The following is a 72,089-nucleotide window of genomic DNA, read 5'->3' as shown; positions in this document are numbered from 1 at the left end:
ATTGAGAAGACTTATCCCATGTATATGGAGTTACCTTAAGCAGCATTCAGAAGGCAGGCATCCAAGGCCCTTTTCTTGTGGAAGGAACGAAGGCTCCATGTGATAAGGACTGGTGATGACTGAAGAGAATGTCACAGTTTTTTAAGAGATGTAGTCTGGACATAGAGACAATGGTAACTCCCTTTCTTCTCCCACCCATAATAGCTCACCCTCCCCTCAAAGGTGTGCACTTACGTTGGGTTTCCCTGGCCCAAGAGAAGGGAAGGCTGAGCACCATCAGTAGCACTGCCAAAGCTGCCATCCAGTGAACCACAGACACATCATACAGGAGAACACAGAGCGTGAGGGAGCAGCTGAGAGTCACTCAGTGAGGACTAGGACCCTCTTCAACCCACGTGGCCAAACAATACTAACCAATGAACTCTTTCTTCCTGGATTGGGTGATCTCAGTGTTAGAAAAACCAATCAGCATCAGAGGTGGATAGCATCATCATTTGCTGGTCAGAGATTCAGTAGGAAGGTCCTCTTCTGAAACTTAGAATTCTCTCCATTAAAAAGATTATTTTAACTTAGTACTTTAAAGGTTTGGTCCAGTTGTATCTGAGATATTTTAATTGGGCCCCTCTTGGGCACCAGTCTGTGCTGGTCACTGATGTGTCACTAGTTTGAGCCTTTTAGGAAATCTTTCCTCTTACTTGAGATATTTTCACAAATGTAGGTGTGAGTGTATGAGGAATTGAGGAAGTGGAGAGAAAATTGTTGCATTTTAAGAGTCCTATGATCTCATCCTTTGTGCATCATAACTTAGTGTTGTAGATTTGGGGAAATTACTGAACTTGTTGAAAACAAAGCACTTTGATTTTTCAAGTATTTCAATTCTGAAAAATGCTGTAATTCTGTGGACAACTGAAAGAACAGTGTCCCTAGTAACAGAATTATAACTGTTGTATGGAGAGTATAGACTGTACCTCCTTACAGATAAGATTGTCTCCGATAAACTACAGGAAATTAAATATTAGTCAATAATTTAATGTAAATGAAAATGTCTTCAGGTTTGTCCCTGATAATATGATTGACTTTAGTGGCACCTCCAGAAAACACAGAGAGAAAGGGGGACTTATATGATGTGACCTATGTGGAATGGAGGGTCTTAAAGGTATTTTTTATAGCATGTTATCTAACAAGGTAATAAAACCAACTGCCCACATCATAGTATGCAAGAGACTGAGAGATGGATAAAGGACTTCAAGTCAGCCATTGGCACAATAACTCAGCTTTAAAATGTAATATCTTACCTAAAAAAGTGTTGAGTTCCTTATTCCTGTTTCCCATTAGGATTTGCTCATTTTACTGGGGATATGTCCCTTATTTATCAACTTCCCTTGCTTTATCCTAAGAAAAGAAGACTTTGCTAATGAAAACATTACAGAGTGTTTAGGAAAGAGAACACTATGGGAAAACTATGAATTATATCTTCTGATATAATCACATAATTTTAAACATATAAATCTAGTACAGCCACTATGGAGAACAGTGTGGAGATTCCTTAAAAAACTGGAAATAGAACTGCCTTATGATCCAGCAATCCCACTGCTGGGCATACATACTGAGGAAACCAGAAGGGAAAGAGACACGTGTACCCCAATGTTCATCACAGCACTGTTTATAATAGCCAGGACATGGAAGCAACCTAGATGTCCATCAGCAGATGAATGGATAAGAAAGCTGTGGTACATATACACAATGGAGTATTACTCAGCCATTAAAAAGAATTCATTTGAATGAGTTCTAATGAGGTGGATGAAACTGGAGCCTATTATACAGAGTGAAGTAAGCCAGAAGGAAAAACACCAATACAGTATACTAACGCATATATATGGAATTTAGAAAGATAATAACAATAACCCTGTGTACAAGACAGCAAAAGAGACACTGATGTATGGAACAGTCTTATGGACTCTGTGGGAGAGGGAGAGGGTGGGAATATTTGGGAGAATGGCATTGAAACATGTAAAATATCATGTATGAAACGAGATGCCAGTCCAGGTTCAATGCACGATACTGGATGCTTGGGGCTAGTGCACTGGGACGACCCAGAGGGATGGTATGGGGAGGGAGGAGGGAAGAAGGTTCAGGAAGGGGAGCACATGTATACCTGTGATGGATTCATTTTGATATTTGGCAAAACTAATACAATTATGTAAAGTTTAAAAGTAAAATAAAATTTAAAAAAAAATAATAAATCTATATTAGATAATTCTTGCACATTATTTTAGAATAAATGTAATATCTCAGATTTAGAATGGACTTTAGAGGCCAACTATCTGTCTAAAGTTCAGCATTAATTTACACTCCAACCCAGTTCTGATAAGCATTTATCCTTTATGTGCATTAATAGTTCTAGTGATAGTACTCACCATTTGGCAATAAAAATGACTATAATTAATTGAGCAATTTTTGCTCTCTTTACCTTGTACCCAGAATTATACAAGGACCTTTTTATACATCTTTCTGAAATATAATTCTCACATCATTTCAGTTATTTTAGTACTCTTTCTAATCCTACAAAAGAGTAAAATTATGGTTGGAGGTTAAATAACCTTTGCAAGGATACAGGAGTAGAAAATGGCACATTTCAGACTGAACCAAGATATATGTGACTCCAAATAACACAAGCTCAAATATTGGATCGTGAGTGAAGTGAAGTGAAAGTCGCTCAGTTGTGTCTGACTCTTTGTGACCTCATGGACTATAACCTTCTAGGCTCCTCTGTCCACAGAATTCTCTAGGCCAGAATGCTGGAGTGGGTAACCATTCCCTTCTCCAAGGGATCTTCCCAACCCAGGGATCGAACCCAGGTCTCCCACATTGCAAGTGGATTCTTTACTGTCTGAGCCACCAGGGAAGCTGTAGAACCAAAACATTTTCTATTAAGTAGTCACAGAGAGATCAGCTAGAATTCTCATAGACTTGTCCATTAATGTCATATGTAGAAAGACGGGTTTTTTTTTTTTTTCTCTCTTTGGTCTAGATCTTGTGTTCATTGTGCTAGAGCAAAATATACACCTCTTTATCCATTATAATTACTGGCCACATAATTTTTCAAAACTCCACCTTGGTTTTCCACTAGCAACTGCCCAGTGATCCCAGGTGTACATCTGAAATGTTGTCTATTTCAAAATAAATAATGAATTATTTTAGCAGTTCTTTTGCCATTAGTTCGTTACCATAGACAAACAAGTTTATACCTTCAAATCACAAATTTACTAGTCATTCTCACCAGGTAGGAAAAGGAGCTACTCCCCTTGTCTTGACATCTCTTTCTAATGTTGTCAAACAAACCTATAGGAATTGCATTAAACCTAAAGATCATTGGGGAAGGGGGAGAATTAGTGTGTTTACTATGTTGAATCTACCAATACAAGAACATAGTATGTCTCTCCAAATACTTACAACTTTTGATTATTTAAGCAAGTGTTTAAAACACTTTAAGCATACAAGTTCTGTACATGTTTGTTAGGTTTTTATGTATTTATCCCATTTTTGAATGATTGGTCATAATATTTTACTGTTAAATTTGACTCCATGTATTCACTGCAAGTATATAGAAATAGAATTGATGTGTGTAGGTTTATTTTGCATCCCAAGACCCTGCTAAACTCAGTTGTTATTTTAGAAATATTTTTAAGTCTTTAAACATTTTATAGAACTATCCATTTTATGAAACCACCTGGCTCTGGAGATTTCTTTTTCTTGAGTTTAAATATAAAGAATTAAAATTTTTAAATAGTTGTAGAGGTGTTCAGATTATCCAGTCCATCTTGTGAGAATTTTTATATTTATACTTCTTGAGGAGTTGGCTCATTTTGCAGAAGTTATAAAATTTGTGTGTATAAAGTTGTTTATAGTATCACTTTATTATTTTTTGGTATCTGTAGGGTCTGTGGGTATCTCTTGTTTTCTTCCTGATACTTGCAAATACTATTTTCTTTATCAGTCTTGCTAAAAGCTTGTCATTTTTACTGATCTTTTCAAAAGGTCAATTTTCATTTTATTGATATTTTATATTGTTCTGTTTTCAATATCACTAATTTCTGCGCATGTCTGAATCTCAATCCTTCCTTCTGCCTGCCTTGAATTTTTTGCTTTTCTTATTTTAGTTCCTTTAGGTGGGAACTTACTTTATTAATACGAGATTTCTCAGCTTCTCTACAGTCAACATTTAGTGCTGTAAATTTCTTGCTAAGCACTGTTTTAGCTGTATCTCACAAATTTTGGTATGTTGTTTTTACATTTTTATTGGAAATATAAAACCTCCACTTAGATCTTTGGATTATTTATAAACATCGGTCTGTAAATATTGTTCTCTAAATACTGATTAGATCCTATTTGTTTATAGTGTTCAGTTCTTTTCCATCCTTCTTGAGTTTCTGTTTAGTTGTTTTGAGAGGAATAGTGAAATCTCCAGCTATAATTGTGAATATGTTTTTTTCTCATTTTAGTTTGATCAGTTTTTTCTTCAGCTATTTTTCAGCTCAGTTTTTGGGTGCAACACATTCAGGATTGCATTGTTTACGTGGTGGAGAATATTTTTATCTTTATGTAATGTTCCTCCTCTGTTCCTGGTAATTTTATTTGTTCTAAAATCTACTTTATCTTATATTAATACAGACTCTTTTGCTCCATTTTGATAATATTTGCACATTGTACCCTTGTCTTTTTTTTCTTTTTTTTTTTTTTTGCATTGCTACTGCTAAGTCACTTCAGTCGTGTCCGACTCTGTGTGACCCCATAGACGGCAGCCTACCAGGCTCCCCGGTCCCTGGGATTCTCCAAGCCAAGAAACTGGAGTGGGTTGCCATTTCCATCTCCAATGCATGAAAGTGAAAAGTGAAAGTGAAGTTGCTCAGTCGTGTCCGACCCTTAGCGACCCCATGGACTGCAGCCCACCAGACTCCTCCATCCATGGGATTTTCCAGGCAAGAACACTGGAGCGGGGTGCCATTGCCCTCTCATTCAACATACTTGTATTGCTGTAATTGAAGTGAACTTCTCATAGACATTAATTAGTGGGTCATTATCTTATCCACCTAGCAGTTTGATTACAGATTTTCCTCTATTTATGATAGTGTTATTTACTGATTAGTTGAAAATATCAAAACACCAAAAACAAAAACAATTTTAAAAAAGTTGAAAATGTCAAAAATGTGTTTAATACACCTAACCGACTAAACATCATAGCTTACCCTAAACTAACTTAAATGTTAAATGTTAAGCTGAAGCTGAAACTCTAATACTTTGGCCACCTGATGAGAAGAACTGACTCATTGGAAAAGACCCTGATGCTGGGAAAGATTGAAGGCAGGAGAAGGGGACGACAGATGATATGGTTGGATGGCATCACCAGCTCAATGGACATGAGTTTGAGGAAGCTCTGGGAGTTGGTGATGGACAGAGAGGCCTGGCGTGCTACAGTCCATGGGGTAGCAAAGAGTTGGACACGACCTAACAACTGAACTGAACTTAAATGTGACAGTTATATTGGCCCCCAGTTGTGTATAATCATCTAACATACAACCTGTTTTATAACAGTTGTTTAATACCTCTTGTAATATATTGAGCCCTGTACTGAATGTGGAAACCGAATGGTTTTATGGGTGTAGAATGGTTGTAAATGTGTTGATTGTTTATCCTCAAGATAGTGTGGCTGACTGGGAGCTGGAGCTCACTGCCACTGCCCAGCATTTTGAGAGAGTATCATACTGCATATTGATAACCCAGAAAAAGATCAAAATTCAATCCACAATTTCTATGAATGTATATCACTTTTGCACCATTGTAAAAGTCAGAAAATCATAAGCTGAACCATCATTAAGTGGTAGGGAACTATCTCTACTGTGGTAAACATTTACATTTATTGTAGTTGTTAGTTGAGGTTGAAATCTGCCATTTTATCATTGTTTTCTATTTGTTCCTTCTATATTTTGTATGTATTTTTTCTTTTCTCTGCCTCCTATGAGTTACTAGAATGTTTTTTAGAATACATTGATTTATTTATAGTGCTCTTGGGTGTCTCTCTTTGTATAATTTTTTAAATGGCCTGTTCTTCAGTAAATTTTTTTAAATATTTAAGAAAGAAACCATGCTAATTTAATGCAAACATCTAAAGAAAAGACACTTCAAATACTTTTATGAAACCTGTATAGTCTTTATGTCAAAAACTGGCAAGGACCTAAACAAAAAGAAATTTACAGATTCATCATTCTTATAACCATAGATGTCAAACTTTAAGAGGATATTAGCAAATTAAATCAGGTGCTTTATTAAAAGCAAAATGCATCAATGTCATATGGAGCCTATTCCAGGAATGAAGTTTCCTTTAACAATTGAAAATTAATGTAATTCACTATATTAACTGAAAGAAGGATAAAAGACATATGACCATTTTGATTAAATTATAAAATATCAATTGGCAGAATTCAACACTTGCATTTAATTTTTTACTCCATTAAAAACTAGAACAAAGAGTGATTTTTTTCAGTCTAAGAAAGGATAGCTACCCCATTGCACATATCAGACTCAATGGGGAAATATTTTAAAATTTCCCCATGATATCCAGAGTACTTGAGACGTTAGAAAGTGAAGTCGGTCAGTCGTGTCTGACTCTTTGTTACCCCATGGACTGTAGCCCACTAAGCTCCTCCATCCACGGAATTTTCTAGGCAAGAGTACTGGAGTGGGTTGCCATTTCCTTCTCCAGGGGATCTTCCCTACCCAGGGATCGAATCCAGGTATCCTGCATTGCAGGTAGATGCTTTACCGTGTGAGCCACCAGGGAATCATTTGACAATAAAAAATGTCAAAAAAAAAAAAAAAAAGATACAAGCATGTGGCAAAGGAATTAAAGTTACCATTATCTTGATTATAAAAATAATAGGTAATTTTATAGATTAATAACTACCAGTATATCTGGATACATAAAACCAATTATATTCTGCTTTACCAGAAACAAATCAAAATCAAAGTCAAGATAATGGTACCATTCACAATAATAACCAAGAATAACAGGTATCTAGTAATGAATACACCAAAAAGATAAATAAGGCTTCTATACTGAAAAGTGGAACACATTATTGGGAAAAATCAAGGGTCTTATATAAATGATGAGACTACACATTTGGAGATTGTAAGAGTAAATATTTAAAGCCTTATTTAAAACCTCCCTCATCTGACTTCTCTGCCTATAAATTTAACTTTTTCTAGATGCTTCATGTAAATGGAATTATGTGACATATAGATTTTTGTGCCTGGCTTATTTCACTTAGTACAGTATTCTCTAAGCTCATTCATTTTGTAACATGTATCATCATTTCTTCTAAATATTGTCGTTTCACATAATTTATTCTCCTTCATGGCTGAATTATTCCATCGAATGAATGTGGCACATTTTGTTTATCCACTCACTAACTGATGGATATTTGGATTGTTTCCAGTTTTGATGATTATGAGTAATATGGCTATGAATTTTTGCACACATCTATCTGTGAGGACATATATTTTCATATCTCTTGAGGATATTCCAAGGAGAAGAACTGCTCAATCATATGGTAAATATAACTTTTAACTTTTCAAGAAACTGTCAAAGTGTCTTTCAAAGTAGTTGCAATATTATACATTCTCAGCAGCTACCCATCAGGAATTATAAAGACTTAGATGCTTCAAACAGAATTATGACAATGAAAGTAATGGAAATAATAGTAACCATTATTTTATTAATTTTTTCTTTCTCATTTTTCTTTTTTTTCTTTGCTTTCTCAATTTTTATTTATCAGGGAACAATTTTGTTGAAAGGAATGAGCTTGGGATATATATTACCAACAACTTGAAGCTCTCCGTACTAAACTAAACCTCAGTTGGTCAGCAGTATAATCTGGACTCTGTATTACTGGTGTATATAATGAAATAATGAATCAATGCAAAAGAAAATACATCTTACTATAGATATATAGTAAGTTTTAGCATCTCATAAAGCTAATCATGCTTCCCAGGTGGCTCTGTGGTAAAGAATCCACCTGCCAATGCAGAAGATATGGACTTGATCACTGGGTAGGGAAGAACTCTGGAGGAGGAAATGGCAACCCACTCCAGTATTCTTACCTGGGAGATCTCATGGACAGAGGAGCCTGGCAGGCTACCATCCATGAGGTCACAGAAGAGTCAGACACGACTTAGCAGCTAAACAACAACAACAAAAAAGCTAGTCACTTCTCATTATGTATCTTTTTTCAAAAATTTCTCTGGGAAATACATCTTTCCTCATAAAGATTCAGTTCAGTTCAGTTAAGTCGCTCCGTCGTGTCTGACACTTTGTGATCCCATGGACTGCAGCATGCCAGGCCTCCCTGTCCATCACCAACTCGCAGAATTTACCCAAACTCATGTCCATTAAATCAGTGATAATATCCAACCATCTCATCCTCTGTTGTCCCCTTCTCCTCCTGCCTTCAATCTTTCTCAGCATCAGCACCTTTTTAAATGAGTCAGTTCTTCGCATCAGGTAGCCAGAGTATTGGAGTTTCAGCTTCAACATCAGTCCTTCCAATGAACACTCAGGACTGATCTCCTTTAGGATGGACTGGTTGGATCTCCTCACAGTCCAGGGGACTCTCAAGAGTCTTCTCCAACAACACAGTTCAAAAGCATCAATTCTTCGGCGCTCAGCTTTCTTTACAGTCCCACTCTCACATCCATACATGACAACTGGAAAAACCATAGCCTGGACTAGACGGATCTTTGTTGGCAAAGTACTGTCTCTGCTTTTTAATATGCTGTCTAGGTTGATCATAACTTTCCTTCCAAGGAGCAAGGGTCTTTTAATTTCATGGCTGCAGTGATTTTCAGTTCAGTTCAGTTCAGTCGCTCAGTCGTGTCCGACTCTTTGCGACCCCATGAATCCGCAGCACGCCAGGCCTCCCTGTCCATCACCAACTCCTGGAATTCACTCAGACTCACGTCCATCGAGTCAGTGATGCCATCAAGCCATCTCATCCTCTGTCGTCCCCTTCTCCTCCTGCCCCCAATCCCTCCCAGCATTCCAATGAGTCAACTCTTCGCATGAGGTGGCCTACTGGAGTTTCAGCTTTAGCATCATTCCTTCAAAGAACACCCAGGACCGATCTTCTTTAGAATGGACTGGTTGGATCTCCTTGCAGTCCAAGGGACTCTCAAGAGTCTTCTCCAACACCACAGCTCAAAAGCACACACAGCTTAAGCTCAAAAGCTCAAAAGCACCACAGCTTAAGCGTCGTTTAATTTCATGGCTGCAATCACCATCTGCACTGATTTTGGAGCCACAAAAAATAAAGTCAGCCACTGTTTCCACTGTTTCGCCATCTATTTCCCATGAAGTGATGGGACTGGATGTCATGATCTTTATTTTCTGAATGTTGAGCTTTAAGCCAACTTTTTCACTCTCCTCTCACTTTCATCAAGAGGCTCTTTAGTTCTTCTTCATTTTCTGCCATAAGGGTGGTGTCATCTGCATATTTGAGGTAATTGATGTTTCTCCCGGCAATCTTGATTCCAGCTTGTGCTTCATCCAGCTCAGTATTTCTCATGATGTACTCTGCATATGAGTTAAATAAGCAGGGTTAGGGTTAGGGTTAGGGTTATGGTCAGTATATTAAGTTCTAAAACAAACAAATAATAACCCTTTTGCTTTTGGAGTTGGGGGTTTGAGTATGGCTGGAATTTAATACTGAGTGTTTTAAAAAAAAAAACTTTGAATTGATGTGGTCTATCAAGAATCTATCATCTTAAATAAATTAAAATGAAAATTAGAAAAAAGAATCTATCATCTTTCATGAGGAAATAATTAAAAATACACTCTAAAAGGACCAGATACTATAGTTTTCTTACCCTAAAATCATTTTTCCCTACCCCATCTACCATTCTTTTCTTTCTAACACAAATGGCTTTGCTCTTGCTCTTCCCATGTGTATCAGGGGAGACAGGGTCACATGACAAATGGTAAATCACAGCTTGTCTGAGCTGCCATTGTGATCCAGGGTCCTCCCAGTATATGGGGAAGTGGGTCTACTGGGAACACTCTAGTAAAAGCCCAGTTTCTCCCTTTAAAAGCACAGGAGAAGATGCAATTCTCTTTCCCAGCTTTATTTAACATTGTTGGTGATAACCATCTCTGGAGATTCCTTACCTCAAATCTGTTATGTGAGACAATAAAGAAAAGTAAAGTAGATTGGATTTTCTTTTACTAGTGGCAAAAATCATCTTCAGTGATATGTTCATACCATATACTTTAATTCTATCTTATAATTTCATAGCAAAGGTATTAAATAAAATAACACCTCATTTCTTCTCAGAGAACAATGTGAAAATAAAGTTGTAACCTCAGGGTTGAATAGAGTTTATCTTCAGTTCAGTTCAGTTACTCAGTTGTGTCCGACTCTTTGCAACCCCATGAATCGCAGCACGCCAGGCCTCCCTGTCCATCACCGTCTCCCTGAGTTCACTCAGACTCACATCGAGTCAGTGATGCCATCCAGCCATCTCATCCTCTGTCATCCCCTTCTTCTCCTGCCCCCAATCCCTCCCAGCATCAGAGTCTTTTCCAATGAGTCAACTCTTCACATGAGGTGGCCAAAGTACTGGAGTTTCAGCTTTAGCATCATTCCTTCCAAAGAAATCCCAGGGCTGATCTCCTTCAGAATGGACTGGTTGGATCTCCTTGCAGTCCAAGGGACTCTCAAGAGTCTTCTCCAACACCACAGTTCAAAAGCATCAACTCTTTGGTGTTCAGCTTTCTTCACAGTCCAACTCTCACATCCATACATGACCACTGGAAAAACCATAGCCTTGACTAGACGGACTTTTGTTGGCAAAGTAATGTCTCTGCTTTTGAATATGCTGTCTAGGTTGGTCATAACTTTCCTTCCAAGGAGTAAGCATCTTTTAATTTCATGGCTGCAGTCACCATCTGCAGTGATTTTAACTGAATGTATATTGGAGATGTTATTATCAGCTTATCAAACTCCTACAGAATGATATAGTTTCCTGTAAAAACTGTATAATTAATATGTGCATAAAATAACCTTTGAATTTTATTGAAAATAGAATAATAGTTATCCCTGACTGTGGAGAAATTGCTTTAAATGTCTACAACTTTGTAATGAACTACTCGATCTATTATCTAGTATATAGATTTCATTTACATTTGGAAATGACTCCTTAGGTGGAATACAATAGCAGAATTTATCCATCTTCTCTATTCATTTCCAAGGCAAACCATTCAACATCACAGTAATCCAAGTTTATGCCTCGACCAGTAATGCTGAAGAAGCTGAAGCTGAATGATCCTATGAAGACGTACAAGACCTTCTAGAATTAACACCCTAAAAAGATGTCCTTTTCATTATAGGGGACTGGAATGCAAAAGTAAGAAGTCAAGAAATATCTGGAGTAATAGGCAAATTTGACCTTTGAGTACAGAATGAAGCAGAGCAAAGGGTAATAGGGTTTTGCCGAGAGAACACACTGGTCATAGCAAACACTCTTTTCCAACAACAAAAAAGAAGACTCTACATATGGACATCACTAGATAGTCAATGCCAAAATCAGATTGATTATATTCTTTGCAGCCAAAGATGGAGAAGTTCCATACAGTCAGCAAAAACAAGATCAGGAGCTGACTATGGCTCAGACCATGAACTCCTTATTGACAAATTCAGACTTAAATTGAAGACAGTAGGGAAAACCACTAGACTATTCAGGTATGACTTAAATCAAACCCCATATGATTATACAGTGGAAATGAGAAATAGATTCAAGGGACTAGATCTGATAGAGTGCCTGAAGAACTATGGACAGAAGTTCATGACATTGTACAAGAGGCAGTGATCAAGACCATCCCCAAGAAAAAGAAATGCAGAAAGGCAAAATGGTTGTCTGAGGAGGCCTTACAAATAGCTGTGAATAGGAGAGAAGTGAAAGGCAAAGGAGAAAAGGAAAGATATACCCATTTGAATGCAGAGTTCCAAAGAATAGCAAGGAGAGATAAGAAAGCCTTCCTCAGCAGTCAGTGCAAAGAAATAGGGGAAAACAATAGACTGGGAAAGACTAGAGATCTCTTCAAGAAAATTAGAGATACAAAGGGAACATTTCATGCAAAGATGGGCTCAAAAAAGGACAGAAATGGTATGGACCTAACAGAAGCAGGAGATATTAAGAAGAGGTGGCAAGAATACACGGATGAACTATACAAAAAAGATTTTTATAACCCAGATAATCACGATGGTGTAATCACTCAGCTAGAGCCAGACATTCTTGAATGCGAATTCAAGTAGGCTTTAGGAAGCATCACTAAGAACAAAGCCAGTGGAGGTGATGGAATTCCAGTTGAGCCATTTCAAATCCTAAAAGATGATGCTGTGAAAGTGTTGCATTCAATATGCCAGCAAATATGGAAAACTCAGCAGTGGCCATAGGACTGGAAAAAGGTCAGTTTTCATTCCAATCCCAAAGAAAGGCAATGCCATAAATGTTCAAACTACTGCACAATTGCACTCATCTCACACACTTGTAAAGTAATGTTCAAAATTCTCCATTTTAGGCTTCAACAGTACTTCAACCAACATCCACTGGATCGTTGAAAAAACAAGAGAATTCCAGAAAAACATCTATTTCTGCTCTATTGACTATGCCAAAGCCTTTGACTCTGTGGATCACAATAAACTGTGGAAAATTCTTGAAGAAATGGGAATACCAGACCATCTGAACTGCCTTCTCAGAAATCTGTATGTAGGTCAAGAAGCAACAATTAGAACTGGACATGGAACAACAGACTGGTTCCAAATCGGGAAAGGAGTATGTCAAGGCTGTATATTGTCACCCTGCTTATTTAACTTATATGCAGAGTACATCATGAGAAACACTGGGCTGGATGAAGCACAAACTGGAATCAAGATTACCAGGAGAAATATCAATAACCACAGATATGCAGATGACACCACCCTTATGGCAGAAAGCAAAGAAGAACCAAAGAGCCTCTTGGTAAAAGTTAATTTAAAGCTCAACATTCAGAAAACTAAGATCATGGCATCTGGTCCCATTACTTCATGGCATATAGATGGGGAAACAGTGAGAGACTTTATTTTCTTGGGCTCCAAAATCACTGCAGATGGTGACTGCAACCATGAAATTAAAAGATGCTTGCTCCTTGGAAGAAAAGCTATGACCAACCTACACAGCATATTAAAAAGCAGAGACATTGCTTTGCCAACAAAGGTCTGTCTAGTCAAAGCTATGGTTTTTCCAGTTGTCATGTATGGATGTGAGAGTTGGACTATAACGAAAGCTGAGCGCTGAAGTTTGATGCTTTTGAACTGTGTTGTTGGAGATGACTCTTGAGAGTTCCTTGGACTGTGAGGAGATCCAACCAATCTATGCTAATGGAAATCAGTCCTGAATATTCACTGGAAGGACTGATGTTGAAGCTGAAATTCCAATACTTTGGCCACCTGATGGGAAGAACTGACTCATCGGAAAAGACCCTGATGCTGGGAAATATTGAAGGACAGAGGAGAAGGGGACAACAGAGGATGAGACGGCTGGATGGCATCACCGACTCAATGAACAAGAGTTTGAGTAAACTCTGCAAGTTGGTGATGGACAGAGAAGCCTGGCATGCTGCAGTCCATGGGGTCCCAAAGTGTCAGACATGACTGAGCTACTTAAGATTCAGTTCATAACTGAACTGAATCATCTTCTCAAACAATTCCTTGGTAGCTCAGACAATAAAGAATCTGCCTACAATACAGGAGACCCGGGTGTGATCCCTAGGTCAGGAAGATCCACTGGAAAAGGGAAAGGCAACCCACTCCAGTATTCTTGCCTGGATATGTCCGGGGACAGACCATGGGGTCACAAAGAGTTGGATACAACCGAGTGACTAACACTTTCACTTTAACCAATTAAGTTATCTTTCTCTGAAATCTATCCAACTCCTTAATATTATTAAAATATATGGAATTTAGAACTATATACTGACTTACAATTATATTTTCACAATGATTTATGTGGTAAAGAATCAGCCTGCAAGACAGGAGGTGTGGGTTCTATCCCTAGGTCGGGAAGATCCCCTAGAGAAGGAAATGGCAACCCACTCCAGTATTCTTGCCTGGAGAATTCCATGGACAGAGAAGCCTGGCAGGCTACAGTCCATGGGATTGCAAAGAGTCAGACACGACACTTTCTGTTTTCCACGGTGTAAAGGAATGTCTGTGTTTGTCTTTGAGAACCCAAAGATGTAGGAGACCACAATGAAATGGGTTCATTAAGGACTTTCTCTTAGCTCAGGAAAACATACCTAAGGACAAAATGTAGAAAACTCAAGTTAAAATGGGATCTAAAGCAAAGAACCTTTCAAATGTGACCAAACTACAGGAAAATAAATAAAAACATCATTAGATTGCAATGGACTCTTTCTTTACATTTTTCCTTTTACATTTTACTCGCTGACACTATGTGAAGCAGAAGATTTTCACTCCGTATTTATTTGATAAAGACATTATAAAGCAATGTTGGCAGAAGAAGAGTTCAGATACCCAGAAGGCAGTAAAAGCTGAAAACAGAAAGGAGCTAGGAAAAATGAAGATATGGTGTTGCCTTCAATTTAAGAACTTCCAGGTTAAGACTGGGGACTGAAGAAGCCATCAAGGTGAACGTTTTCAACAGGGTCACTGGACTAAGAGCAAACCAGATCCTATGAAAGCACTCTCTGAAGAAGCGTAAGAGCTAATCAAGAAACCTTTTTATGATGCAAAGAAGCTGGTAGAGGGTTTTTGCTTGAGCATTACCATCTTCACTTCAGCTTAGGAGTTCTGCAAAAGACACTGGAGAGGGTTGTTTTCAGATCTAACTCAGCAAGCAGGCTTTGTCTGTGTGTGTGTGTGCACACATGCTCTTTCAGGGCATCATGTTAAAGCATTATATTATGAAGAAAAGCAAATTCTTATGTCTTCCTGAGCCAAAGCTACCTTAGAGTACAGTCCTTCCTGTTTAGTGGAGAGAAGAAGCTTTAGTATCAACTGCCTGATCAAAGTCTGATTCAAAATCTTTTCTATTATTTCTCTTTCCAGTCTTGTTACCCCTACCATCTGTTATGGAGAGAGTAAATATTAGTTTAAAAGAGAATTAAAGAGCATTACCTGTTGGCTGAAGTCCAGAGTGTTTGGGGAAAGAGAAAGGAAGAAATATAATAAATGGAGGAAAGTCAGTCTCTAAAACACAATGTTCCCAGGCCCAGATGAGTCTTCTAAGATTTCTCTAATACCACAGCCCACATCACATGAGGCCAGCCTGCAAGGCTGTGTATTCTATCACATGAGGCCAACCTGCAAGGCCAGACAGGAGAGCAGACATCAAGAGCATGAAGCTTTCCTCTCACAAATGGAATGTAATTTCATCAGCCTTAGTGTCCGTCTGTCCCAGGGTCTCCACCCTAAATCACCATGCATGCTAACCTTTTTCCTAGCTCTAAATGCCATAATCTCTTATGTTTCAAACATAAGTTTCTAAGTTTCCAAGGCCTATTGAATCCTAGACTTTCAGGAAATTGAGGTCAATAGGGGCTTCCCAGGTAGATCTAGTGGTAAAGAACCTGCCTGCCAATGCAGGAGACATAAGAGAAGTGGGTTCGATCCTTGGGTGGGGAAAATCCCCTAGAGGAGGGCATGGCAACCCACTCCAGTATTTTTGCCTGGAGAATCCTATGAACAGAGGAGCCTGGCAGGCTACCGTCCATGGGATCACAGGGTCAAATACGACTGAAGTGATTTAGCAGGCATCCACGCAAGGGACGGAAAGGCTTTAGATGAGTTCTTTGATATACAGAGAACTAACTGAGCAAAGCCATATTTCTTCACTCAAAAGTGGGTGTCAGCTGCCAACAGGTTCCTTACCTTTCTGATTCCTAAACTAGATGAACAACCTGATCCCAAGGAAGAGCAGACCCAGAACAAAGCCCCTGACTCCACTCATCATCCTGCTCTGAGCAGAGTCAGATCATGCCCCTAGAAAAGAAGTCAGTTTCAGTGATCTTTATCCCAATCCAACTTACCTAAGCTTTGAGGATGGGAGAAGAAGGTTGCCTGGAAGAATTAGAATACTTGGTCATTACAAAAAAGAGATTAAAAATCACACAGAGTAGCTATGAGGTTAAGGCATCGAACTCATTTAAACATCACAACCCTGACATAAAGCCATGACTTCTCCATCTCATGGTTGTGGAGCCTGGGACTCAAAGATGTTAAGTAGCTTGTCTAGGATGACAGAGCTAATAAAAGGCAGCACTGAGACTGGACTCCTCTCATATCAAGAAGGTCCCTACATTGTAGAGGATGTGCTGCTTCTCAAATAACAGTGAACCCAGAGCAACAGCATTAGATGTACAAGTCCAGCCCAACAAAGGGGACTGATGAACTGTGATATCACGGAGACTCAGAGCAGGGACACCTCTTCTCTGCCTGCCAGGAAGAACTGTCTCACCAGCAGGTATAGGTATTGATAGAAACTATCAAAGCATATCTGTAAACTATAGAGGATTTCTAACACAGGCTATCACAGAGCTACTCCCCAACAATTTGTGCTAAGAAAGAAAGAGCATGAAGCAAATAAAAAATATGGTGTGGAGAGAGGAGAAACCTGACACTCAGAGGTGAGCAAGCCCCGTCCTTGGTGGGTGAGGAACTTATGAGATCAGAAAGCTTGTCACTCCATTCCACTGTGATAGGGCTCATCTGGCTGGGGTGATCCACTTGGCAGATGTAGACCTCTCCACTCTGAGGAACTGTTTCAAGCATCACCATGGTCTGGAAGGTCCAGTCTCCATTCTGGATCAGGCCTGTGGAGATCACTCCAGCCTCTTCATGGCCGTTCTGGAACCACCTGACTTCAACGTGTCCTGGATAGAAACCATTCACAGAGCAGACCAGGAGGTTGTGGTGCTGCAGAGGCTGGGTCTTTGCAGGATACACAGTCACTGTAGGCTCCACTGGGAGGAAAACAGCAGAGGGACTAAGTGAAGGAGACAGTAAGTCTCCCTGACTGGCTGCCTTTCTGCATTTAGTCTGCTGTTCCAGACTGCAGGCTTGGACAAGCCCCGCTAGAGCTGGCCATGTGGCTAAATAGCAGTGCCATGAGCCTTGTCTTTAATCTGTAACATGAACACATTAGATTTGAGAGATGTGGAGGAAATTTGTGGGTTTCTTTATCCAATGAACCATTTATTCATTATTCAATTGAAGTGTTTACAATTTTTTGCAAAGCAATTGTGTATCATTAATAGTACAACTTCTGTAACCATGCTGCCTGGGTTCAGTTCCAAGCTCTCTCTTTTACTGATGGATCCCAGTGTAATATTTGCATTCTCTGTGCCTCAGCTTTATGACCTACCAAGGAGGATAATAATATAAAGTGATCTCTGAAGGTTATCTGAGGATGACTGCACCTAAAGTATGTTAAGCCACAACTGGAATTTAGCCTTCAATATGTGTTAACTACATATTATTTTTGTTTCATTAGAGAGAAAATATGGTTCAAAGTAGTGTGGATAACTTAGGAAAGAGTAGTAGGGTAAGTGTAGAGATAGAATATGAAATCCTGGGAAAGCTGTGTCCAGGCACTCACACTTTAGAGCACCTCAGTTTGGGACAGGGTTTGGAATTCACTGATACATGGTCTTAGTGCCTCATTCTTAACTCCACCAGCCACAATAAACACAGTTAAAACAAACAAACAAACAAACAAAAACAAGAAGGAGAAACCTGGGGGAAACATTTTTACAATTTCACCAAATAAGATTTAAGATGGATGGTAAACCATTACTAACATTTTCTCAGTCTATTACATTAAATCAAAATATTTAAATTTCTAAAATGGAAAATAATGAACTGAATCAAAATATAAACCCCAAACTGGAGAAAATCATCAATGTGTTCATCTTAACACATAAAGAACCCATAAAATCACAGAGGAAAATACTAGGACCAGAGAGATAAGAGACAATATGTAATTCTTAAGGCAGTAATAACAATTAGCCAATAAATATGTGAGAAATGTTCAAGAATTTTGGAAATAAAAAATTTTTAATTAAAAATTTTAAAAAGTAAAGTTTAAATTAAGTATTTGACTATCAGATCACATCAGATCAGTCGCTCAGTCGTGTCCGATTCATTGCAACCCCATGAATTGCAGCACGCCAGGCCTCCCTGTCCATCACCAACTCTTGGAGTTCACTCAGACTCATGTCCATCGAGTCAGTGATGCCATCCAGCCATCTCATCCTCTGTCGTCCCCTTCTCCTCTTGCCCCCAATCCCTCCCAGCATCAGAGTCTTTTCCAATGAGTCAACTCTTTGCATCAGGTGGCCAAAGTACTGGAGTTTCAGCTTTAGCATCATTCCTTCCAAAGAAATCCCAGGGCTGATCTCCTTCAGAATGGACTGGTTGGATCTCCTTGCAGCCCAAGGGACTCTCAAGAGTCTCCTCCAACACCACAGTTCAAAAGCGTCAATTCTTCAGTGCTCAGCCTTCTTCACAGTCCAACTCTCACATCCATACATGACCACAGGAAAAACCATAGCCTTGACTAGACGACCTTTGTTGGTAATGTCTCTGCTTTTGAATATGTTATCTAGGTTGGTCATAACTTTCCTTCCAAGGAGTAAGCGTCTTTTAATTTCAGGGCTGCAGTCACTATCTGCAGTGATTTTGGAGCCCAGAAAAATAAAGTCTGACAATGTTTCCACTCTTTCCCCATCTATTTCCCACGAAGTGATGGGACCAGATGCCATGATCTTCGTTTTCTGAATGTTGAGCTTTAAGCCAACTTTTTCACTCTCCACTTTCTCCTTCATCAAGAGGTTTTTAGTTCCTCTTCACTTTCTGCCATAAGGGTGGTGTCATCTGCATATCTGAGGTTATTGACATTTCTCCCAGCAATCTTGATTCCAGCTTGTGTTTCTTCCAGTCCAGCGTTTCTCATGATGTACTCTGCATAGAAGTTAAATAAACAGGGTGACAATATACAGCCTTGACGTACTCCTTTTCCTATTTGGAACCAGTCTGTTGTTCCACATCCAGTTCTAACTGTTGCTTCCTGACCTCCATACAAATTTCTCAAAAGAGGCAGGTCAGGTGGTCTGGTATTCCCATCTCTTTCAGAATTTTCCACAGTTTATTGTGATCCACACAGTCAAAGGCTTTGGCATAGTCAATAAAGCAGAAATAGATGCTTTTCTGGAACTCTCTTGCTTTTTCCATGATCCAGCGGATGTTGGCAATTTGATCTCTGGTTCCTCTACCTTTTCTAAAACCAGCTTGAACATCAGGAAGTTCATGGTTCACATATTGCTGAAGCCTGGCTTGGAGAATTTTGAGCATTACTTTACTAGCGTGTGAGATGAGTGCAATTGTGTGGTAGTTTGAGCATTCTTTGGCATTACCTTTCTTTGGGATTGGAATGAAAACTGACCTTTTCCAGTCCTGTGGCCACTGCTGAGTTTTCCAAATTTGCTAGCATATTGAGTGCAGCACTTTCACAGCATCATCTTTCAGGATTTGGAATAGCTCAACTGGAATTCCATCACCTGCAGTAGTTTTGTTCGTACTGATGCTTTCTAAGGCCCACTTGACTTCACATTCCAGGATGTCTGGCTCTAGGTGAGTGATCACACCATCATGATTATCTGGGTTGTGAAGATCTTTTTTGTACAGTTCTTCTGTGTATTCTTGCCATCTCTTCTTAATATCTTCTGCTTCTGTTAGGTCCATACCATTTCTGTGCTTTATCGAGCCCATCTTTGCATGAAATATTCCTTTGGTATCTCTGATTTTCTTGAAGAGATCCCTAGTCTTTCCCATTCTGTTGTTTTCCTCTATTTCTTTGCATCGATCGCTAAAGAAGGCTTTCTTATCTCTTCTTGCTATTCTTTGGAACTCTGCATTCAGATGTTTATATCTTTCCTTTTCTCCTTTACTTTTCGCTTCTCTTCTTTTCACAGCTATTTGTAAGGCCTCCCCAGACAGCCATTTTGCTTTTTTGCATTTCTTTTCCATGGGGATGGTCTTGATCCCTGTCTCCTGTACAATGTCACGAACCTCATTCCATAGTTCATCAGGCACTCTATCTATCAGATCTAGTCCCTTAAATCTATTTCTCACTTCCACTGTATAATCATAAGGGATTTGATTTAGGTCATACCTGAATGGTCTAGTGGTTTTCCCTACTTTCTTCAATTTAAGTCTGAATTTGGAAATAAGGAGTTCATGGTCTGAGCCACAGTCAGCTCCTAGTCTTGTTTTTGCTGACTGTATAGAGCTTCTCCATCTTTGGCTGCAAAGAATATAATCAATCTGATTTTGGTGTTGACCATCTGGTGATGTCCATGTATAGAGTCTTCTCTTGTGTTGTTGGAAGAGGGTGTTTGTTATGACCAGTGCATTTTCTTGGCAAAACTCTATTAGTCTTTGCCCTGCTTCATTCTGTATTCCAAGGCCAAATTTGCCTGTTACTCCAGGTGTGTCTTGACTTCCTACTTTTGCATTCCAGTCCCCTATAATGAAAAGGACATCTTTTTTGGGTGTTAGTTCTAAAAGGTCTTGTAGGTCTTCATAGAACCGTTCAACTTCAGCTTCTTCAGCATTACTGGTTGGGGCATAGACTTGGATTACTGTGATATTGAATGGTTTGCTTTGGAAACAAACAAAGATAATTCTGTCATTTTTTGAGATTGCATCCAAGTACTGCATTTCGGACTCTTCTGTTGACCATGATGGCTACTCCATTTCTTCTGAGGGATTCTTGCCCACAGTAGTAGATATAATGGCCGCCATGGCTACGCGGGCACAGGAGGGTCTATCCCACGTTGAAGGTCAGGAAGGGCGGTGGTGAGGAGATACCCTTTGTCCAAGGTAAGGAGCATTGGCTGCCCTTTGCTGGAGCAGCCGTGAAGAGATACCCCACATCCAAGGTAAGAGAAACCCAAGTAAGATGGTAGGTGTTGCAAGAAGGCATCAGAGGGCAGACACACTGAAACCATACTCACAGAAAACTAGTCAATCTAATACACTAAGACCACAGCCTTGTCTAACGCAATGAAACTAAGCCATGCCCTTGGGGCAACCCAAGATGGGCGGGTCATGGTGGAAAGATCTGACAGAATGTGGTCCACTGGAGAAGGGAATGGCAAACCACTTCAGTATTCTTGCCTTGAGAACCCCATGAACAGTATGAAAAGGCAAAATGATAGGATACTGAAAGAGAAATTCCCCAGGTCAGTAGGTGCCCAATATGCTACTGGAGATCAGTGGAGGAATAACTCCAGAAAGAATGATGGGATGGAGCCAAAGCAAAAAGAATACCCAGCTGTGGATGTGACTGGTGATAGAAGCAAGGTCCAATGCTGTAAAGAGCAATATTGCATAGGAACCTGGAATGTCAGGTCCATGAATCAAGGCAAAGTGGAAGTGGTCAAACGAGATGGCAAGAGTGAAGGTCGACATTCTAGGAATCAGCAAACTGAAATGGACTGGAATGGGTGAATTTAACTCAGATTTGGCTATAATGAAAGAAATATCTAACAAAAGGGAATGTAATATATATTTTATAATTATAAAAATAAATATTAACCACACAAATACTATTAGCATTCATTATAAAGAAGTAACAGTGTGTTAAGTGGCAAAGCTATCAATATAATTCAGAAAGCTGGTTTCACAAGCATTTCAACTATGTAAAAGTACATATTAAGAAAACCAAAAAAGCAAGAAATTTAGACATAAACAAAGCTTTAGAGTAATCAGAAGTGCCTCAGAAGTTCCCCATCTCTCAAGAATTAGTCTGCTCTTTGTCAATGAAATGCTTTTGCATGCAGACACCTGCACACTTATTTCTGGGGGGTCAGTATCAAGAGGGTGTGTACCTGGAGCAGGTGTGACTCTCCTCACATGCTGCCAATCCTTGAACATTCTTCACCTCTCCTTCCCAAACCCTCCCCCCAACCTCAGACACCTTGAAGTCCCCTCCCTCCTCTCTAACCACCCGCCCACCAGTGGTGACTCCCCTGCCCCACCTCTTTTCTCCCACAAGGACCATCAAGGATGCCTGGAGTCTTCCTTCTGCACCCCTCCCCCCTCCCCCCAACACACCCTCCCTCCTGGTCCTCCCAGATTCCAGGGTACTCCCCCCACCACACACACTGTCTCTTTCCTTTCACAATAACTGACAAAGTCATACAGGCAGATGAAAGAAGAACCCGTGGTAGTTGAGGGGTGCCTGTGGAGCCAATGAGGGAGCACTAGTGGCCCTCCTGTGCTTGGGCAGCCCTCATTGGTGGCCGTCACATCAGTTCCTTCCTGGGAGCCCACCAGGGTGACCGAATCCTGCTGTTCCCACAGCACATTTCATGGTGCAGGGCAAGTCCAAGTGTCATTTCTCCAGGCAACATGCTCTCACAGGAACTCTCCTTAAGCATACTTGCTCATAATACAACACATTCACCGGGACTCAGTCTCTCTATCTCTTTCTCTCTCTCTCACACACACACACACACACACACACTGTCCCCAGTCCCCTGGCCGCCCACCCCTGTGCTCACCTTGCTGCTGCACCATGAAGCTCTCACCAATCCAGTAGTTGTATCTGCAGAACGTGTCCACCACAGCCTGCGTTCACTCCACAAAGTCCTTCTGATGATTCCAACTCTCAGCAAAGAGCCTGCCCCGCTCGGTCACTGCCCTGAACTCACCCACATCGTCGCTGACAAAATGCACCAACTCCTTCTGGTTATAGAAGTATCTGGCCAAGAACCGTACCTGCTCAGTCCGGATGGAGAAATGACACTCGGACTTGCCCTGCACCATCAAATGTGCTGTGGGCACACCAGGATTCGGTCACCCTGGTGGGCTCCCAGGAAGGAACTGATGTGACGGCCACCAATGAGGGCTGCCCAAGCACAGGAAGGCCACTAGGGCTCCCTCATTGGCTCCACAGCCACCCCTGAACTACCACGGGCCCTTCTTTCATCTGCCTACAGTGGAGGGAGGCGAAGGTGGGCAGAGGAGACCCCTCAGGTCTCCAAGTGGCTTCAGTGGTCGACTGGAGCCCTTCAAGCCTGAGCTGGACCAGGATTTTCCCCATCACCAGTCTTCCCTGAAGCCCCAACCAGAAAGACACTCATGACTCCCTCCTCTCACCCACCCACAAGTTCTTTAGCTCTTCCTCCAGAGCACTTACTTCTTTACTGGTGAGCTTCAGGCCTGTGCTGTCCCCTAGGAATCCAAAGAAGCTTAATATTTAGTAAAAGTGATGGACAAAATTCACCATACAAGAATTTATATGAGAGTGAGAAATGTCAAAAGAGAAATGTGCAAAATCTATAACAGAAAATTACAGGATGATCTAAATTACATTAGGGTGCCAAAGAAGTCATTTCTAAAGGAAGATGGTGATGATGTGATATGAAAGGTTAAGTGAATATGAGCTAGAGGAAAAGTGTGTATGAATCTCAGTTTGGGGGAAGTGGAGTCACATTTTAGATAAAATAATACAATGGGCCAAAATATGAAAGAATTGATGAATTTCCTCATCAGTTCAAGAAATGACAAGAAAACGATTCACTGGAACACTGAGAATGAGAGGAAGGAGAGTAAAGATGAGAAATCACAGGGAGCTGGGTGTATTAGCATTTTGGCTTTACAGTATTGATAAATACTGAAGATAAATATCAATAGTAGTAAAGAGAAACTACTGAAGAGTTTTGAGGATATTAAAAGCAACATCAGAATACAGGTCCACAATCCCACATCAGCATTTCTAAATCCAAAAAACTCAGAAAACCAGTTTAAAAAAAAAAATTGGTGCAAAAATCCATTTGGAAGATCTTACCTGAGAAAGTTAGATGTGTCTCAGTTCTTATCATCATATGTGTGTTTATATTTTCAATATTTTAAACATCATACATATATGTATGCATATATTCATGATTTCCCTGATGGCTCAGATGGTAAAGAATCTGCCTGCAATACAGGAGACATGGGTTCAACCCCTGGGTTGCAAAGATCCCCTGGAGAAGTAAAAAGCTACCCACTCCAGCATTCCTCCCTGGATAATTCCATGGACAGAGGAGCCTGGCAGGCTGCAGTCCACAGGGTCACAAAGAGTTGGACCCAACTGAGTGAAAATGTCAAAACAGAGTTAAAGAATAATCCTGCGATTAAGATGAATAAATGAAAGCATTTAACAATTTCAACATGTGGATTAGCCACTAAGTCGTGTCTGACTCTTTCGTGACCCCATGGACTGTAGCCTGCAAAGGTTTCTGTCCATGAGATTTCCCAGGTGAGAATACTGGAGTGGGTTGCTATTTTATTCTCCAGGGGATCTTCCTCACAGAGGGATCAAACTTGTGTCTCCTGCATGACAGATTCTTTATCACTGAGCCACCTGGGAAGCCCTTTCAATAACATAGAATATACAATTACTACAGAAGATTGAAGCATTTTACTGAAAAATTTGTGCAGTCACTACTACTTATGACTTACAAAAGCAAGTTGTTGAAAGTTAACAGATGATGAAGAACTCATGCAATATTGAAAAACATTGCATAAAGTAAAAAATAAAAATGCAGAGAGTTCCAGAAAAACATCTACTTCTGCTTTATAGACTATGCCAAAGTCTTTGACTGTGTTGATCACAACAAACTGTGGAAATTTCTTCAAGAGATGGGAATACCAGACCACTTGACCAGCCTCCTGAGAAATCTGTATGCAGGTCAAGAAGTGACAGTTAGAACTGGACATGGAACAACAGACTAGTTCCAAATTGGGAAAAGAATATGTCAAGGCTGTATATTGTCACCCTGCTTATTTAACTTATATGCAGAATACATCATGAGAAATGCTGGGCTGGAAGAAGCACAAGCTGGAATCAAGATTGCCGGGAGAAATACCAATAACCTCAGATATGCGAAGAACTGATGCTTTTGAACTGTGGTGTTGGAGAAGACTCTTGAGAGTCCCTTGCACTGCAAGGAGATCCAACCAGTCCATTCTGAAGGAGATCAGCCCTGGGATTTCTTTGGAAGGAATAATGCTAAAGCTGAAACTCCAGTACTTTGGCCACCTCATGCGAAGAGTTGACTCATTGGAAAAGACTCTGATGCTGGGAGGGATTGGGGGCAGGAGGAGAAGGGGACGACAGAGGATGAGATGGCTGGATGGCATCACTGACTCGATGGACGTGAGTTTCAGTGAACTCCGGGAGTTGGTGATGGACAGGGAGGCCTGGCGTGCTGCGATTCATGGGGTCACAGAGAGTCAGACATGACTGAGCAACTGATCTGATCTGATCTGATGCAGATAATACCACCCTTATGGCAGAAAGCAAAGAAGAACTAAAGAGCCTCTTGATTAAAGTGAAAGAGGAGAGTGAAAAAGCTGGCTTAAAACTCAGTATTCAGAAAACTAAGATCATGGCATCTGCTCCCATTACTTCAAGGCAAATAGATGGAGAAACAGTGACAGACTTTATTTTCTTGAGCTCCAAAATCACTGCAGGTGGTGAATGCATCCATGAAATTAAAAGATGCTCCTTGGAAGAAAGCTATGACCAACCCAGACAGCTTATTAAAAAGCAGAGGCATTACTTTGCCAATAAAGTCTGTCTAGTCAAAGCTATGGTTTTTCCAGTAGTCATATATGGATGTGAGAGTTGGACCATAAAGAAAGCTGAGTGCCAAAGAATTGATGTTTTTGAACTATGATGCTGGATAAGACTCTTGAGAGTCCCCTGGACTGTGAGGAGATCCAGCCAGTCCGTCCTAAAGGAAATCAGTCCTGAATATTCATTGGAAGGACTGATGCTGAAGCTGAAGCTCAATACTTCGACCTAGCTTTTTTGGTAAAACATGGTAAACCACAAGGAACTTTGGTAAACCACAAGGAACTGAATTGAAAGGTGAGTAAAAGTATGGGTCTAGACTTTTTAGATATAACACAGTGCAATCCAATGTTTTTAACTTCAACACTGTTGACATTTTTGGATCAGGTAATTTTTTTGCTGTGAATGTGCTGTTTTGTACATTTTAATCTGTTTTCCTGCATCTCTGGCTTCTACACTCTAGATATCACAACAATCCCCCAGTTGTGACAATAAAAAATAGCTCCAGATATTGCCTAAAGTTGCTTGGCAAAGGAAGATGAAAGGGATATACCGTCTCTGGATAAGAATCATGGGGTAAACCATCTGAAAAATCTGTGATTAAAAAAGAAAAACATTGTTAATCATGGTGTGCTGAGAATTGGATTGTAAATGAAGTATTATATCTGTTAAAAACATTGATGTTATATGAAGTATGTTTTTTTTTAATCTGGACCCAGTGCAAAGCTATTTTTCCAACACATTTGTTACTGAAATTGTTTGAGAGGAAGGTTTACTGATTTCTTTGCCTTGTCAACAGTTGCTTCAGCTGTGTCCATCTCTTTGCTACACCTCAGACTGTTAGCTTGCCAGATTCCTCTGTCCATGGGATTCTCCAGGTAAGAATACCGAGGTGGGTTGCCATGCCTTCCTCCAGGGGATCTTCCCCATCCAGGGGTCGATCCCGCACCTCTCAAGTCTCCTGACCACTAGTGCCACCTGGAAGCCCCAGTCAGTCACTAAGCCATGTTAATTTATTCATCCTTCTTGATTTTCATTCCACTGAGCCATTACTTATATTTAGTAGTAAATTTCAGCCACAGCCATTTCATCCAGTACAATGGCCCAAACTGACTCATTTTCTAACTTTTGATTCCCTACTCTCAATAATACTAGTAGATATCAAATCACCAGCCTTGGTCAGATGCAGAACTCTCACTTCTGTAATCAAGTTCCCTCAGAAGGGGGAAACTAAGAAAAGATGACATTCTCAATTAGACAGATTAGCAAAACTGAACAGACCTTCCTAAATCTCTCTGGCCCTTTAGGTATGATTGTAGGGAGGAGAGGAACCTGGATCAGACCATCCATGTCTTGCTGCTAAGTAGCTTCAGTCGTGTCCGACTCTGTGCGACCCCATAGACGGCAGCCCACCAGGCTCCTCTGTCCCTGGGATTCTCCAGGCAAGAACACTGGAGTGGGTTGCCATTTCCTCCTCCAATGCATCAAAGTGAAAAGTCAAAGTGAAGTCGCTCAGTCGTGTCCGACTCCTAGCGACCCCATGGACTGCAGCCTACCAGGCTCCTCCATCCATGGGATTTTCCGGGCAAGAATACTGGAGTGGGGTACCATTGCCTTCTCACTATTCACAAATCCTCTGAGGTCCTACTTAACAGACAAGAAAGTTAAAAAATAAAGTGTGAAGTTGCTGTTTACTGTAGCTTGTATATATCAACCTACATGGTTGGGTGAGCAATGTTAGTCCACAGTCATGTTCTGTCTATATAGTAACAGAACTATATGTATGGCCATACATATAGTTGGCCATCCCTTGGCCATGTGCCATTTAGCAAATAAAAATACACTGTGCCCAATTAAAGATTCTGGATAAATTATTTGCTGTTTATTTGAAATTCATATTTAAATTTAACTGACTGTCCTATATTTTATTTGGCAACCAAAGCTCAACTTGATAATAAAGTTGATAATAAACTCCAGAGAAGAATTCATGTTCCTCAACACATAGCCATGATCTCTAGTACATAGTGTAAATCTTTATAGAAATTTTCAAATAATAAATGTGAAATGAATTAAAATTTCCCCTATATATTGAAATATACCATAAGGCACACTGATGTTACATATGAACATCAGAAATGTTACCAATTATTCAGACTCAGCTTAGCCACTATATATAGTATGAAGAATATGTCACAATTTTAAGGGACATGGCCTGAATACAGTGACAAAGCTAGCTCCCTTCCTTCCCCCATCCCATGATAGCTCACCCCCCTCACTCCCACTGGAAAGGTAGGCACTTATGTGGGGGTGTCCCTGGCCCAAGCCAGGGGAGGGTTCATCACCATCAGTATCACTGTCAGAGCTGCCATCCAGGAGCCTCTGGGGAAACAGTCACACCATGCTGGAGAACAGGAAAAGACAAGGTGTGGGGGAGCAGGGAAGTCTCACTCAGTAAAGACATGAGCCCTCCTCCACCCACATTCCAAGTGATACCAACAAACGGCTCATATCTTTGTTCCTGGATTGGGTGAGCTCAGTATTGGAGAACCAATCAGCACCAGAGATGAGAAGCATCATCAGTTGCTGATCAGAGATTTAGTATGAGAGTCCTCTTCTGAAACTTTAGAATTTCTTCCCTTAAAAGGTTTTCATTTATTGCTTCAAAGGTTTGTCCAGTCACATATGAAACATTTTAATTGAGCCCTTGTTGTGAGCCATCTGTATGCTGGCCAGTGAATTATTAATATACTCAAGTTTGACTTTTAGGATTGCTTCTTTCCTCTGCATTTGGAGAAAGAGCTATTTTGACAAATGTATGTGTGGATGTGTTTAGAAGTTGAGGTGGTGGATAGAAAATGATTGCAAGTTAGGAGACCTTTAATCAGTCCCTTGTTGCACTGCAACTTAGTCTTACAGATTTGGGGAAATTACTTACCTTCTACAGTTGACCTTTCAGTTGCTTCAGTACTGAAAAGTGCTGTGATTCTGTGGACTCCTCAAGGAACAGTATCTCCTGGTAACTGATGATATGACAGAATTATCGCTGTTGATTAGACAGCAGCCTGTCCCTCCTAACAGCTTGAGACGTCTCAATAAACTAAAGAAAATTTAAAGCTAGACAATAATTTAACCCAAGTAAAAAGGTTTTTCAAATATGACTCCTGATACTGTCACTGACCTTAGTGACACCTCCAGAAAACACATTAAGAAGCTTAAAAGAGACAATCTCCGTGGACTAGAAGGTATTAAAGATACCTTTGTAGAGTACACAATCTAACAGTGTGAAAACGCCAACTGTCCAAATCAAAGTATGCAGGGAACTGAAGAATTGATAAAGGACTCAAAGTCAGTCTTTGGCCCAATGACTCAGTTTTAGCATAATTAGTGTTTCTATGAAAATGTGTTCAATTTTTTACTCCCAGTGCTTATTATGATTTCCTCATTTTATTGGAAATATGTCCCCTGAATACATCTCCTCTTGTGCTTTATCCTAAAGAAAGATATGGAAAGACCTTGCTCTTAAATTTATTATGATGTGTTCAAGAAATAGAACACTATGAAAAGGAGACAAAAATATACAATGGAGAAAAGACAGTCTCTTCAATAATTAGTGCTGGGAAAACAGGGCTGCTCCATGTAAAAAAAATGAAATCAGAACATTCTCTAACACCATATACAAAAATAAACTCAAAATGGATTAAGGCTTAAATGTAAGACCAGAAACCACGTAAGTTCTAGACAAAAACATAGGCAGAACATTCCTTGAGATAGATCATAGCAGAATTTTATGGACCTGACTCCTAAAGCAAAGGGAATAAAAGCAAAAATAAACAAATGGGACCTAATTAAACCTAAAAGTTTTTGCATAGTAAAGGAAACCATTCACAAAATGAAAAGACTGAGGGTAGATAATATTTGCTAATAGCATAAATGATAAGGAATTAATATCAAAAATATATAAACAGCTCATATAACTCAAAATTAAATTAAAAAACCAAACAACCCAATTTAAAAATGAGCAAAATACCTGAATATGTATTTTTCTAAAGAAGACATACAGATGGCCACTGCTGCTGCTGCTGCTACTAAGTCGCTTCAGTCGTGTCCGACTCTGTGCAACCCCATAGACGGCAGCCCACCAGGCTCCTCTGTCCATGGGATTCTCCAGGCAAGAACACTGGAGTGGGTTGCCGTTTCCTTCTCCAGTGCAGGAAAGTGAAAAGTGAAAGTGAAGTCACTCAGTCATGTCTGACTCAGCGACCCCATGGACTGCGGCCCACATACTCAACATCATTGATCAACAAAGAAATACAAATTAAGACCACAATGAGATATAATCTCACACCTGTAGGAATGGTTATCATCAAAAAGAACACAAGTAACACATGTTGGAGAGGATGTAGAGAAAAGGGAACACTCGTACACTGTTGGTGGGAATGTGAATTGATGCAGCCACTGTGGAAGATTTCATGGAGGTTTTTCAAGAAACTAAAAATAGAACCCAGCAATTCCATTCCTGTGTATATATCTAAAAAGAAAAAGGAAAGAAAACACTAATTCAAAATGATTGATGCAGCATTAATTATAATGGCCAAGGTATGGAGACAAGTTTATTGTCAATCAACAGATGAATGGGTAAAGAAGATGTGGTATATATAGCCAACAAAAAATAATGAAATTTTGCCATTTGTAGCAACATAGACAGAATTGGAGCGGTGTTATCCTAAGTGAAGTCAGGGAGAGCAAGACAGATATTGTACGATAGCTCTTATATGTGGAAATCTAAAAACTAAAATAAACTAGCATGTGCTTGTATGCTACGTCGCTTCAGTCGTGTCCAACTCTGTGCGATCCTATGGACTACAACCTTCCAGGCTCCTCTATCCATGGGATTCTCCAGGCAAGAATACTGAAGTGGGTTGCCATGCCCTCCTCATGAAATCTTCCCAACCCAGGGATCAAACCCGTGTCTCTTATGTCTACCTGCGTTGACAGGTGGGTTCTTTACCACTAGTGCCACCTGGGAAGCCCAAAACAAATTAGGATTTATAGCGAAAAGAATCAGATTCAAAGATATAGGGAACAGGCTAGTGGTTACCAGTGGGAAGAGGGAAATGAGGAGGGGCAAAAAAGGGAAGGGGGTTAAGAGGTACAAACTATTATGTATAAAATAAAAAATGAGCTACAAGGATATATTGTACAACAGAAGGAATGGAGCTAATATTTTATAATGTCTATAAATGGAGTTTAACCTTTTAAAATTGTAAATTACTATGTTGCATACCTGTATCATATAATATGCTCCCCCCCACTCCAGTATTCTGGCCTGGAGAATTCCTAGAAGCCTCTTGATGAAAGTGAAAGTGGAGAGTGAAAAAGTTGGCTTAAAACTCAACATTCAGAAAACGAAGATCATGGCATCTGGTCCCATCACTTCATGGGAAATAGATGGCGAAACAGTGGAAACAGTGTCAGACTTTATTTTTCTGGGCTCCAAAATCACTGCAGATGGTGATTGCAGCCATGAAATTAAAAGACGCTTACTCCTTGGAAGGAAAGTTATGACCAACCTAGATAGCATATTCAAAAGCAGAGACATTACTTTGCTAACAAAGGTTCGTCTAGTCAAGGCTATGGTTTTTCCTGTGGTCATGTATGGATGTGAGAGTTGGACTGTGAAGAAGGCTGAGTGCCGAAAAATTGATGCTTCTGAACTGTGGTGTTGGAGAAGACTCTTGAGAGTCCCTTGGATTGCAAGGAGATCCAACCAGTCCATTCTGAAGGAGATCAGCCCCGGGATTTCTTTGGAAGGAATGATGCTAAAGCTGAAACTCCAGTACTTTGGCCACCTCATGCGAAGAGTTGACTCACTGGAAAAGAGTCTGATGCTGGGAGGGATTGGGGGCAGGAAGAGAAGGGGACGACAGAGGATGAGACGGCTGGATGGCATCTCTGACTCGATGGACGTGAGTCTGGGTGAACTCCGGGAGTTGGTGATGGGCAGGGAGGCCTGGCGTGCTGTGATTCATGGGGTTGCAAAGAGTCGGACACGACCAAGAGACTGAACTGAACTGAACTGATAGTCCATAGGGTCACAAAGAGATAGGTGACTCCAAACCCCATAAGCTCAGCCATTACTTCATACAACCTCACTTTGAATTTCTGAGGAAAATAGTGCCCCTAGATCAAAACCATTCTCCTCACTTTAATTCATGGATATACATATCAATCAGACTACGTTTTTTAACAAATGGCAACATTTTATATGAATTGAGAGAACTGATGTGGTACAATTACAATTTATTCAGAATATTCCCATGACCAGCATTGTTAGTCACCTCTGGAAATGAAAAAAAGTTGCATTTCTCTTACGTGATGATACTCATAGCTCCCTACTAATCTCCTTCTAATTGAAGATAAGTTCAGTTCAGTTCAGTCTCTCAGTCGTGTCCGACTCTTTGCGACCCCATGAATAGCAGCACGCCAGGCCTCCCTTCCATCACCATCTCCCAGAGTTCACTCAGACTCATGTCCATCGAGTCAGTGATGCCATCCAGCCATCTCATCCTCTGTCATCCCCTTCTCCTCCTGCCCCCAATCCCTCCCAGCATCAGAGTCTTTTCCAATGAGTTAACTCTTTACATGAGGTGGCCAAAGTACTGGAGTTTCAGCTTTAGCATCATTCCTTCCAAAGAACACCCAGGGCTGATCTCCTTCAGAATGGACTGGTTGGATCTCCTTGCAGTCCAAGGGACTCTCAAGAGTCTTCTCCAACACCACAGTTCAAAAGCATCAATTCTTTGGCACTCAGCTTTTTTCACAGTCCAACTCTCACATCCATACATGACCACAGGAAAAACCATAGCCTTGACTAGACAAACCTTTGTTGGCAAAGTAATATCTCTGCTTTTGAATATGCTATCTAGGTTGGTCACAACTTTTCTTCCAAGGAGTAAGCATCTTTTAATTTCATGGCTGCAGTCACCATCTGTAGTGATTTTGGAGCCCAGAAAAATAAAGTCTGACACTGTTTCCCCATCTATTTCCCATGAAGTAATGGGACCAGATGCCATGATCTTCATTTTCTGAATATTGAGTTTTAAGCCAACTTTTTCACTGTCCTCTTTCACTCTCATCAAGAAGCTTTTTAGTTCCTCTTCACTTTCTGCCATAAGGGTGGTGTCATCTGCATAGCTGAAGTTATTGATATTTCTCCTGGCAATCTTGATTCCAGGTTGTGCTTCTTCCAGCCCAGTGTTTCTCGTGATGTACTCTGCATATAAGTTAAATAAGCAGGGTGACAAAATACAGCCTTGACGTACTCCTTTTCCTATTTGGAACCAGTCTGTTGTTCCATGTCCAGTTCTAACTGTTGCTTCCTGATCTGCATATAGAGCACTCCAAATTCCTATATCGAATTTTGTTTTCAACTCTTAGTTAGGACTTATCAGTATAATGTAGTGTGAGTATGAACATTTTGGAATAGAACAGAAATAGTATCTCACTTACTTTGGAAACATAAATTTCTAGTAATGTGGAAAGTTCAAAACTTTTTGAAGAGGTTAGGTGAATGTCATTATTGACCCTGAATTTAAGGAAAACCTATGTTCCCAAGCCCAGTGAGAGTTCAGTACAATTGGAAGTTGTGTCGTTGCAACCAGGAGAATATTACATTCAATATCGTAAAGCAATTTTGAGAATGTTGGAGGAGTATATAGCCCTCACTAATAACTGCTACAATGCATAATTTGGTCATTTGTTTATTCCATAACTTACACCAGGAAGATAAGTGTATAAAAACTGATGTTATTAAACATCCACCTAGAGATCTAAAGATGAGCTGTGTGAGAAAGACACCCTGCCAGAATCTATAGTTCAGAATTTGGGACCTGACCTTAAAGAAAAGTCTTTCAGAGGAGTCTAGTCAATTGTTAAAACGAGAACCAATGGCTCAGTTAACTTAAAAAATGACCTTGCTATATTGTTAACCAGAGCGGGGGAAAATGTTTTCTAATAACTACAGCAGAGACATTACTTTGCCAACAAAGGTCCGTCTAGTCAAGGCTATGGTTTTTCCAGTAGTCATGTATGGATGTGAGAGTTGGACTGTGAAGAAAGCTGAGCGCCAAAGAATTGATGCTTTTGAAGTGTGTTGTTGGAGAAGACTCTTGAGAGTCCCTTGGACTGCTAGGAGATCCAACCAGTCCATTCTGAAGGAGATCAGCCCTGGGTGTTCTTTGGAAGGAATGATGCTAAAGCTGAAACTCCAGTACTTTGGCCACCTCATGCGAAGAGTTGACTCATTGGAAAAGACTCTGATGCTGGGAGGGACTGGGGGCAGGAGGAGAAGGGGACGACAGAGGATGAGATGGCTGGATGGCATCACTGATTCGATGGACATGGGTCTGTGTGAACTCTGGGAGTTGGTGATGGACAGGGAGACCTGGCGTGCTGCGATTCATGGGGTCGCAAAGAGTCGGACACAACTGAGCGACTGAACTGAACTGAATAACTACAGGAAAAGATAGCATAATAACTATTAGAAGCATTAACCTTCTCCAAAAGTGAGGAAAAGTTACTACTCCTAAAAATTGTAAACTATGAAAAACACAAAAGGATAAAAAGAATCAGTCCTATAGTAATTAATTCTGCCATCTGGGCAAAATACATAGCAGTCGGTTTATGTCCTTCTGGAACAGGAGTTAAACAGTAACTTCTTTTAGCTGTCATCATCTCTTTTGGTGCTACTACTGTTATTAACTGCAATAATTGCAATATCTCCAGTCTGACCATGATCCTTTCCCCACCCTAGAGTTCTATAGGCATGTGTTTTCAAGCTCGGCAAAACAAACTCCTTGTTATGCTCCTATATGGACAAATCACTGGAATGTTAACCCAGATGGGAATCTAAGAGTGCCTCTAGTTGTCCCCCTTTGTTAGTTAAAGATACAGTCACTATAAGAAGATTCACACTGCCAAAAGTTTGGCTATTTTCTCAGTGTTATTAATTATAATTTAAAAAGATTTTTGTCAGGGAATATATTCTATATGATTTTATTCCTGTGACCCTTTGTGCAACTTGTTTTATGGCCATAGCATATGGTTTATTTTGTAGATATTCTTTGTAACAATTAAGGAAATACATACCCTGTAGTTATTGGAGGTAGTCAAATTCATGTCAACTATAAATTAAAAATTTTAGCTTCTTACATCTTTGAATTCTTTACTTATATTTGTTTGCATGAATCTACAGAGATGTTTTTCTGCCTTCTATCTACTTTCTCTGAAGAAGGGAACGACAATCCACTCCAGTATTCTTGCCTGGAGAATTCCACGGACAGAGGAGCCTGGTGGGCTATAGCCCATGGGGTCGCAAAGAGTAGGTCTCAATCGAGCGACTAATACTTCATTTCATCTACTTTCCAATTTCCCATGCCACCACAATGAACGTTACCAAACTCAAGTTTGGCTGTTCACTGCTCCAGAGTTAACCAATACTTCGAATGCCGGCAGCCCACCACCTTCTTGGGCTGTTGGTTTTCTAAATAAGGTCCCTATTCCTTGTCCTAACACATTGTCTCTCAGTTGACTGGCCTGTTGCATTGGCAAGCCGTAGGAGCTTAGACTCAGTAAGTGTTGAAGCCCATCATTAGCCTAATAAAAGAGTTCAAGAAATACCCACGATTGGATATTTGATTCATTTTGATATATGGCAAAACCAATATAATATTGTAAAGTTAAAAAATAAAAAAAAATAAAAATAAAACGCAAAAAAAAAAAAGAAAAAAAACAAGGAAAAGAGAAAAAAGAACAGGATTACAGAAATTATCAGGGCATCAAGCCCTGACAAGTCACCTATATTTCTTAGATTTTTTTTGCCCCTTTCTGTAGCCCATGGTGTGAAGAAACTTGTGTTTTTGTCTTTGAAAACACAAAATCTAGGAGACTGCCATGAAATGGGTTCAACAAGGGTTTGTTCTGGTTTAGGCAAATATTCCTAATCAGAGAATACAGAAAATCCAAGAAAAAACAAAAAAGGAAACAGGAAAATCTTTGGAGTGACAAAACTTCAGTAATGTAAATAAAACCATTATTGTTTTATGATGCATTTCTATTCTTTCTACTTCCTTCCGTGAAACTGTATAAAGCAGAAGTTGTTCACTCCATATTTATTTGAGAAAGACTTTATGAAGAATATGGACAGAAGATGAGTTCAGATGCACAGGAGACAGTAAAGGTTAAAAACAGAAAGCACCAGAAAAAAATGAACATAAGGTATTGCAATCAATATTGAGGACTTCCAGGTCAAGAATAGGGGCTGAGGAAGCCATCAAGAAGCACATCTTCTGCAGGGTCACTCAACCAAGAGGAAACTAGACCCTAAGAAGTACTATTGTGGAAAAATTGAGTGAATTAGGAAACTTTTTCATGCTTCTGGGACAGAAGGTTTTTGCTTGAGTGTCACCACCTTCACTTCAGCTCAGGAGTCCTGCAAAAGATAGAAGAGAGAGTTGTTTCCAGATCTAATTCTGCAAGCAGTTTTTTGCTCCTCTTTCAAGGGCCTCATGTTAAAGCATTGTAGTAAGAAGGAACACAAAATAAGTCTCCCTGAGCCAAAAGCTACTTTAGAGCATTGGCCTTCTGTTTTGTGGAGAGAAGAAGCTTTAGTGGAAACACCCGATCATATGTCAGATCCAGTCCTTCCCATTATTTCAGTCTCTGTCTTGTAGCTTCTACCACCTGTTCTAGGGAGACTACACATGTTTCTAAAAGAGAGTTAAAGAGCATTACCTGTTGGCTGAAGTGCAGGGTGTCCCAGGAAAGAGAAGGGAAGATACATGCTAAAAATATATGGAGGCAAGTTAGTCCCCAGATACAATATTCCCAGCCTCTGACCTCAGATTTCCCTAATATGAAATCCATATCACATGATGCCAGGGCAAGGAGAGCAGACACTGAGAGCTTGTGACCTAAGAAGCTTCTGTCACATAAATTCAGTGTAACTTCTTCAGTCTTAGTGTCTCTTCCTGCATTTGCCCCAGGATCTCTACCACAAATCTCCATGCATGTTAACATGTTCCTTATATCTGCAAGCCATCACCTCATATTTAACCATAGTTAACCATGGACTGTCAATTTCCGGATTTCAGGAAATTTGAGGTCAACTAGGAAAAGAAAGATTTTATAAAGGGTTGTTGAGAGACCCTTTATAGAGAATTAACTGAGCAAAGTCATATTTCTTCCCCCCAAAGTCTGTAAGGAGTGTCAGCTGCCAACAGGCTCCTTACCCTTCTGATTCCTGAAGTGGGTGAACAGCCCCACCACAAGGAAGAGCAGACCCAGAGCAAAGCCCCCAACTCCACTCATCATCTTGCTCTGAGCAGAGTCAGACTGTACCCCTGAGAAAAGAAGCTAGTTTTAGTGATTTTTAGCCCAATTCTAACTTCTCTGAGACTTTGAGACTCAAAACTGTGAGATTAGGGGGAAAAAGTTTACCCTGGAAAAATAATTCACCATTTCTGGAAAAGAGATTTAAGAATCACACCGAGCAGATACAAGCTGAGCATTAAACTCATTTAAATATCACATAAGGCTGCTACTTCAACATCTTAAGGGTGAGGTGCCAGGAACTCAATGATGTTAAGTAATTTGTCTAGCATGACAGAGCTAATAAAAGGCAGAGCCTAAGACTGGACTCACTTCATAACAAGAAGGGCCTTACATTGTAGAGGATGTATCCCTTGTCAAACAACAATGAACTCAAAGCAACAGGGTCAGAAGTGCAAGCCCAGCCTGACAAAGGGAACTGGTGTCCTGGGCCATGGGGTGACCCTGAACTGTGATATCACTGGGACATTCAAACTAGGAACAACTCTATTCTGCTGTCAGGTATAACTGCCTTCCTGGAGGGTATAGGTATTAGTCGAAACTATCACAGGATATCTATAAATATCAAAGGATTTCTATCACAGGATAGTCACAAGACTATTCTAATAACCTAAGCTGAAGGATAGAAGAAAATAGAGCAAATGAAAATAGGCTGCATGGAGAGGAGACACCTGACACTCAAGAGTAAGCAAGCCCCCTCCTTGGTGAGTGAGGAATTTATGAGATCAGAGAGCTTCTCACTCCATTCCACTGGGAGAGGGCTTGTCTAGCTGGGGTGCTCCACTTGGCAGGTGAAGACCTCTGAGGAACTCTTTCAAGCATCACCACGCTCTGGAAGGTCCAGTCTCCATTCTGGATCAGGCCTGGGGAGATCACTGCAGCCTCCTCTTCATGACCGTTCCGGAACCACCTGACTTCAATGTGGCCTGGGTAAAAACCATTCACAGACCAGACCAGGAGGTCGTGGTGCTGCAGAGGCTGGGTCTTTGCAGAATACACAGTCGCTGTAGGCTCCCCTAGGAGAGAAAAGATGGAGGGAATCAGTGAGGAAGACAGAGTAAGTCTCCCCGGTTGGCTGCCTTTCTGAATCCACTGTTTCCAGACTGCGGCCTCAGGCAGGCCTCACTCAAAACCAGCCAACTGGCCAACTTTAGAAGTTAGTGCCACGACCCTGAATTTAACCTTTACAGCACTGGCACATTAGTTTGAGAGATGTTGAGGATACTTACGTGTCTTTTTTTTTTCCCCCATTTCAGGAAACATTTATTGCTGAATTTTTACAAATCTGCGTAAAGCATATAGTATTTAATTAAAAGTGTCATTTCTGAATCCATGTTCTTGGACTCGAATCCAGACTCTGCCTCTTACTGATTGATCCTGGGAGATTTTTACATTGCTCTGTGCCCATCTTTCTCACCTACAGAAAGGAATAATAATACTAGTTCACCTCCTAGGGTTATGTGAAGATTAAAGCACCCAAAGTATGTAAAGCGGTAACTGGAGTTTAGCCTTCGGTGGATCACAGCTATTTATTATCCTTGTTCAATTTGAGAGAAACTATGATTCAAAGCGGGGTGGGTAAATTAGGGAAGAGCAGTGGGGTAGCTACAAGGACAGAGGATGAAGTCCTAGAGGAAAGCTGTCTCCAGGCTCTCACACCTTCGAACACCTCAGAAATAGTTCTACCCTAGTAAGATGGAAAGACACAGGTGAATCTCTAACTCTGAGTTGAATTCCAAAAAAACCATGAGTCCAGAAGGAGAAGGAAAGAAAGTCATTAATTTAAAAAAGAATTCTTATAATTAAACTCTGCTGATCAATCCCTCTCCTTTGCAAAACAAGTGAATTTACTATTGGAATTATTATCACTTTATAATTTTCTCCCTTTTCAAGAGCTTCCCAGGTGCAGCTGGTGGTAAAGAACCTGCCTGCCAATGCAAGAGATATAAGAGATGAGGGTTCCATCCCTGGGTCAGGAAGATCCCCTGGAGGAGAGCATAGCAACCCACTCCAGTATTCTTGCCTGGAGAATCCCATGGACAGAGGAGCTTGGAGGGCTACTGTCCATAGGGTTGCAAAGAGTCAGACACGACTGAAGCAACTTAGCATGCACATTCTTTTTAAGCTGACACTTGAGTTAGGGGCAGGGTCTGGGCCTCATTAGTATGTGTGCCTAGTGTCTGAGATAATCTCTGACAATATCAGCCTTAATAAATACAAGTTTAAAATAAAATAATGGAGAAACTTGGAAGAAAACAATTTAAAATATTCTAAAATGGTTAGTTTAAAATTGATGGTAAATCATTCCTAACAAGTTTGCAGCATATTTCATTAAACAAAATGTTTAAATTTCTGTCATTGAAAATAATAAACTGAGTCAAAAATATAAACCACACTTGAGAAAAAGATGAATCAAATATCAAATAGTGTTAATTTTGCTGGATACAGAACCCATATCACTGAGAAAAACACCAGGACCCTAGAAATAATAGAGAATAAATAATTGCTAGAGCAATAACAACAAGAGGCCAATAAATATATGAGAGCTGTTCAAGAATCTTAGAAATCAAAGAAATACAAATGTTTTAATAAATATAAAATGTAAACTGAGTACTTGGCACTATACATCTTTGAAAAAGGATCTGATATCTGATAAAGGGGATTGTGAGGTAAACTCTTACAATTATAAAAACAAATGATATGAAACTACCCTAATAGTATTAGCATTATAAAAATAGTAATGTCCGTATGTTAAAAAATCGTAATTCAAAAGTCTGTCTTTTCATTTCAACTATGTAAAAATACATAGACTAAAGGGGGAAAAAGGAAAAGATTTACACAGAAAAGAAGTCTCAGACAGATCAGAGAAGCTACAGAGGCTCCCTTCCCCCACCTTTCAGAAAGGAGTCTGCTATGTTTTTCTCAATGAAACACTCTTGCACACAAATGCCTGCACACTCGTTTCTGGGATGTCAGTATTAAATCTGGGTCTCCTGCAGTGACAGCAAATGTCAGATCCACCATACCTAGTGCTCACTTCTGTCATGTTTCTTCTCATTTCACCCTCCTCTTAGTCATACCACAAATAGCCACTCTCCCCCTCCTTGAAAAATCTAAGTTCCCTTGCTCTCTGCATCACATTCTCTCAGTTTTCATCAATATCACTGGTACTCCTACTAAGACCCCTTTGCTGACTTACTGACCCTGGCTCGCTTCTTGTCTTCTGCTACTTACTCCCTCTCCATGTGCAACTTTAACACAGTTGTCCATGACCACAACATATATATATCTTCAGCCCTGGCTTCCCCATGAATTCCAGTCTCATAAATACAACTAGTGCCTTAACAGCGCCACATAAATGTCCCAAAAATTATTTTAAGCTTAAATAAATCTTTACTCCTAACCACTTACCTCAAATTTTTTCCTCCCTTAGTCTTCCCTATCTCAATAAGCAGGATCCTTACATTTATTCCAGCAATTCAAGACAGAGTCTTGAGGGATAAGCTTGATTTTTCTACTCCTCCCTAATATAATTTATTAATAAGGCATACAAATATCTATTTCAAATCTATTCCCTTTCTCTTTACCACTGTCTTTGTCACCACCACAATAAATGAGGACATAAGCACGTCTTCCCTGGAGAATTCTATTGCAACCCTATGTGGTGTCCCTGATGAATCCCTATAATCCAATATACACTAGAATTATTTTTTTAGTAAATATAAACTGACTTTTTGTAACCCTTCAGTAGCTTCACATATCTTTTTCCATAAATTAAAAAAAAAATCTTACCTTAGCCATCGGGCCAAATTATTTGGCTCCTAATTTACTTTCCAACCTCGTATTTCTACTCATCAATTTACTTATTCTGCTTCAGCCACTCTAGCCTTTTTCCATCCTTTAAACACATCACATACCTTGCCACACTTGGTTCTTTCTCAGTTGTCTTATGTCTTTTACATAACCACTTCCTTCTCATCACTCATTTTTCAACTATTAATAAAAGTCTCAGGGAGGCCTCCCTAGCAACTTGAACTGAAGTCAAGTGAATCCCATTTTCTCTGTCCCATGACCCTGATACATTTTTTATCATAGTACTATTGCTCTCTGAAATATTTTTCTTTGTTAATTGGATTACCTTTCTCTCCTGTCACTAGCCAAGTTCCATGATAATTGGGATTTTTCTAGCAATATTATTCATATAGAATTCTGAGTTCAGACAGAGCCCTGTATATAATAGTTGCTCAGAAAAACATCAGTGACCTAAACAAATAAATTCATGGTCTGGGGAATTGATTATTATGAGGATCTTGGAAAAGAAGAAGGAGCTCCTGTTCCAACACTCTTTCATTTTAATGATATTATGTCCCTTCCACTTGCTGTAAAAAATTCAGACAAAATTCCTCTTTCTTCTTCTACTATTTGCCTGAAACATTCATAGGGAAGAAAAAGGTGATTTTTAAGCAAAAGGGAAATTTTCATTAAGTTTTATCTCATCCAGTGGATCTATTATAATGCTGGGGGTCTGTACAAACCTTGGGGACTTTCAGTAATGGCAATGACAAAGCTGGGGAAAAGTAGGGAAGAACTAGAAGAAGAGATAACAAAACATGATTAATTAAGGAACATAGTAGGCATGATAAAAAAACCTTTTATTTATTCTCTACTAGTTGAATCTCTTCTCATGTGCTCAAATCAAAGAATGAAGAGATGTAGGAGAAATAATCTAGAAAGTTTCAAAATACATTCCTAGTGAACACTAACCTGTGTTAGGTTTTCAGAAGATGCTTTAAGTTCTTTAAAGCATCAAAGAACATCCCATGTATGGTCCTCATCTAAAGAGTCATTTCAAGTACTAAAGATTACTAGAAGCTGTTTAAACTTTATCCAGCTTTATCCTGAAGACACAGAGAGAAAGCTAGTCCCAGCTTTTGCCAGAGAACCTCCAGGGCAGGGATACAGACATTTTTAACATTAGGGTTCAGGGGAAAGAAAAGATATGGGGGAGATCCTTTGATATATTCTCACATATTAGAGAGAGGCACCAACATCACAGATCCTCTTGAGGACATAACACAGAATCTTCTAGGAGGGATCTTTCTAATTCTTTACAGTTTCTCATAAAATTCTAAGAGAAAGTTTCCCTTTCCCTGGCATAACTCAACATAATAAAGGAAAATGCCAATGGGGAATTATTTTGACAACTTTATTTCTAAATCCTTTTAGGACACTGAAAGAATGGGATGGAAGGCTAGGGATGTTCTATTGGAGGAGAAGTGAAGGAAAAAAACTGTGTCTTATACATACGGAAGCCCCTGATGCAGCTCTACAGAAGGCAACTTATCTACACACTTTTTGTTGTAGAAAGAATTGGGGATCCATATGACAGAGATAGCTGGTCATTGAAGATTATATCACAATATTTAAGGGACATGACCTGGACACAGTGACAAAACTAAGTTCCTTCCTTCCCCTACCCCACAATAGCTCACTATCCAAGGTATATGCTTACATTGGGTCTCCCTGGCCCAAGCCAGGGGAGGGCTCAGCACCAATTGTTCTGTCAGAGCTGCCATCCAAGAGCCTCTGAACAAATATAGGCACACCATGCTGGAGAACAGGAAAGGGCAAGGTGTGAGGGGAGCAGGCAAGTCCACTCAAATGGGTTCTGTGATCCTCCTCCACCCAAGTGATAGCAACCAATCCAGACTTTATTTTTGGGGGCTCCAAAATCACTGCTGATGGTGACCACAGGCATGAAATTAAAAGACGCTTGCTCCTTGGAAGAAAAATTATGACCAACCTAGACAGCATATTAAAAAGCAGAGACATTACTTTGCCAACAGAGATCTGTCTAGTCAAAGCTATGGTTTTTCCAGTAGTCATGTATGAATCTGAGAGTTGGACTATAAAGAAAGCTGAGCACTGAAGAATTATTCTTTTGAACTGTGGTGCTGGAGAAGACTTTTGAGAGTCCCTTGGAGTGCAAGGAGATCCAACCAGCCAACCCTAAAGATCAGTCTTGCATATTCATTGGAAGGACTGATGTTGAAGCTGAAGCTCCAATACTTTGGCTACTTGATGCGAAGAACTGACTCATTTGAAAAGACCCCGATGCTGGGAAAGATTGAAGGCATGAGGAGAAGGGGGTGACAGAGGATGAGATGGTTGGATTGCATCACCGACTCAATGGACATGAGTTTGAGTAAACTCCGGGAGTTGGTGATGGACAGGGAAGCCTGGCGTGCTGCAGTCCATGGGGTCACAAAGCATCGGAAAATACTGAGTGACTCAACTGAACTGAACTGGGTGATCTCAGTATTAGAGACCAATTAGCATCACAGATGAAAAGCATCATCAGTTACTGGTCAGAGATTTAGTATGATGGTCCTCTTTCTCTAACAAAAGGATTGTTTTAATTTAGTGCTTTAAAGGTTTGATCCAGTCGGGTCTGAAATATTTTAACTAGACCCCTATTGTGAGTCAGTTCTGTGCTGATCAGTGAAGAATCACACATTTGAGCCTTTTAGAAGCTTGCATTCCTCTCTATTTGGAGACTGAGCTATTTTGACAAATGTATGTGTGCATGTGTTTAGGAGTTGAGGTGCTGGAGAGAAAATGATTGCAAGTTAGGAGACCTTTAATCCAGCCCTTTTTGCACCATAACTTAGTGTTGCAGATGTGAGTAAATTACTTATCCTCTACAGTAGAAACGAAAGCATTATAATCTTTCAGTTACTTCAATACTGAGAAGTGCTGTGATTCTGTGGACTCCTCAAGGAATAGCATCTCCTGGTAACAGATGATGTGACAAAATTATAGCTGTTGATTAGAGCGTACTCTGTACTTCCTTACAGGTCAAAATGTCCCTGATAAACTAAAGGAAATTTAAAGTTAGTCAATTATTTAACCTGAGTGAAAAGGTTTTTCTTTCTTTTCTGTCAGGTCTGTCTCCTGTTACTGAGTTTAGCGGCACCTCCAGAAAATACTTATGGACACAGTAGGGGAAGGAAAAGTGGGACGACTTGAGAGAGTAATAGATAGCTAGTGGGAAACTGCTGTATGATACAGGAAGCTCAGCTCAGTACTCTATGAGGACCTAGAGGGGTAGAATGGGGAAGGGGGTTGAAGGAAGCTCAAGAGGGAGGGGATATATGTATACTTATAGCTGATTCACATTGTTGTACAGCAGAAACTCACACAACATTGCAAAGCCATTTTCCTCCAACTAAATTTTTTAATTTATAAAATTTAAAAAAAGAAAATATATAAATAGACCTTGCTAATGAATATATTACAGAGTGTTCAGGAAATGGAACACCATGGAAAAACTATGAATTACGTATTGTGATATATAATTTAATACATAATTTTATTTTAAAATAAACAGTACACAGTAATGTAAATATCTCACATTTAGAATGGACTTTACAGGTCAATTATCATCTTAAAGTTCTGAATTAATTCACACTTCACTACAACTCTGATAAGCAATCCCTCTTTACGTACCTTAATAGTTCTTGTGACAATACTTGCCATATCACAATAAAAATAACCAAAATTTATTGAACAACTTTTAAGCCTTTTACTTTCTACCATGAATTAATTTTGCTAGGCTTTTTTATACATCTTTTAAAAATTTAATTTTCACATCATCTCCATGAAATACACTTTCTATTTCTTCAGATGGAGATAAAAAGATGATGAATGGAAAGTAACTTTTGCAATGATGCAAGGCTGGTAAATTGAGCCATTTTATGTGATTCCAAACTCCACAAGCTCAGCCATTGCATCATACCACCTTATGTTCAATTTCCAAAGAGAATAGTGCCCCTTATATTGAATCTAGTTTTATCACTTTAATTTCATGGGTATGCATATCAATAAAATTACTTTTAATGAATGCCAGCATTTGACTCACTGGAAAAGACTCTGATGCTGGGAAAGATTTAAGGCAGGAGGAGAAGGGGTCAACAGAGGGTGAGATGGTTGGATGGCATCACCGACTTGATGGACATGAGTTTGAGCAAGCTCCAGGAGATGGTGATGGACAGGGAAGCCTGGCATGCTGCAGTCCATGGGCTCACAAATAATCGGACACAACCGAGCAACCAAGCTGAACTGCTGCTGCTGCTGCTGCTGCTAAGTCACTTCAGTCGTGTCCGACTCTGTGTGACCCCATAGATGGCAGCCACCAGGCTCCCCCATCCCTGGGATTCTCCAGGCAAGAACACTGGAGTGGGTTGCCATTTCCTTCTCCAATGCGTGAAAGTGAAAAGTGAAAGTGAAGTCACTCAGTCGTGTCTGACTCTTAGCGACCCCATGGCACTGCAGCCTACCAAGCTCCTCCATCCATGGGATTTTCCAGGCAAAGTACTGGAGTGGGGTGCCATTGCCTTCTCCAATGCTTAACTGCACTTGATGTAAATTGAGGCAGCTACTTACAGCAATTCTAGTTACTTAAAGACTGCCCTCATCAGCATTGTTACACTCCTCTGGAAATAATAAAATTTGAGTTGATCTTATGTAATGACCCCATAGGTCCCCACAAGCCTCCACTTTATTGAAGATAACAGTGTCTTTAAAATTCCTAAATCCAGTCTACTGTTCTCAACCATTACTTCAGCATAATGTAATGCAAGTTTGAAATTTTGAAATGCAATATAAATAGTGTCTCCCTTATTTTGGAAAAATGTATTTCTCTTAATATGGAAAGTTCAACACTTCTTGGAGAGTCACCATTGTTTCTAGATCTGAGAAGAATCTATGTCCCTAGATACCAACAATAATTAGTACTACTGGAAATTGTGCTATTGCAACCAGGAAAATATCATGTTTAATTTGACAAATAGAAAATCATAATTTCCTCAGAATTCACTACTGTGACATGGTAATCGGGTAAAGCCAAGTTAAAGTTCACCATATCACAGAATAATAGGACTGGCAAAAAAGATGTAATTGTATATCAAAAACATTCTGAATTACAATTAAAGAGAACACTATGAAAACTTGTTCATATAAATTACACATACAATTTACAAATCATACTGCTGCTTCTAAGTCGCTTCAGTCGTGTCCGACTCTGTGCAACCCCATGGACTGCAACCCACCAGGCTCCCCCGTCCCTGGGATTCTCCAGGCAAGAACACTGGAGTGGGTTGCCATTTCCTTCTCCAATGCATGAAAGTGAAAAGTGAAAGTGAAGTTGCTCAGTCGTGTCCGACTTAGCGACCCCATGGACTGCAGTCTACCAGGCTCCTCCATCCATGGGGTTTTCCAGGCAAGAGTACTGGACTGGGGTGCCATTGCCTTCTCCACAAATCATACTAATTTATTTTTAAAAAGAATGAATCAATTACTACAACCTAAGTTCTGTGTGTTTTATACATTAATGAGTAACAAAAATGCGCTGTTTTAAACATTACTGGACATGACTGAGTGACTGAACAACAACAACAGAGGAGTCACCCTTATGCCTGAGACATCTGATTGTTTCTGGAAGGTAATGTCTTGTTTTTTTGTCTCCACTCCTCTCCCTTCCCCACTGGCTTCTGAGGATCATTAGTAAATCAAATTTCTGGATTTGGCAAAAGAAAATAATGAACAAGGAGAGAGACACTGTGCCTGAAACTCCAGTGTCCTTTGCGCGCATTTAGCTAATCAATTTAATGAACAGGTGCAAGAATCAGGGTAATGGACAGAGCTCAAAAAGTCCTTTTTGGAGGATATTGGAAAATAAATCTTATATAAGCTATGAAATGACAGAGAATGGGGTAAAATGAGAAAACACCATAAGTATTGCTATGTGTTATAAATTAATTTTTTTTCATATTTTGAGATTGGCAAGCTAAACATTTAAATACTTTTTAAGAATACTCCTGGTAAAAAAAAAAAAAAAGAATACTCCTGGTGAGGAACAGGCCTTATAAGACTATCGTATATAATATCTGAAAGGATATTCTTTCCAACAACTAGCCATGTATAGTTCTGAAAAACCAAATTAGAAGCTGCAGGATGGGGCACCAATGTTGAAGAGCCACACACTTCTTTTCTAGAAGTAATAGAAACATTTTAAAGTAGTCACTAATTTATTAACCATTAAAAAATTAGCATATGAAATTAGCATAATAGAAACATTTTAAAGTAGTCACTAATTTATTAACCATTAAAAATTAGCATATGAAATTCATTAGCATATGAAATTTATTAACCATTAAAAAATTAACATATGAAATCCAATAAGTAAGACATCTGACAAAGTGCTGTAAGATAAGCTGGAGAAATAATTTTCTTCCATAATAAAGTTATGGAATGTATTAAATTAATTTAAAGGTATGTTGCATGTGTATTACTCAGTTCAGTTCTGTCACTCAGTCGTGTCCAACTCGTTGCCACTCCATGCACTACACCACGCCAGGCTTCCCTGTCCATCACCAATTCCTGGAGCTTGCTCAAACTCATGTCCATTGAGTCAGATTTGCCATCAACCATGTCATCCTCTGTTGTCCCCTTCTCCTCCTGCCCCAAATCTTGCCCAGCATCAGGGTCTTTTCCAGTGAGTCAGTTCTTTGCATCAGGTGGCCAAAGTATTGGAGTTTCAGTTTCAGCATCAGTCCCTCCAGTGAATATTCAGGACTGATTTCCTTTAGGATGAGCTGGTTGGATCTCCTTGCAGTCCAAGGGACTCTCAAGAGTCTTCTCCAACACCACAGTTCAAAAGCATCGATTCTTCGGTGCTCAGCTTTCTTTATAGTCCAATGCTCACATCCATACATGACTACTGGAAAAACCATAGCTTTGACTAGATGGACCTTTGTTAGCAAAGTATGTCTCTACTTTTTAATACGCTGTCTAGGTTGGTCCTAGCTTTTCTTCCAAGGAGCAAGCATCTTTTAATTTCATGCCTGCAGTCACCATCTGCAGTGATTTTGGAGCCCCCAAAATTAGTCTGTCACTGTTTCCATTGTTTCCCCATCTATTTGCCATGAAGTAATGGAACCGGATGCCATGATCTTCATTTTCTGAATGTTGAGTTTTAAGCCAACTTTTTCACTCTCCTCTTTCACTTTGATCAACAGGATCTTTAGTTCCTCTTTGCTTTCTGCCATAAGGGTCATGTCATCTGCGTATCTGAGGTTATTGATATTTCTCCTGGCAATCTTGATTCCAGCTTGTGCTTCTTCCAGCCCAGTATTTCTCATGATGTATTCTGTATATAAGTTAAATAAGCAGGGTGACCATATACAGCCTTGATGTACTCCTTTCCCCAATTTGGAACCAACCTGTTGTTCCATGTCCAGTTCTAACTGTTGCTTCCTGACCTGCATACAGATTTCTCAAGGGGCAGATCAAGTGGTCTGGTATTCCTGCCTCTTGAAGAATTTTCCACAGTTTATTATGATTCACACAGTCAAAGGCTTTGGCATAGTCAATAAAGCAGAAGTAGATGTTTTTCTGGAACTCTTGTTTTTCCTATGATCCAGCGGATGTTGGAAATTAGATCTCTGGTTCCTCTACCTTTTCTAAATCCAGCTTGAACATCTGGAAGTTCACAGTTCGTGTACTGTTGAAACCTGGCTTGGAGAACTTTGAGCATTACTTTGCTAGTGTGTGAGATGAGTGCAATTGTGCGGTAGATGGAGTATTCTTTGCCATTGCGTTTCTTTGGGATTTGAATGAAAACTGACCTTTTCCAGTCCTGTGGCACTGCTGAGTTTTCCAAATTTGCTGGCATATTGAGTGTAGCACTTTCACAGCATCATCTTTTAGGATTTGAAATAGCTCAACTGGAATTTCATCATTTCCACTAGCTTTGTTTGTAGTGATGCTTTCTAAGGCCCTCTTGACTTTGCATTCCAGGATGTCTAGCTCTAGGTAAGTGATCATACCATTGGGGTTATCTGAGTCATGAAGATCTTTCTTGTACAGTTCTTCTGTGTGTATTCTTGCCACCTCTTCTTAATATCTCCTGCTTCTGTTAGGTCCATACCATTTCTGTCCTGTATAGAGCCCATCTTTGCATGAAATGTTCCCTTGGTATCTCTAATTATCTTGAAGAGATCTCTAGTCTTTCCCATTCTGTTGTTTTCCTCTATTTCTTGGCTCTGATTGCTGAAGAAGGCTTTCTTATCTCTCCTTGCTATTCTTTGGAATTCTGCATTCAAATGGGTATATCTTTCCTTTTCTCCTTTGCCTTTCACTTCTCTTCTTTTCTCAGCTATTTGTAAGCCCTCCTCAGACAACAATTTTGCCTTTTTGAATTTCTTATCCTCAGGATGGTCTTGATCACAGCTTCCTATACAATGTCATGAAGCTCTGTCCATAGTTCTTCAGGCACTTTGTCTATCAGATCTAATCCCTTGAATCTATTGCTCACTTCCACTGTATAATCATAAGGCATTTGATTTAGGTCATACCTGAATGGTCTAGTGGTCTTCCCCACTTTCTTCAAGTTAAGTCTGAATTTGGCAATAAGGAGTTCATGATCTGGGCCACAGTCAGCTTCCAGTCTTGTTTTTGCTGACTGTATAGAGCTTCTCCATCTTTGGTTGCAAAGAATAGAATCAATCTGATTTCAGTATTGACCATCTGGTGATGTCCATATGTAGAGTTTTCTCTTGTGTTGTTGGAAAAGGATGTTTGCTACGACCAGTGTATTATCTCGCAAAACTCTGTTAGCCTTTGACCTGCTCCGTTTTGTACTCCAAGACCAAATTTGCCTGTTATTCCAGGTATCTCATGACTTCCTACTTTTGCATTCCAGTCCCCTATAATGAAAAGGACATCTTTTGGGGTGTTAGTTCTAGAAAGTCTAGAAAGTCTAGAAAGTCTAGAAAGTAGGTCATCATAGCACAGTTCAACTTCAGCTCCTTCAGCATTACTGGTTGGGGCATAGACTAGGAGTACTGTGATACTGAATGGTGTGCCTTGGAAACAAACAGAGATCATTCCGTCTTTTTTGAGATTGCATGCAAGTACTGCACAGACTCTTTTGTTGACCATAATGGCTACTCCATTTCTTCTAAGAGATTCTTGCCCACAGTAGTAGACATAATGGTCATCTGAGTTAAATTCACCCATTCCAGTCCATTTTAGTTCTGATTCTTAAAATGTCAACATCTACTCTTGCCATCTCCTGTTTGACCACTTCCAATTTGCCTTGATTCGTGTACCTAACATTCCAGGTTCCTATGTAACATTGCTCTTTACAGCATGAGACTTTACTTCCATCACCAGTCACATCCACAGCTAGGTGTTGTTTTTGCTTTGGCTCTGTCTCTTCATTCTTTCTGGAGTTATTTCTCCACTGATCTCCAGTAGCATATTGGGCATGTATTGACCTGGGGAGTTCATCTTTCAGTGTCCTATCTTTTTGCCTTCTCATACTGTTCATGGGGTTCTCAAGGCAAGAATACTGAAGTGGTTTGCCATTCCCTTCTCCAGTGAACCACATTTTGTCAGAACTCTCCACCATGACCCATCCATCTTTGATGGCCTTAGATGGCATGGCTCATAGTTTTATTGTGTTAGATAAGGCTTTGGTCCAGTTTGTAACATGTGTTTTGCAAACTTTAATCAAATGCAAAATTATTTAATGAAATATATAGTTTTTAGAAATAACTATTATTGGTATCATATGTAAGATTACTTTATTAATATGTGAATTAAATTCCTTATTAATATAGTATATAAACATTCTTTATTTTTTAAATATTTAGAAGTCAGTGGGAAAAGGACAACAGAAGCAACAGGCTTCTAATCTGTTTTATATATGTAGGAGTATTTTTCCTTTAAGTGAATAACATGTGAGTAGTGTTATGTTTTTAACTTTAAAAATTAACAGTGATAAAATTAAATGCAATAAATTGCATAGCTTTTTATTGCACTAGATAAAATAAATTAAATCTTTTTGTAGGTTGAAAAGAGAGATATTTAGTAGAAAATAAAGTCCTAAAAACTTAACACAGCAAAAAAGACAAGAAATGTTGTTTAGGACAAAAAATGCAGATGATAGAACTCCAAAGTTAAAAGGATAAGGAACCAGAGTGGATTAAGTAATTTAGCCACATATATTATAAAAATGAAATAAGTTAATGTTCTATTATTTATTTTATTTTTATAACAAGTATAGTTGATTTACAATATTATATTAGTTTCAGGTGTACATAGTTGTTCAATATTTTTGTATATTATACTCTGTTCCACGCCAGTCAGAATGCGATCCAAATGTCTACAAGCAATAAATGCTGGAGAGGGTGTGGAGAAAAGGGAACTCTCTTACACTGTTGGTGGGAATGCAAACTAGTACAACCACTATGGAGAACAGTGTGGAGATTCCTTAAAAAACTGGAAATAGAACTGCCATATGATCCAGCAATCCCACTGCTGGGCATACACACTGAGGAAACCAGAAGGGAAAGAGACACATGTACCCCAATGTTCATTGCAGCACTGTTTATAATAGCCAGGACATGGAAGCAACCTAGATGTCCATCAGCAGATGAATGGATAAGAAAGCAGTGGTACATATACACAATGGAGTATTACTCAGCCATTAAAAAGAATACATTTGAATCAGTTCTAATGAGATGGATGAAACTGGAACCTATTATACAGAGTGAAGTAAGCCAGAAAGAAGAACACCAATACAGTATACTAACGCATATATATGGAATTTAGAAAGATGGTAACAATAACCCTGTGTACAAGACTGCAAAAGAGACACCGATGTATAGATCAGTCTTATGGACTCTGTGGGAGAGGGCGAGGGTGGGGAGATTTGGGAGAATAGCATTGAAACATGTATAATATCATGTATGAAACGAGTCGCCAGTCCAGGTTTGATGCACGGTACTGGATGCTTGGGGCTGGTGCACTGGGACGACCCAGAGGGAGGGTAGGGGAGGGAGGAGAGAGGAGGGTTCAGGATGGGGAACGCGGGTATACCTGTGGCAGATTCATTTTGATATTTGGCAAAACTAATACAATATTGTAAAGTTTAAAAATAAAATAAAATTTAAAAAATATATACATATATCCCCCCCAAAAAATAAAAAAATAAACATAAAATAAAAAAATCAGACCCCCCCAAAAAAATAATGGCTGTATTTCCCCGTGCTCTACAATATACCCTTCTAGCTTATTTATTTTATACATAGTAGTTTGTACCTCTTAGTCTTAGTCTTAGTCTATCTTGTCTTTCCCCATTTCTCTCTCCTTATTGGTAATCACTAGTAGTTTTGTTCTTGCCTGGAGAATCCCATGGACAGAGGAGCCTGGTGGGCTGCCATCTATGGGGTTGCACAGAGTCGGACACAACTGAAGCGACTTAACAGCAGCAGCAGTAGTTTTCTACGCTGAAAATCTGTTTCTATTTTGTTACATTAATTCATTTTTTGTTTTTTATATTTTCTATAGAAGTAACAGTATGCAGTATTTGTCTTCCTCTTTCGGACTTATGTCACTAAACATAATATCCTCTAGGACCATCCATATTGTTGCAAATGGCAGGACTTCATTCCTTTTTATGACTAATGTTCCATTGTGTATATATTATATATGTATCAGTTCAGTTCAGTTCAGTGGCTCAGTCGTGACCGACTCTTTGCGACCCCATGAATCGCAGCACGCCAGGCCTTCCTGTCCAACACAAACTCCTGGAGTTCACTGAGACTCAAGTCCACTGAGCCAGTGATGCCATCCGGCCATCTCATCCTCTGTCGTCCCCTTCTCCTCCTGCCCCCAATCCCTCCCAGCATCAGAGTCTTTTCCAATGAGTCAGCTCTTTGCATGAAGTGGCCAAAGTACTGGAGTTTCAGCTTTAGCATCATTCCCTCCAAAGAAATCCCAGGGCTGATCTCCTTCAGAATGGACTGGTTGGATTTCCTTGCAGTCCAAGGGAATCTCAAGAGTCTTCTCCAACACCACAGTTCAAAAGCATCAATTCTTCGGCGCTCAGCCTTCTTCACAGTCCAACTCTCACATTCATACATGACCACAGGAAAAACCATAGCCTTGAATAGACGGACCTTTTTTGGCAAAGCAATGTCTCTGCTTTTGAATATGCTATCTACGTTGGTCATAACTTTCTTTCCAAGGAGTAAGTGTCTTTTAATTTCATGGCTGCAATCACTATCTGCAGTGATTTTGGAGCCCAGAAAAATAAAGTCTGACACTGTTTCCACTGTTTCCCCATCTATTTCCCATGAAGTGATGGGACCAGATGCCATGATCTTCATTTTCTGAATGTTGAGCTTTAAGCCAACTTTTTCACTCTCCACTTCCACCTTCATCAAGAGGCTTTTTAGTTCCTCTTCACTTTCTGCCATAAGGGTGGTGTCATCTGCATATCTGAGGTTATTGATATTTCTCCTGGCAATCTTGATTCCAGCTTGTGTTTCTTCCAGTCCAGTGTTTCTCATGATGTACTCTGCAGATAAGTTAAATAAGCAGGGTGACAATATACAGCCTTGACGTACTCCTTTTCCTATTTGGAACCAGTCTGTTGTTCCATGTCCAGTTCTAACTGTTCCTTCCTGACCTGCATACAGATTTCTCAAAAGGCAGATCAGGTGGTCTGGTATTCCCATCTCTTTCAGAATTTTCCACAGTTTATTGTGATCCACACAGTCAAAGGCTTTGGCATAGTCAATAAAGCAGAAATAGATGTTTTTCTGGAACTCTCTTGCTTTTTCCATGATCCAGCGGATGTTGGCAATTTGATCTCTGCTTCTTCTGCCTTTTCTAAAACCAGCTTGAACATCAGGAAGTTCACAGTTCACGTATTGCTGAAGCCTGGCTTGGAGAATTTTGAGCATTACTTTACTAGCACGTGAGATGACTGCAATTGTGTGGTAGTCTGAGCATTCTTTGGCATTGCTTTTCTTTGGGATTGGAATGAAAACTGACCTTTTCCAGTCCTGTGGCCACTGCTGAGTGTTCCAAATTTGCTGGCATATTGAGTGCAGCACTTTCACAGCATCATCTTTCAGGATTTGAAATAGCTCAACTGAAATTCCATCACCTCCACTAGCTTTGTTCATAGTGATGCTTTCTAAGGCCCACTGGACTTCACATTCCAGGATGTCTGGCTCTAGGTGAGTGATCACACCATTGTGATTATCTGGGTCGTGAAGATCTTTTTTGTACAGTTCTGTGTATTCTTGCCACCTCTTCTTAATATCTTCTGCTTCTAAAGCACCTTCTTTAACCATTTATCTGTTGTTGGACACTTAAGTTGCTTTCTTATCTTGGGTACTGTAAATAATGCTGGTGTGAACATTGGAGTGCATGTATCTTTTTAAATTGGAGTTTTTGTTATTGTTGAGTTGTGTGTTATTTATCTGTTTTGGATATTTTATGCTGATATATGATTTGCAAACATTTCCCCCCATTTAGTAGGTTGTGTTTTTTGTTGATGTTGGCCTTTGATGTGCAGAAGCTTCTTAATTTGATGCAGTTCTATTCATTTATTTTTGCTTTTGATTTCCTTTCCCAAGAAGATATACACAGAAAGATATTACTAAGATTCATGTCAAAGAGCATACTGTCTATGTTGCTTCTAGGAGTTTTATGGGTTCACTTTCTATGAATGTAGGAGTCTCTAACTGATTTCGAGTTGTTTTTGTATAAGGTGTGAGAAGATGGTTTAGTTTCATTATTTTGCATGTGGCCATCTTGTTTCCCAACATCTTTTATTGGAGAAACTATTCTTTCTCCATTTTATATTTTTTGCTCCTTTGTTGTAAATTAATTGTAGAAGTATGGGTTTATCTCTGGGCTCTCTCTTCTCTTTCATATCTGTTTGTGTCTATTTCTCTGCCAATATATAGCTTTGTATTATTATTTGAAATCATGGAGTGTGTAGGAAATAGCAGTTCATTTGGAAAGATTGTATTTGTTGTAGGGGAGACTGTTGAGAGACTTTTCCAAAATCAAAAGATGAGGGGAGAAGAGGAAGGAATCTAAAGGTGAGAGCACAATATATTCAATTTAAACTCCATGGTAACTCTGTAAATGTAAGGGTTCATTTGAATCCATACTGGATCTGCATCTGTGACTTTAATTCTTATTTTGTTTTTCTTATTATAGGCATACATACCAACCTGCCTCAGGGAGCCCTGCCCAGCCCCTTCCACTTGACCCTTGGTCTAAGGTGTTTTGTTTGGCTAACAGGGGGATAGCTTGACCCTGCCCACTGTCTATGGGGTCGCACAGAGTCGGACATGACTGAAGCGACTTAGCAGCAGCAGCAGCAGCCCACTGTGAAGGGCTATAAAGAAGTGAAGCTAACATATTTCCTGCTGGAAGCTTGCCATTCTAGGAGTATTTGCAAGAATTAAATGGTCTTTTTGTTTCCTCATTTCCACCCATCTCTGAAAAGAACCCAACATTCAGGCCCTGACAAGATGGTTATTTTCAGGCACTAGCCTGCCATCTTCTCAGTAAGCTAACTTTCCAAATAAAGTCCCAGTTTATCAAGGCTCAGTCTCATTCAGAGGATCTGCAAACAATCCAGTTGCTGTGGTCCAGTTCTCATCTGGAAAAACCTAGAGCAGTGTTTGTTTGTTTGGAGATCTCTACTTAGCTCTAGGTTCAGAATTTGGTTTTGGTTCTTGATTCTCCAAGTCAATGAAATATTTGCACCTTCAGTAGAATGAATCTGAAAGCCTAGGGTTTTGCCTCGGATAAGGGGTAAGACAGATGGTGGGGAGGAAATGGCAATGGAGTGGGGAGCAGAATAGAGGAGTATTTATTTACATACAACATCAACATCACCCACTCCATACTTAAAGAGGATTGAGATAGGACACTAAGGATTGACATTACCCATTTCATTCATATCTACTGGGATACCTGTTTCATTACCAAGAGACTAGCCTGCCTTATTCTTGGAGCCATCTTGTTTTTGAAGATGTGTTCCTGAGTGAAAAACCTGAGTAAAAGATGGGGGAGATACAGCTTAAAGTGGGGGCAAAGAATGTTTGAGTCACAATGAGCTATTTCTCATTTATCTTTGAAATTATGACTTGATTAATCTTTTTCCAAAATGATCAACAGAACCTACCCCAAATCAAAGGGATTAATCACCCAGCTTATTTAATTTAGATGCAGAGTACATCATAAGATGTACTGGCTGGATGAATCAAAACCTGGAATCAAGGTTGCCAATAGAAATATCAGCAACCTCAGATATACCTCATAGATACAGATGATACCACCCTAATGGCAGAGGGCAAAGAGGAACTAAAGAGCCTCTTGATCAGGGTGAAACAAGAGAGTGAAAAAAGTTGGCTTAAAACTTAACGCTCAAAAAACTAAGATCATGGCATCTGGTCCCATCACTTTAAGGCAAATAGATGTGGGGGAAATGAAAACAGGGACAGACTTCATTTTCTTGGGCTCCAAAATCACTGCAGACAGTGACTGCAGCCACAAAATTAAAAGATGCTTGCTCCTTGGAAGAAAAGCTATGACAAACCTAGACAGCATATTAAAAAGCAGAGGCATCATTTTGCTGATAAAGGTTCATCTAGTCAAAGCTATAGTTTTTCCAGTAGTCATGTATGGATGTGAAAGTTGGACCATAAAGAAAACTGAGTGCCAAAGAATTGATGCTTTCAAATTGTAGTGCTGGAGAAGACTCTTGAGAGCCCCTTGGACAGCAAGGAGATCAAACCAGTCAATCCTAAAGGAAATCAGTCCTGGATATTCTTTGGAAGGACTGATGCTGAAGCTGACGCTCCAAAACTTTCGCCATCTGATGTGAAGAATCAACTCATTGGAAAAGGCTCTGATGCTGAGAAAGATTGAGGGAAGGAGGATTATGGAGCGACAGAGGATGAGATGGTTGGATGGCATCATCAACTCAATGGACATGCGTCTGAGCAAACGCCGGGAGATAGTGTGCCGCAGTCCATGGGGTCACAAAGAGTGGGTCGCAACTAAGCAACTCAACAAAATTATCCCTGATAGTGTGGTAGACTGGCAAATTATGCTGTTGAAATGAATTAAACTTGGGCTTCATCTTGACTCTGTCATTTGCTAACTATATATTCACTGGTGTCTACTTAAATTAGCCTGATTCCTCTTATGAAAACACTGATGAATTGTAATGAGAATTAACAGAAAAATTCAAGCAAAGTAATTTGGTACATTGCTTAGTAATAATAAAGTTGCAAAAAATATAATTCCATTATTTTTCTCAAAATTTTTACAGCTTGATGATAAAAATCTGAGATAAGTAAAATAAAATCACAAAGCAGAAAGCAAAGCAGCCTGGCCTTGAAGGGGAGCAAAGTATGTTACCCCAAAATATGCCTATAGGCATAAGAATTATTCTGAGCTTATAGGGGTTTAGATAATAGAATTGTTTTAGATTATTTGTTGGCTGAACGAAGAGGAGTCTGTGCCATCACAAATATCTCCTGTTATACAAATATCTCCTGTTATACCTGGTTTAATACCTCTGCTATTAAAGAAATACAAATACAAGTAAAGAACTAACAAGATACTTGATGAGATTAATGTCTCTTTAGGTACATTCTTTGATTTATTTGGTACAAAATGATTTGGTTCATAGGGGCCCTGGCTAAAATGCATATTTATGCCTCTTGATATTATCTTCTAATAGCCATTATTTTAATCTCTGCTTCAATAGCTTTATAAACCCTGCAATAGTCCAATTGTTCTCCTCAGTGAAGACAACCATATTTCAGCATTTTGCAGTCTTTTAGCTACTCTAAATGTACTTACACCTTCCTTCTATGAAAGCACAGGAGAAGAAACAGTTGCCTTTTCCTGCATTTCAGATAATTGGTGATGCCACCAGCCTGATAACCAACTCTGCAGATTTACTACCTCAGGTCTATGTGTTATGTGAGATAATAATTAAAAGTAAAGCCAGTTAAAATGGGTTTTCTAACAGAAAACATCTTAATTCAGATATTCACACCACTCACTTTTCTGCATTATTTTTCAGAATACTGATCTCAAACAAAATGAGACAAGTCATTTCTTTATCTTGAAGAACAAAGCGAGAGTAAAGCTACAACCCTAGCATCAAACAAAATTTACACCAAATGTATACATAATGCAGATATGACTATCAGCTTATCAAATTCCTATAAGACGATAACCTGTTTCACACATAATCAACATATGCATAAAATAAATTTTGACTACGGTTGAAAACAAAATAATAGTTGCTTCTGACTGTGGAGAAATTGTGTTCAAATTACCATTACTCTGAAATGAGCTTCTGAATCTACTGTCTACTCTTTAGATTTGACTTACATTTAAAGCTGACTCTTAGCAAAACCCACCATCTGCCTCTCCAATGTAGTCACCTTTCTCAGAACCTATCCAACTCCTTTATACAACTGAAGTCTATGGAATTTATAGATAAATGCTGATTTACAATTATAGTTCCACAATGTTCTATGCAAGAGTTAAAAAAATGCTAAAAAAGAAAAGTAAAAAATTACTTTTCTAGCTTGTTTTTCATCATATATTTTTGATAAGTCTGTTTCAATCATTACAGCTTGTTTTTAGTTTTTGATATCACCTTTTACATATTTAAATTTTTATTACACAAAATATTCAAAAATGCCTCAAGTTAAAATATTAAATAAGATTTATTTGGAAAAGTCCAGCTTTCATCTTTGTCCCCTTCAACTTATCCCCTCATTCTGCTTTAAAGGCAACATTAAAAAAATCCTTCCTTTGTCTCTATTTATGAATTTAAGTAGATGATATGTAGATAGATTGAATGAATGGGTTTAGTTACACGTTCCTATTATCCTCTTCTACCTTATTAAACAAAATGCTGTGTATGGTACACACATTTCTGTACATACTGAATTTTGGAGATTACTCCATAGCAAGACAGTCTCATTTTTTTTCTAAAAATGCAGAGTATTCCACTGTTGGATGTACATCACTTTATTCATATAACCCCTTTTGTTTCCCAGCAAGGTCTCTGATTTCTGCTAAGACCCATATGGGATTTCCCTGTGACAGACAGTAAGTTTGTAACAGAAACTGGAGGGCTTCAGAAATGCATGTTATTGACTTGTGGCTTTGTCCTGATAGACTTCTGAGAACTATTTATGGTGAAGAATGCATCCCAGCCAAAGAACCAGCACATCAATGATGTTTATTGGAGAGACAGAAAAAGATTGAAGTATTATAGCCCACTATCAGTATAACAAAAAATATAGTTCAAGAAGTACTCTAGTTTATATACTTTCTTTTAAAAAATCAGTGAAAAAAAGACAAGAGCATGATTACAAAAATGTTGAGGGCATCACATCCTTACAAGTTACCTGCATTTCTTACATTTGTTGTCCCAATTCTGTATCCAATAGTGTATAGAAACTTGTCTTTGAAAATGCAGATATGTAGAGGACCATCATGAAATGGGTTCATTAAGGGCTTTCTCAGGAAAATGGGTTCATTAAGGGCTAGCTTGGGAAAACATGTCTAATAACAGAATGCAGAAAACTCAAGAGAAAAAGTAAGAAAGGAAACTTTCTAGATCTACAGGTGACCAAAATTCAGGAATATAAATAAAAACGTTATTGTTGTGTGATGTAATCTTCCCTTTATCTTTTCTTTGACTTCTTTCTTTGAAGATGTATGAAGCAGATGATTTTCACTCCGTATTTATTTGAGAGAACACATTATAAAGTAAAATGAACAGATGAGCTCATGAAACAGAAGTTGAAAACAAAGGGAACCAAGGAAGAAAGAACATAAGGTACTGGAATCAATATTGAGAACTTCCAGGTCAAAGGCTGAGGGCAGCAGGGTGGGGGTGACTGAGAAAACCATCGAGGACAGTTTTTAAGGGGTCACTGAGCCAGGAGCAAATGAGATCCTGAGAAAGTACTTCATTGTGGAAGAGTTAGCACTAAGCAGGAAACCTTTCCATGCTGTGAAGAAGCTGGGACAGAAGGTTCTTCCTTGAGTGTGACCATCTTCACTTCAGCTCAGGAGCCCTGCAAGAAACAGAGGAGAGGGTTGTTTCCAGACATAACTCTACAGGGGAATGTTAATGTTACTATTAAAGCATTACAGTTAGAAGGGGAAAATATTCTTAAGTTTCCTGAGCCAAAGCTACTTTAGAGCACAAGCCTTTTATTTAGTTAAGAGAAGAAGCTTTAGTGTAAACTGCGTGATGAGAAGTCAGATCCAAAGTCTTTCATTATTTCTGCCTCTGTCTTGTTTCCTTTACCATCTGTTCCAGGGAGACTAAACACAATTCTAAAAGATAAAGAGCGTACCTGTTGGCTGAAGTGTAGGGCGTCCTAAGAGAGACAAAAGAAGATATATACTTAAAAGATATAGAGGTTGATCCATCCCCAAAACACAATGTCCCAAGCCCCAGGGCCCCACCAGAGATTCTCCTAACACATCATCTGATGCCAGGGTTTATACGAGGGCAAACACTGAGAACCTGTGACCCATGAAATTTCTCTCATACCAATCCAATGCAATTAAGTCAGTCTTATTGTCTCTTCCTGCATTTGTCCCAGGATCTCCACCCCAAATCCCCATGCCTGTTAACCTTTCCTTATCTCTACAAGCCACAGTCTCTTATGTTTCACCCATAAGTAACCATGGACTACAGATTTCTGGATCTCCAGGATATTAAAGTCAGTTAGGGAAATAAGCTTTAGACGAGGCCATTGATACACAGAGAACTAACTTGAGCAAAACCATATGTCTTCCTCCAAAAGTCAGTGGGGAGGCTCAGCTGTCCAAAGAACAAGCTCCTTACCTTTCTGATTCCTGAAGTAGATGAAGAGCCCCACGGCAAGGAAGAGCAGACCCAGAACGAAGCCCCCGACTCCACTCATCATCTTGCTCTGAGCAGAGTCAGACCGTGCCCCTGAGAAAAGAAGCCAGTTTTAGTCATTTTTATCCCAAATTCTCTTCTCTAATTGTGATGCTGAAATTGTGAACTATGGGAATGAGGAAAGAAGGCTACCCCGGAAGAATCAGAATAATTGGACATTTCTGGAAAAGAGATTAAAAAATCACATTGAGTAGCTACAAGGTTCAGACAGTGAACTTATTTAAATATCACAGCCATGCTATTAGGTCACATGACTTCAACATCTAATGGATGAGGAGCCAAAGGACTCAATGAGGTTAAGTAGCTTGTCTAGGGTGACAGATGTAATAAAAAGCATAGCTGAGGTTGGACTCCACTCATGTCAAGCACATCCGTACATTGTAGAGGGTGCATCTCTTTTCAGATCACAGTGAAGAACTCAGAGCAACAGTGTCAGAAGCCCAATCTGAGGTAGGGGACTGGTGCCCAGGGCCATGTAGTGTCCATGACTTGTGAAATCACAGGAAGCTCAGAACAGGAACACCTCTTTTCTCCTTGTCCGGCAGAAGTGCCTCCCCAGGGGGTGTAGGTATTTGGAGAAACTATCCCAGGATATCTGTAAACTATCAAAGGATTTCTATCATAGGCTATCTCAGGGCTCCCCCAATAACCTCAGCTGAAGAACAGAAGAACAAGGAGCAAATGATCACATGGTGTAGGGAGAGGAGACACTCAGGGGACACCCAGGGGAAAGCAAGCCCCCTCCACGGTGGGTGAGGAACGTATGAGATAGAGAGCTTCTCACTCCATTCTACTGTGATAGGGCTTGTCTGGCTGGGGTGCTCCACTTGGCAGGTGTAGACCTCTCCACTCTGAGGAACTGTTTCAAGCATCACCATGGTCTGGAAGGTCCAGTCTCCATTCTGGATCAGGCCTGTGGAGATCACCCCAGCCTCCTCTTCATGGCCATTCCGGAACCACCTGACTTCAATGTTGCCTGGGTAGAAACCGTTCACAGAGCAGACCAGGAGGTTGTGATGCTGCAGGGGCTGGGTCTTTGCAGGATACACAGTCACTATAGGTTCCACTAGGAGAGAAAAGGTGGAGGGAATCAGTGAGGACAACAGAGTAAATCTCCTTGGTTAGCTGCCTTTCAGCTCCCACTCTAAAGTTCCAGACTGCAGCCTTGGGTAGGCCTCCCTCATAGCTGGCCCAGTGAGGAATTAGTGCCATGAGCTTTATCTTTAACATTTACACACTGGACCATTAGTTTGAAAGATGTTAAGAAAATGTGTGTTTTCTCATGCAGTGAAATAGTTATTCATTGTTGAATTAAAGTGTTTACACATCTTTGCAAGGCATATAGCATATTAATTAAAAGCATAATTTCTGAAGCCAGACTGCCTGGGTTCAAATCCAGGTTCTACTCCTTACTGATTGACCCTGGGAGAATTTTTACATTCCTCTGTGTCTTGACTTTCTCATCTATAAAGAAGGATAATAGTACTAACTTATCTCTTAGCATTCATTAGTGATGATTAATATATCTAAAGTATGTAACACAATAACAGGAATTTACCCTATAATATATGTTAGCTATTATTATCCTTGTTTAATTCAAAGCCATGTGGATAAATTGGGGGAAAGCAGTAAGATAGGTGTGGAGAGAAAGGATGAAATCCTGGGAAAGCTCTCTCAAGGCACTCATATCTTAGAATATCTCAGAAATGGTTCTACCCTATGAAAGATGAATGTGATTGTACTCTGTGAGTTAAATCTCAAGAAAAGGGTGAGTCCTGAAGGAGAGGAAAAGCCATTAATTTTTTTAAAATGTATATAAATTATTACATACCACTGATCTCCTTTGCAACCCATCTCCTTTGCAAAACAAGCATACTTACTATTGGAACTATTATTATTTTACATTCTTCTTTCTTTTTAAGCTCATATTTGAGTTCAAGAGAGGATGGGAGACTCATTAATATGTATGCTAAGTGCCTGATATAATCCCTAAAGCTAACGGGTTCATAAAAAAATGAAATCTGAGGAAAAGACATTTTTACAATATCATAAAATGAAAGATTTAAGATTACTCTAAAGCATCTTTTCCAACCACAACACTGTAAGATTAGAAATCAATTACAGGGAAAAAAAAAAAACTGTAAAAAACACAAACACATGGAGGCTAAACAGTATGCTACTGAATAATCAATGGATTAATGAAGAAATTAAAGAAGAAATAAAAAAATACCTAGAAACAAATGACAAGGCAAATGCAACAATCCACAGCCTGTGAGACACAGCAAGAGTGTTTCTAAGAGGGAAGTTTATAGCAGTACAATCTTAACTCATAAACAAGAAAGATCCCAAATAAACAACCCAGCCTTACAACTTTAGAGAAAGAAGAACAAACAAAATGCAAAGTTAGTGGAAGGAAAGAAATCATAAAGATCAGAACAGAAATAAATGAGATAGGGATGAAGAAAACAATAGCAAAGGTCAATGAAATTGAAAGCTGATTCTTGAGAAGATAAGTAAAATTAATAAACTTGTGGCCAGATTCAATCAAGAAAAAAAAAGGGGGGAGAGAGGAGTTAAATCAGTAAAATTAGAAAACAAGAAGTTACAACAGACACCACAAAATGCAAAGGATCATAAGAGACTACTACAAGCAACCATACACCAATAAAATGGACAACCTGGAAGAAATGGACAAATTCTTAACCTCCCTCCTGTATCCTTCCCCAACACCTTCCCTCCCTCCAGGCCCACTCAGACCCCAGGGCACTGTTCCCATCACACACACTCTTCTCTTCGTCCCACTTCACACACACACACTCCCCTCAACAGTCACTGACAAATTCACACACTGTCTCTCCAACAACAGACTCTCACAGGAACCCCGACTTCTACTTGCTCACATCCTACATGTTAGTACTTACCCTGGACTCAGTCTACCTCTGTCTCCCGCCCTGTCTCTCTCTGTCTCTCCCGTCTCACAATTACACATTGACAAAATCACAGTGTCTGCTGACAACAGGCTCTCACAGGAACCCTCCTAACTTGTACCCACTCACAGTCGTACACACTCGACCCAGAGTGAGTGAAGTATCTCTGTTTCTGTCTGTCTGTCTCTGTCTCTCTCTCTCCTACTCTCTCTCTCTCTCTCTCTCACACACACACACACACACACACACACACTGCTCCACACTGGCCGCCCACGCCCGCGCTCACCTCGCCGCTGCACAGTGAAACTCTCACCGACCCCGTAGTTGTATCTGCAGTACGTGTCCACCGCGGCCCGCTCGTCCTCCAGGATCTCCTTCTGGCTGTTCCACTGCTCGGCGTCCTGCCGCCCCAGCTCGGTCAACGCCCGGAACTCGCCCCAGTCGCTGTCGAAGCGCACGGTCTCTTCTCCATTAGTGTAGTATCTGTCCAGGAACCGCACCCGCTCGGTCCCGTTGAAGAAATGACACTCGCTCTTAGAATACTCCAGGAAATGTGCTGCAGAGAGAGGATAGATCTGGTCACAGGAGCGGATTCCTGGGGAGAGGCTAATGAGGAATGGAGGGCGGGGCGACACCCACCAATGCGGGACGCCCAGGCTCAGTTGGGGCCGCTAGGACTAGCCCTAACCCGCCTCGGTGGCTCCACCGGCACCCCAACTACCAGCACGCCTTGGGTTCTTTCATCTTCGCTCAACAGACGGAGGCTGCGGAAGGCTTGGGGAAATCTCTCTTATCCAAGCCTTTCCCGACCTAGTCCAGCTTCCACGCTTGGCTGGAGCCCTCTAGGCCTGAGTCCTCTAAGCCTGAGGATTTGCCGCACCACCACCTCTTCCTAGAATCCTCCACCAGAAAACCAGCGCTCCCCCGTCATCCTACAGCTCTTTTAACAGTTCCTTGAACATGTTCACCTCATTTTGCAAATGTTAGGTTGGGGCTGACCTTACCACAGGCCTGTGCTACTCTCTGAGAATCCAAAGAAACAAAAACAGACATGTCCCCTCCGATCATGGAGCTTAAATTTTAGTGAAAATGATAGACAAAACTAAACCATAAAAGAATTTATACAAGAGTGAGAAATATCAGAAGTGTTAGACTTCTGTAACGATTATAGGATGACCTGAATTACATTAGGTGCCAAAAAGTGGTCTCTAAGAGTGACATTTAAATAACATGAAAGGCTAAGTTGGCATGCACTGAGGGAGGAAACTGGGTGTGTGCATATGTTTAGGGTAAAAGGGAGACGCGTTTCAGGTGTCTGTATTTTGTACATTAATACCATGTACAAAAGCTTGGAAGAAGTGACGGACTTCTTTAAAGAACTAGAAAAAATATTTCATTGAAGTGCAGAGAGTGAGAGGGAGGAGGTAAAAGACTATACTGGAGAAATCAAGTACTTGGGCCAGTAACTTAAAAGTCCTGTAGGTGATGTTAGGATTTTGACTTTATACTATATGTAAGGAGAACTACTGAGGAGCGTTAAGGAAATTAAAACCATAACCCTAATACAGTGCTACAACCTCTTTTCTGCATTTTCAAATTAAGAAAGCTCAGAAAAACAGATTTTTTAAAAACTGGTAACAAATCTCAATTGGCAAATCTGACTTGATGAGTTAAGGGGTCAAATATGACTCTGAGGGTTGGGGTGGGGTCTGTTCGGCACATGGTAGGCTGTTTACCAGCATCCCTTACCCCTACACAGTGGATGTCAGAAGAAACCCTCAGTGTAACAACCAAAAATGGCTCCAGATATTTCCAGATGTTTAGGAGTCAAGGAGTAGGGGTAAGGAGTGGTGGTTCGTCACCAGCTGAGCTCCATCAGTATAAACCATCTGAAAAAATCTACGGTGCAAAAACCATTGTTAATTTTGGAGCAGCTGAGAATTACATTGAAAGTTTTGCCAATAGTCTGTCTTGGTCCTACATCAAATCTATACTTTTTAAGAATCCAGCCCCAGTGGAGAGCTACTTTTCCAGTAAAACACATTTATTCAGTACGAAGCCTTCTTTGTTTCCCTCACCAACAAATTACAAAGTCATGTAATTTATCCTTCACATCATCTTCCTTCTTATTTCTCTGCCACTGGCCCACTACTTGTCTATAGTATAGGAGTAAACTACAGTCACAGACATTTTATTCCCATTCAAAGCCCCAAATAATTCCTTTTCTAACTTTGTCTCCTACTCCCAATAATACCAGTAGGCATTAAATTATCAGCCTTGGTCATACAAAGAATTCTTATTTCTGTAGTCAAGTCCCACTGAAAAGGAAGAAAGTAAGGGAGAAAGTGACCTCATTTAGACAATTAACAAGAAATGAGCAATTCCCCAGACTCTGAGAAGAGACTTTCACTTATAAATGATAAGTGCACTGTGAATCAGATCAAGTCTATCTTAATATTCAGAAATTCTCTAATATCTTCTTGTCAGTGACAAAGTTAAAAAATAAAACTGTGTGAAGTCAATTTTTTTATGGTAGCTTATATGGTTAGGACTGTTACTGCAATTCATGTGCCCAATTTAAGGTTGCCAATTTGGTAAATAAAAATATAGGTTTCCCAGTTAAATTTGTATTTCAGAAATTATTGTTGTTTAGCTGAAATTTAAATTTAACTGCATCCTGTGTTATATTTGGCAACCTTAGCCCAACTTGCTAACAAAATTTCAGAAGGAGTACTTCTTTTTCTTCTTCTTCACATGCCCATGACAGCCTGCACATACACTATGAACCCATATGAAACTTGTAAAATAAATGCAAAATTAATGAATATTCCTCCTATTTATTGCTTCTAGCAGTCTTTCTAGTGTTGTTCATAAGTACTCAATAAATACATTGCCATTTTAATTTTTATAAACCCTATGAATGTAAGCTCACAAGATCTACTTGTTTACTTTCTAAAGCAAGTGATATCTTCATCATCATTTGGCAATTGTCTTCAATTAATGTTATCACTAATTACCATTTTGAGCACAAAAGAGCAGAAACATTGCTTTCTATAAAATAATAATGTATATATGAATCCAACACAGAGTATGCTGACATAAAAGAAAAGGAATTTCCATAAACTCGATTTCACACTATATAATCTGGGCTCTAGCAGCAACTATGTGACTGGGTAAATTATTGAAACTTTTTGAATATTAGATTCCATAGATATATTTTAATTGCTACAGATTTGATAGGACAGTTATAAACTTATGGACCTGGTACATAACAATTATGAAGTGTTTTGATGTTCCATGCTGATAGAGATTGGGTTGTTTTGTTTATTACTCCATCCTCATCAGCGAGGGGAAAAACTGTTGTACTCTAGGTCACTAATAAATATAAGGTTGTATAAATCAATAGCTTTTTCCATAACCAGTCACCCCTGCATACATACAAGGGCATTCTAGTGTTTTTTGCTGGTGACTGAACCTCTCTGGTTCTCAAGTCCTCTCAGCGTTTCTTCAGGTTCTTTTATTCTTATACTTTAGGTCCAGCTTACTCTCCGATTCTAGGGCACAGTCTCCCCCTGATTTAAGCTACTCAAATGTGGCATCTGTAATCCATTCCTCACTTCTTCAGCTCTCATTCTTTCTTCAAAGGGTCCAATCTAGTTCCTGTCTTGTACGTTCTGTTGACTGTAAACAAGTCCGCCAAACCCAGTGTTGATTTCTTTGTCATGTTCTCACTTGACCCTCCTTAGTCAAACTCATCACAACTGCCACTCCTTCCCTTCTTGAAAAATCTATTTTCTTCACTTGCATGCATCACATTCTCTTGGTTTTCCCCAACATCAACAGTACCCCTTCCCAGGCTCTTTTACAGACTCACAAGCCCTTGGCCCTCTAGACATGGCCCTTGCTCTCTTTTTCTGATCTACACATAATCTCTCCTTCCCCTACTTTCTTATATTTTAACATAGTGCATATGTCAGTGACCCTGACACTCATACCTTCGGCTCTGGCCTCCTCTTGAATTTCAATTTGATGTTTTCGATTGACTTCTTGAAGGCTCCACATACGTGTTAATACATTATTTCAAACTTAAAATAAACAAAACTTATTCTTCTATCCACCCACTTCAAATTATTTCCTTCCAAAACTTTTCCTATTTCAATAAACAGCACCACCAAGTGCTTTCCTAGGTGCTGTGCTATTCTCAAGTCATGTCTGACTCTTTGCAACCCCATGGACTGTAGCCCACCAGGCTCCTCTGTTCATGGAATTCCCCAGGCAAGAATACTGGAGTCATTATCATTTCCTCCTCCAGGGGACCTTCCTGATGTAAGGATCAAACCCGCATCTCTTACATCTCCTACATCACCTGCATTTGCAGGCAGATTCTTTAACACTAGCGCCACCTGGGAAGCAATCCCTCAGTAGCATTCACATATCTTATTAAAGAAAATTTAAATGTTTTACCACAGCTATCAGGTCCTAATATGATTTGTCCCCTGACTTCATCTTCAACCTCATCTTATTCCACATGCCAACTTGCTTTCTATGCTTCAGCCACTTTCTTGCCTTCTTTTTTGTCCCTTTAGAAAATCAAATATCTTCCTCACTTCATTCTTTCCCTGTTCCCTTACATCCTTCACATGACTGGCTTTCCATCATCAAAATTTCCATATTTCAACTAAATGTCATTTTTACTAGCCACCTGAACTGAAATCAGGTGGCAATTCTCTTTGTTCCATGACCCTGACATACTTTTTTTCAGAGCACTTATTTGTCTCTGAAATGTTTTTTCTTTGTTAAAGTTTATTGGGTTGTTGTCTTTCTCTCCTGTCTCCATGATAGCAGGGGTCTTTTCTTCCTTATTCAAATAGAATTTTCTGGGCCTAGAACAGAGCCCAATATATAACAGCTGTTCAGAAAAAAAAAAAAATTTTTGGTCTAAACAAATAAACCCTGAGTTTTGGAAGCTGATTTTTGTGGGGATCTTGGAAAGCATCCAGAAGGGGCTCCAGCTCCAACACTTTTATTCTGATGACACATTAAATTCCTTCTACCTTCTATGACAAATTCAGACAAATTTCCTCTTTCTCCTCCCACTAGTTGTAAGAAACTTTCAAAGTTAAGTAAAAGGTGATTTTTAAGAAAGAGAGAAATTTTCACTAAATTTCATCTCATCTAATGGACTATATAGTGCTGATGGTCTGTGTAAACTTGGGGATTTTCAATAATGGTGATGACATAACTGGAAAAGGAGTAGGGAATAACTGGAAAGATTTATGAACATGAATAATTAAGGAACAGAGACTACATGATAAATGAAGCTATGAAATTTGAGGCCAAGACCTCAATAGGCCAATGAACCCCCTTGACTCGCTTTTTGACTTTCAACACTATGGGATGGAAACAACCTTCATACTCTGTACCCTGCTTAGGGTTTATGGTTTGAACAACATGAAATTGCTGATAATTGATTGCTACTGACTTACAAAAACAGAATTTTATACAATTTGTCCTCCACTAGTTAAATCCCTTCTCATGGGTTCAGGGCAGAGAATGGGGAGACGTAGGAGAAATTGATTGTGCAGAAAGATTCAAAATAGATTCGTGATGAATACTAACCTATGTCAGGTTTTCAGAATATATGTGAATTCTTTAAGTGTCATAGAACATTCCATAAGGTGCTCCTTATCTATACAGTCATTCCAAGTACTAAGAATCTCTGCTTAAGCTTTAGGGTGCTTTCCACAGAATAGAGAGAAAACCAACCCCAACTTTTGTCAGAGGATTTCACAGGTACATAATCCTTATAAACACTGGAGCTCAGGAGAAAGGGAATGGCTTAATGGGAAGAGACCTTTTGATATATTCTTACATGCTAAGGAGAGACAGCATAGGTCCTATTGAGGACACAACACAGGATCTTCTAGGAGAGATCTTTCTAATTCCTTTTGAATCCACAGAAAATTTTTGGTGAAACTTTCCCTTTTTTTGGCATGCATGCTAAATTGCTTCAGTCCTGTCTGTCCCTTTGCAACCCCATGGACTGTAGCCCATCAAGCTCTTCCATCCATGGGATTCTCCAGGCAAGAATACTGGAGTGGGTTGCCATTCCTTCTCCAGGGGATCTTCCCGATCCAGGGATCAAACCCCATCTCTTATGTTTCTTGCTTTGGCAGGCAGGTTCTTTACCCCTAGCACCATACGGAAGCCCTTTTTCGGCATAACTGGTGGCTAAAACCATAAAGAGTCTGCCTGTAATGTGGGAGACCCAGGTTCAATCCCTGGGTCATGAGATCCCCTGGAGATGAAAATGGCTACCCACTCCAGTATTCTTACCTGGAGAATCCCACGGACAGAAGAGCCTGGTGGGCTATAGTCCATGTGATCACAAAGAGTCGGACATGACTGAGTTAGTAACACACACACACTATAAATAAAGGAAACTACTATATGAGGAATTATTTTGACATTCTTATTTATAAATCTTAAGACCCTAAGAGAATTGAATGCAAGGCTGGATAGGTTTTACTGGAGGAGAGTTGAAAAGAAATGGTTCATATATATGGCGACAACTTATACAACTCTCATTAAGTGGGGAAGCACCCAGGCTCCTTTACTATGGCAAGAACTAAGGATCCATATGATAAAGATAGGTGGTCAGTAAGAATATATCACAATTTTTAAGGGACCTGGCCTGGATATAGTGACAAACTCCGTTCCTCCCCAGCCCCCAACCCCCTGATAGGTCACCATCCAAGGTATATACTTACGTTGGATCTCCCTGGCCCAGGCCAGGGGAGGGCACAGCACCATCAGCATCACTATCAGAGCTGCCATCCAGGAGCCTCCAGAGAAATACAGGCACACCATGCCGGAGAACAGCAGAGGATAGAGAGTGAGAGGAGCAGGCAAGTCCCTCTCAAATGGGTACTGTGACCCTCCTCCACCCACATCCCAAATAATACCGACCAAGGAACTCATTTGCTCCTGGATTGGGTGAGCCCGGTCTAGGCAACCAATCAACATCAGAGGCAAATAGCATCATCAGTTGCTGGTCAGAGATTCAATATGAAGGTCCTCGTCTGAAACGTAGAATTTTCTCTACTAAAAGGATTGTTTTAATTTAGTACTTTAAAGATTTGACCCTGTTGCATCTGAAATATTTTAACTGGGCCCCTATTGTGATCTAGCTTTGTGCTGGTCAGTGATGGTCACACACTTGTTTCTTTAGGAGCATTCATTCCTCTCACTTGGAAACAGAGCTGTTTTGACAAATGTATGTGAGTGTGTTAGGAGATAAGGGAGTGGAGAGAAAATGATTGCAAGCAAAGACCTTAAATCTTGTCCTACTTGCACCATAACTTAGTGGTGCAGATTTTGGAAAATTACTTAAACTCTCATAATTGAAAAGAAGTCACTTCAGTCTTCCAGGAATTTCAGTACTGCATGTGCTATGATTCTGTGAACACCTCAAGAAACAGTATCTCTGGTAACAGATGATGTTACAGAATTATCATTGTTGATTGGAGACTATATAGTCTGTACTTCCTAACAGGTAGGGGTGTCTCTGATAAACAAAAGGAAATTTAAAGTTAGTCAATAATTAACCTGAATGAAAAGATCTTTCACATTTGTTCCTGATGCTGTCACTGAGTTTAGTGGCATCGCCAGAATATTCATCTAACTGTGCTGTGTCAAACTATCCACCTCTTTACTAAAAGTACAAATACTGGTCTAATTATTTTTCAAAATTCCACTTAGATTTTCCACTAGCAAATTCCCAAGTGATTTCAGGTGTATGTCTGCAATGTTGTCTGTTTTACTCACAATACACAATAAAATATTTCAGCAGTTATTTCGCTAGTACTCCATCCTTATAAACAAGTTTGTATCCACACAAAGTAAGCTTATTAATAATGATTCTCCCTCAGTGGGAAAGGACATTTCTTCCTACGTGGTGTACAATTTTTCAATACTGTAGAGCAATTTTGAGAACACTGAAGCAAATGACCCTCAATAATTATTGCTAGCATCCACTTTTAAGTCATATGTTCATTCCATATGTTACACAAGCAAGGTAAAGGAGGAAAACTTGGTGCTATTTAATACCCATCCAGAGATGCTAAAGGTGGTCCAGGTGCAGAAACGCTTGTCAGTCTCTGTAGTTCAGGATTTGGAAT

At 39.7% G+C, this 72,089-nt stretch overlaps 2 protein-coding genes across 6 annotated transcripts in view; both read right to left on the bottom strand.

Moving 5' to 3' along the window:
* The window catches only part of LOC147346983 (HLA class II histocompatibility antigen, DRB1 beta chain-like), a 13,741-nt gene extending 13,358 nt beyond the window's left edge, over nt 1–383 (bottom strand). Inside the window, exons 1-2 of one of the 4 annotated variants that reach the window (XM_086370790.1) lie at nt 235–383; nt 35–119 (exon numbers count right to left, since the gene is read on the bottom strand). In XM_086370790.1, coding sequence (XP_086226916.1) covers nt 35–119; nt 235–301 — 152 coding nt within the window. In that variant the 5' untranslated portion in view covers nt 302–383. Of the gene's footprint in view, nt 1–34; nt 120–234 lie in introns of those variants that run through there. The other 3 variants (XM_086370788.1, XM_086370787.1, XM_086370789.1) reach the window with 3 other exon arrangements.
* A 16,245-nt stretch (nt 384–16,628) lies between these two features.
* On the bottom strand, nt 16,629–70,843 carry LOC147346982 (DLA class II histocompatibility antigen, DR-1 beta chain-like). Of its 2 annotated transcripts, XM_086370785.1 has the most exons (6): nt 70,680–70,843; nt 64,196–64,465; nt 61,767–62,048; nt 60,905–61,015; nt 60,408–60,431; nt 59,259–60,122 (listed from the first exon to the last, which is right to left on the bottom strand). In XM_086370785.1, exons 1-6 carry the CDS (start codon nt 70,777–70,779, stop codon nt 60,109–60,111), a joined length of 801 nt encoding a protein of 266 aa, XP_086226911.1. In that variant the 5' UTR covers nt 70,780–70,843; the 3' UTR covers nt 59,259–60,108. The 2 variants fall into 2 exon arrangements, with proteins under 2 accessions (XP_086226912.1, XP_086226911.1); XM_086370786.1 differs by lacking the exons at nt 59,259–60,122; nt 60,408–60,431; nt 60,905–61,015; nt 61,767–62,048 and adding an exon at nt 16,629–17,068.
* Between the last annotated feature and the right edge of the window lie 1,246 nt (nt 70,844–72,089).

Source organism: Bos grunniens, chromosome 23 (genome assembly GCF_055505025.1).
Source record: "Bos grunniens cultivar Pamir isolate PY7600 chromosome 23, Bosgru_T2T1.0, whole genome shotgun sequence".
Lineage (NCBI taxonomy): Eukaryota > Metazoa > Chordata > Mammalia > Artiodactyla > Bovidae > Bos > Bos grunniens.
This window is presented reverse-complemented; position numbering and strand designations above follow the sequence as displayed.

What these genes read in the sequence shown, in the direction of transcription:
- LOC147346982 (XM_086370785.1), bottom strand. Translation starts at nt 70,779, where the DNA reads ATGGTGTGCCTGTATTTCTCTGGAGGCTCCTGGATGGCAGCTCTGATA. An exon ending in CTGGGCCAGGGAGATCCAAC is followed by an intron (nt 64,466 to 70,679) that starts GTAAGTATATAC and finishes CTCTCTCTGCAG; the next exon opens with CACATTTCCTGGAGTATTCT. An exon ending in TTTCACTGTGCAGCGGCGAG is followed by an intron (nt 62,049 to 64,195) that starts GTGAGCGCGGGC and finishes TTTCTCTCCTAG; the next exon opens with TGGAACCTATAGTGACTGTG.